The 72,089-nt window shown below is 34.0% G+C and overlaps 1 protein-coding gene across 1 annotated transcript; it reads right to left on the reverse strand.

Moving 5' to 3' along the window:
• Window positions 1-13,061: 13,061 nt before the first annotated feature.
• Window positions 13,062-53,331, reverse strand: LOC149791485 (MAM and LDL-receptor class A domain-containing protein 1-like). Its single transcript, XM_089969204.1, has 7 exons — window positions 53,015-53,331; window positions 47,858-47,929; window positions 34,137-34,460; window positions 31,691-31,891; window positions 21,081-21,149; window positions 16,668-16,752; window positions 13,062-14,402 (listed from the first exon to the last, which is right to left on the reverse strand). Exons 1-7 carry the CDS (start codon window positions 53,286-53,288, stop codon window positions 14,207-14,209), a joined length of 1,221 nt encoding a protein of 406 aa, XP_089825330.1. The 5' UTR covers window positions 53,289-53,331; the 3' UTR covers window positions 13,062-14,206.
• Between the last annotated feature and the right edge of the window lie 18,758 nt (window positions 53,332-72,089).

Genomic DNA, 72,089 nt, shown 5'->3' on the forward strand with positions numbered 1-72,089 from the left:
GACGCACATTTATTTGAGCAACAATTTATGGCATTCTTACTATACAGATTTATAATAATTGTTTATATAGACCCTTGTCACACTTGTATGATGTACATACCTTCGCGTCTTGTGAGAGTCTGTTTGAGATTACTAAATCGGTATCTTTTGCATGATCTTCATAAACAAATATACGATAGATAACTACTCAGATATGCATAGTACCTGGTGATTTGGAACATTATATAAACCAGCAACCATCACAATCAAATGGCAGAGCAACAATAATATAAAATGTCACCAAAGCTTGTTTTGGTTATGATAATATTACGTTTCCATAGCTTTGTAATCCATTTCAAAACTTAGATATTTAATACTTACGTAGTCAAATAAAGTGACAAATTGTACTTGAAAAGATATGAAGTTAGAAAGGTTTACAGCCTGTAAGGCAAATAATTTATGTGTTGTTTGACTGTTAGAGAGCAGTTTGATACTTCATGCACAAGACGAGGGAAGAAGTTCCAAAAACAAATATGCCAGAGTTGTAACCCCTTTTACATAATAAATATTTTGCATTAATGTCTTGCATTGAAAGTTCACTAATATTCAGTTTTGCCCGATTTGCCACCTGAGAAAAGACGAAAGTAAAATCAAATATAATTCACGGCGTATCAACTGGAAACAATGATCAGAATCATAACTACTCTGTCAACACTGCAGTGACATGCCATTTTACGGTCATTTCAATGAAGTCGGTAAAACAAATACAATATACCTTTACCGTCATGTTTCCGCCTTGTCCAGTAGCTGTTCCGAGAGTCATTCGATTGTCTCCAACCGCATAAACCATATTCGAAATCACAGTTGACTGAAACTGAATAAGTGCCTGTTTAATAACATCAATAGAACCTCAGGTATGCCAGTTACTGAAGAAGTTAGATATGTACATGTAAAGGGACCCGATTGTACAACATAGACTGCATTGCCTGGCTGCACATTTCAAATTAACACAGAGTCAAATATGAATTGCGGATGTTTTCAAAGATGGGTATTACTAAACAGATTGCTTCATTCTGCTGTTACGTGCTTTAATAAACATGACAAAGTAGTATGAATTAGTCTCGCATAGTTCCTTAACATAGCAGGACACGTGCATAAATTTGTATTGAAAAGAAATAAGGATCAAAACATCAACACAGATATTGTTTATTGCTTTATTCCTCTTGGCAAGTCTGCGATTCTTCTAGTTCCGGACAGGACATGGTCATCAAAACGTTGTTCTTTTATTCGAAACTTACATTTTCCAGAAAAGAACATATATTGTGTACTTTTTAAAGTTTTGTCTTAGTTATTACTCAGAAAGCTAGGAAAGTATAAGTAATTATTGTTTTAGAGAATAAACTAGATTTCTATTACATATGTATAAACATGGAGACAATGGAGAATATAATTGCTTGTGTAGCATTACCAAGAACATGCATTCCTGCCTGACATAAATACCTATAAAACTGACCTAACCGAACTGCTTGAACTATGGTCCTTTCTTGTGAATGGTTTCAAATACAGTGGTAACTAATTTAATGGTAACGAGGTTGCATGTAGTGAATTTGACAAAAGCTTAGTATAGCTACCAATAGGAATAAAGCGCAATAATAACACACCTGTTCAGATAAACGCCTTAGGCAAAATTGATTTTCTCTTTATTATATAATTACCTTGCTCCAAAACCAAAGTTTTCAAGATTAAACTCACACGCAGGAGCAACATTCTCCACCCACTTTCCTAAAATCATCTCACTTTCAAGGACTGGTCATATAAATGTACAAGACTTAAGAAGGCGATAGGATTGGCTGATATTATCGGTCGCAGTAAATTACATTTTTTATCATTTTGTACGCAATATAAATATAAAAAACAATACAATAACGATTCAGCAATTCGTCACAAGGGGTATACCGTTGTTATCAAGGAAGTAAAAGGAAATAACTTCTGAGAGACGCATACGGATTCTGGTCAAATTTCTTTATCGATCATTAAGTTCTATGTCTATAATGTAAGGCAAGCTCTATTTATTTCCCTAGCTCACAAAAGTACTCATTTTTTTCGCAGCAGGTGCAGGTTTTGAAGGTACAGAAATAAATAATTCCTCGAGTGGCTTCAGGGAAAATCTTATATTCTCACAATGGGAAATATCAGGATATATTTTTCACATGTGAAAATTTAGGAATAAAACAAGATGAAAGGTATTTCTCTAATAAATATCTGTGTTGCACACTTACCTACAAAATACAACAACTTTTAAAGCCATAAATGAAATACTTGTTTAACTACTATAATTTTCAATGTATGTAGGATAGCCTCCAATAATAATACAAATTATAACGATACTAATTCTTCTACATCTTCTTCTTTAATTATTATTAGTAGTTGTAGCAGTAATATTAGAAGTAGTGACAGTAGTATCTGTTGTTGATGATGTTATATTAATACTAGAAGAATAATACCCACTCACAAAGAATGAGTCAGATTGTAATGTTACAATTTATGTTTTATTGAAATATAAATAATATATGCTAAATCGCGTCTTGAATCTCTATATTAGTTTAGAAATGGCTTCATTAGCATCCTATGCTGCTTTATTCCTGTAATATTTCTTAAGTATTCAAGCAAGTAAGTCTGAGAGAGAGATAGTGAGTGAGAAGATGCAGGGCGTGGTCAGTGAGTTATATACTTAAATGTATCAAATTCACCTGGTGGATTTACTTACTTTTATCCCTGTAATCACATGATGAAATTTTCAAGAGAAGGGTGACAAATATATATCCCTTGAATGTTATCATTTTCTCATATTCACAGGATCTTCCATAAGAAACTGTTGGACACATGTAGCACAGTATATTGATTTTGACGTCATGAAAAAACTTCCCCATTATATGAGACATTCTATATTAATGGTATATCCGGATCGAAACATACTGTTCACTTGGCATAGTTAAATGTTTACATTGTTTGCTAAATGGAGAAATTCAGAACGTAAAAGTGAAATATGTTTATTATATTTTATCTTTGCGTAGCATGAGTTAGGGCGCAAAGGGATACAATGGTTCATCTCAAATATGGAATAGTCCTGTTGTTTGACTTGAAATGTTCGCATCATAGAAGTTAAAGGCAACGTATGTATTATTGGATATTGTTGGCGACATCGAAATGCGTTCGTGCAGTCTATCAAGTTGATTGTAATTAGTCTGAGACCACAAATCACAATTACATTTTTTCATATCTCTGTTTGACAAAAATACTTGCTGCTTTTTGACATCATTAAAGTATTTAATGAGCTATGGCCGATGTCTTCTAAAATAACTTAATAACAAACAAATAAGTGCAGTGTTGTCTTGATATATGATGCCGATTCAGTTTGCTTTATTCAAGGTAAATTGTTTTTGTATTTGGGTGTGTTTGCCTGTGTGATAATGTTGATTGTAATTGTTCTGAAGAGGCAATCGAAATGAACCAGCAGTTACTGATTCATGCACCAATAGCCATATGTCTAAAACAGTATGCATGAACTGATTTGGGGTACGAGCTGTAATTATTCGTCTTATATTGGGTTTTGTTCCTCGAACGTTGAAACTGCTTTCTCTGCAATACCATTAATCACTTTTTAACTTGGCATTTAATCATATTTACTTTCTATAGAACCAATCTGGACAGGTATAAAATAAAATGGAGCTAGAAAAAGCGGTGATTCTGACATTTTCATTTTCAAGGACAATATTTACAGAATTATAAAAGATCTGATTGTGTCGTCTGGGAACACAGTATAGGGCACATAATGTAATCTAAGTTTCTTAAAATCGTCTTTAAGTGATCCTTCCCGGGTCATGTGATCATGCTCGTCATACGCATTTGGACATTTATCATATCTCATCCTGTCACCACCGTGTCATTGTTCTTCCTCTGTCAGTCAATAAACACACAGACATTTAATTTTCTAACCCAAGGATCCTGTTGGTTTAGGTTCTAGCTTGTATCATGCATGACATGACTCTCGTGGACAGGAAACTGCAGTCTTAGGAAAATGCAGTGATGTTAATTTCTGATGTATACAAAAAGGTCTGCAGTAACACCATTGCTGTGTCTTCAGTGCACTCAGTTCATATATAGAGTCCATCAAGGCATTTATATTGTCAACGAATCAGTTAACAACGTCTACATTTGACAAAGTCGACATTTTCAAAAGTGCATTCTAAATTAGTCCTTAATTACTTCGACTGAATTATGTCACGTAGCAACAAACATATAGGGTCTTCTATCTTTTTGATAGCATCCATTAATGTAAATTGAAAATATGCCTGATCATCGCACGCAAATCAACTGCTTAGAAAGTCACATACTTGGCATATAATAATGTAAATTATATTTAGGTGTTTAATATTGAAATGTATATGTTAATTTGGCCAGCATGCATATATCATGTAACTAATCTTTAGTGGAAATGAACATACCAATACCAATCCAGAATCATGTGTATTAATCTCATTACATGTCATCATACTCTACTTATGTACAGCATATACATGCTTCTCACAAATATGATCAGAAAGGGGCTTGTTTGAGTTAACCAATGTATTTTCTTTCAATATAAAATCATGTCCTTAGCCTTAGTATAATTAGAGCATTTGGAATAACTATGTCGTTAGTATGTGTCTTTGTGTTCACTTTGTAGCAATCTTGCGATAAGTGCACATAGCAAGAGATCAGAATGTATGATCAATCATATCGGAAGTGTGATTCCTAAACCTTGTGCCACCATCAGTTTTGGAGATACTTGTATGAGGCTGCGATGAATTTTGTAAAACTAAATTCCGTAACTACGCTTACAAGTATTGTGAATTAAATCACAAATGATCGTTAAAGGTCTAGCAAAAGTCAACCAAAATAGAGTGTTCCGAATGAATTTTAGTACTAAATGTGCTGATGCGACAATTGTTTTGGATGAGCTGGTGTGCCAATAGTATTGATATATCATGATCATATAATCTGGAAATTCCTTGGTTCAGTTTACAATATTCCCGATATAATAGACAATAAGTTCTTCTTAATCGAAATTAGTCATTAATATTGAATTTTCCTACATAATTAAGTGTATTAAACACGTTTTCTTTCTAGAACCTTCTAAGGTACAATGGCTATGTAAATATGTTCGCAAATATGATGTTAAAGTTCAACCCATAAACATAGGTAATCTTATGAAGAACTTTCTTAAATGGCTTAACAAACGTCATCTGCATATATATTATGCAGAGTTAGCATAATTTATATATCCAGACAATGTATTTATTATGGGCATGAAATGCGACTATTTATTATTTTGACAGTCTTTGCATTCTCTTTACTAAACGATATGAACAAAAACAGTTGAAAGTTAAAAGTTCACAGATCTCACGTTTGGTTTTTAATGACATTAAATTTCATGCATTGATGACCACAAATAAAAAATACTTAAAGGTTTGTGTTGTTCCATGATAAAAATGTTCTTAACTGCAAATTGTATGCGTATCATTTATGGCATGGCTGTCTTTCAAATGTGCAAGTAACTTTAATGTGGTATCGTATAATAGCTGTGTGTTTTGCTATTCATATTACATGGAAATTGAGATAAAAATTACAACTCATATAATTCCAAAACTTGAATTACTCAGTTAGTATGAACATGTACAAAAGGCAGCAACTTACAGTTAATATACCAAATCATACAAGTCAGCTGCAGTTCGAATACCTGTTCTTGTTTACCTGATAATGTATGAATTTAAAGGAAGTATACCCTTTGAGAAATGAAAGAACTGAAATAGCATATAGTATTCTTCTGTCGAAGTACTGTACTCCATATGTGAGGGATTCGTCTACGAAATATTTGCCACTGACACTCATTTACATCCAGAGCCGATAATAATGAACCAGCTATTATTATTATTATTATTATTATTATTATTATTATTATTATTAATGATCGTAGTAGTTATTTTTGTTGCAGTAGTAGTAGTATTTTCCAATCATTAATTCCTCCATCCATCCATTGTTTTGACAACCAATACACGCATGAATGGACACATTCATGACATAAGAGAAGAACAAAAGAAGGAAGAATTGACCGAGTAAGGTAGGGGTTATGGCCTGCCAGTTATCATGTATATAGTATATTGGAATTCAGTAAACAATACACTTGGCAGGAGTAGTATCATGCGTCTTGTGTGAAACAACACAGCCATTTCAGCACATTTAGATGATTCATTACCCGTGACTTCCATTTTAAAATCATTCATTGTTCATCCAAGGTCATCGATATGTTTGTGCGCTGCATGCAATTTTGATACTTCGTTGTTTCGTGCTTCTTAATGTCTTTCAACGATTTATTTTCCTCTCAAGTACTACATTGTACAGTTGCAAATGTTGTATATGACTCAGTTTAAAAGAGTCTAAATCAAGACGTAGTGATAAAATCAAGTACGTCTGCCAGTCATATTCTTCTTGTATCAGGAGTAGTGAAATGGATGACGATTATTTGTCAGTTTCTTCCTGAAGTAGGGTTAATAAGATGGAAGATGATTACTAGTCACTTTCATCCTGCAGTAGGAATTGTAAGAGGTTGTTGATTACATGTCATATTATTCCAGCAATAGGAATTGTAAGATGGGTGACGATTACTTTTCACTGCACATTCGTCCTGCAGTATGAACTTTTAGATGGGTGATGATTACCTGTCACTTTCTTCCTGCAGTAGGAATTGTCAAATGGACGACGATTACCAGTCACTTTTGTCATGCATTAGGAGTTATCAGATGGGTGACGATTACTTGTCACATTCTTCCAGCAGTAGGAATTGTAAGATCGATGATGATTACCTGTCACGTTCTTCCCGCATTAGTAGTAATACAATGGATGAGGATTACTGGTCACTTCGTAGTGTTGACAATCTAACATATTTATCAATGGTGAAAAAACTAGTTGTTAAAACGTCTCCATTACCTATATAAACTGACAGGTGATCAACATCCATCTCATCATCACCAGTCATAACCATATATTGACACGAGACAGAAGTCGTAGTGATATCATCAAGTTAAAACTATATGATGTTATGTTATGTATGTATGTATGTATGTATGTATGTATGTATGTATGTATGTATGTATGTATGTATGTATGTATGCATGCACGTACGTACGTATGTTATGTTTATGTTTATGTTTAGGGAAGTGCATATTATACATATTTCTGTTCACTTGCCTTCATAATATGAAACACGTCAGCAATGCCCTAGTTGTATTATGCAAGCTAGCGAAGAGGAATTGATAGGTAAAAAAAAAGAATGAGATAGAGAGATTGATAGATAGATAGATAGATAGATATAGATAGATAGATAGATAGATAGATAGATAGATAGATAGATAGGTAGGTAGTTAGATAGATGATAGATAGGTAGATAGATAGATAGATAGATAGATAGATAGATAGATAGATAGATAGATAGATAGATAGATAGATAGATAGATAGAGAGATAGATAGATAGATATATAGATAGATAGATAGATAGATAGATAGATAGATAGATAGATAGATAGATAGATAGATAGATCCGAAATCATTCGAATTATGCAAGGTCAAACATTGTTATGTAAACTGCACCCCTGAACCCAGCAGGCAGATAAAAACAGTTTTTTTTCCAACCAATAGAGAGGGTGCATTAATTAGTCGCTTCATATAGAACGTAAGAGAGAGATACACTTTTAATTTACAACCCAGAACAATTACCAAACTCCAGGGTCAAGACTGTTATTAATATTATTATTATTATTATCAATATTATTATTATTATTATTATTATTATTATTATTATTAAATCAAGACATGTTTACGGTACTAAGGTTGGTGTCTTTGGACTAAGTGTTAATAATATACGAATTAAAAAAAATATTTGATACCGATAGGTACTAGATCAAATATACGAGTTTAAAACATAACATTTGCCCAATGGTTTATGGCAGATAGTTAGACTGGGAGAGAAGTATGAAAGGAAGCAATAAGTCAAATAAATATATAATACGTTGCAGTATTCTCATATTTTAACATTATCACAATGTCGTTTTAGCCATTCATCCTTCCAACAAAGTACGCACTTGTACATTTATGCATATATCTATATATACGCACACCTTGCACACTTACGGGTTGGTGGTGATTACATGCTGATCTTATGTGTTACTTGTTCCACTTTACCTACTAGCGTTGCCAATGTTTCAGGTTGATAAATAGAGTAGTTGATTTTCTATTTAGTTTTGTGATTATTATTAACATTCCATGATAGTCATACAGTTGTATAATCCCCATCCTCAACTTTATTATTTTACAGGATCACACTTGATAGTGGATGGTCTGAACATTCCTCCTAAGCAAAGATAACATTTTGATTGGGCCAATACTTTTTATTTACTGCTTTTATATTCCCTACATTACACGTACTTTAATCAGGCTGACATTATATTACGTTTGTCTTTAAATTTATTGTGTTTTATAAAAAATCATCTTTGATATTTTATTTTCTATGGAAAATCTGCGTACAAGAAAGACATCAACGCAACTTATATCAAACGTCCATAATAAACTGCATATATATATATATATATATATATATATATATATATATATATATATATATATATATATATATATATATATATATATATATATATATATATATATATATATATATATCGTGTGTTTTTCACTTAGTGTATGTAGTACGAAAAAATATGCATGTATATCGGTGCATGCGCGTATGCCGTATATGTGTGCAATATCAATACACCCATTGAAACCTTTGAAAGCGTTAAGTTAGTTTAGATGTCAATTGAGTACAAAATTACTTCACAAATGAGCTAGTAAATAGATGATGTAATTCAGTGGCATAAGCGACACAGGAATGTGATCACTAACATATGTTAATTTGCCTACATTTATATCATCCCTGATGTTTTAAAGTCTAGAGGAATAGTCCAAGAGTGGTTATAACATGTGCAATTACACCCGCTTTAAATATTAATTAACATATCATGCATATCATTATGTGGAGATTTTACAGCCAAAAAATGATAACTAAATAATTCGCCATCATATGACGGGAGCTTAATCTCTAAACTAAAACTGTATGGCAGCAAATCAATCAAAAGGAACGAAAGACGGGAACATATAAATATAAAATGTCTGTAATTACAACATATGCAAAATTTCCTTAGCTAAAGTCTTACCCCCTTTGTGGCTAAATAGCAGCAACCACTTAAAGCTTATGATATATAGAGCAATGTCAAAATTACGTTTCCTGGATACATCTATTGGGTTTTGTTCGAATACGAGAAAGACAAAATACATACAGAGAGAGACAGAGATGGAGAGATAATGAGACAGAGACACAGAGGAATGGTTGGTTTTGTTGATGTATCATGATTTCACAGATAATATATTAACTGATTGCATTCATCAGGGTGCATGGTCACACAGAAAGAACTTACGAAGGACTGCAGATAGATATCGACTGTGACACGTTTTTGAAGAATCAGTGCGACTCCATTAAGGTATTTATAAGTCGATTATGTGTCATTCCCATTGTCAAAGGTATTTCAATATTAACTGACGCATTATTTTCCTGATTCCTTATGCTATCTCTAAATTTCCGTGTATGTTTGAACTTGAAAGATTACAATATATATATATATATATATATATATATATATATATATATATATATATATATATATATATATATATATATATATATATATATATATATATATATATGTGTGTGTGTGTGTGTGTGTGTGTGTGTGTGTGTGTGTGTGTGTGTATATGAATATACAACAAGGGATGATTGATATCATGAACAATATCAATCCGTGTTAGATAAAACTTTTGCTCTGCACGAAGTTGCCCTTTTCAAGTAAACAATAGGAAAAATATATACTTTTCAAATAATCAAAAACAATCGAAACAAAAGTTTTGTTTATAAATACCAAGTACTGAAATAATGTATCAATTCAACAGCCTATCTAGCTATTTATCAACCTACTTACGCAAGGTGTGTTATTCTCAGGAACATACTTTGTCTACTCGTATGTATCCATTACTGTAAGTTGAATTTAATATTTCGATCTAATAATACATATTAATACATAAATAAAATAAAAAATATTGTTAATTGCAAACATTTGATTTTGATTTATGGTAACACCCCATAACGTCTATGATGATTAATGAAACTATTTTCCGCGGATTATATTATTTATCCCAAATTGAACTCCTTCCTATAGCAATGCTAATATCGCCCTGCCTAGGAAAAAAAACTCTATAATATATTTTATTTTCCTACTGTATTAATGAATATATTCCATCGTGTGGCACGGAAAACATTATATTTTAGTGAATGGCTCATTTGGTAATATTAAATTGCATTTATTGAAGGTTTGACAAATATGTGGTACTATATGGACAAACACAAATGTTTGACAGTTTCTACCCTCTATATAGTTTTGAGATATTTTAATTCCCCTTTCTGTTTTACATAAATAATTAGAGACTAGGAATGTGATGCTTGTTAAATGTAACCTGTATTATGACAAACGAAATGCAGTAATGAAGATGAATATAATAAATATATAAGATGTGCTTATATAAGCGTCAAACCAATACGGTCATAAAGCTAGAAAACTCTGCATTTCTTCCTTGTGTGACTTACAACACTATGACGTAATAAACTGTTGATTGATCCTAACACATATTGTGTGAAAATTGTTAATGCACCCAGAAAAAGATATTCGGAACTACATACATATATTGAAGCAGTCTAGTCAGAATTTAATCATATGTATACGTGTGTGTGTATGTGTGTGTGTGTGTGTGTGCTTAGGAGCGAGATAGAAAGACACAACGCAGGTAGGATAATCATGGGTGAATTTTAACGATGAACACTTGCCATAGTTTTGTTTTCTTGGGTCAATTAAACCAATAAATATCACAAGTATAACACTTGATCAATTTTGCCCCCCCCCCCCCCCAAAAAAGGAGGCATAAAGTCCAATCTCGGATTATTCTTACATATGTACAATGTAGCTCATGTCGTGTGTTTGTTTCTAATTTGCAAATAATATCTTACCAGCGTTCTCTCTCTCTCTGTTTCTCTGTCTCTCTCTCTCTCTCGCTCTCTCAAGCTCTATTAAACAAACATAAGTATACATATTCATTCAGTGCTGATCAGCTGTCTTGATGCTCGCTGTCTTCACTGTATTTTCCGCATAGACAGAGGTTTATCCTATTCAAATGTGGACCTCTTACCGGGCGGGTTATTACAATGAAAATTGGGGGGAGCAAAGTAAAATATAACAGGGCACTTCCCTCACGATCATTATGTACAGTTTTCACAAAGGACAATATCTATAGGCTATGACTTCATATGCATAATGTACAATACAAACATTATTCTATTTTGCCGTAAATTTTTGTATGAAAAAATCTTCAACTTGAGATAAAGGATTTTCTGTTAAATGTATTTTTTTTTTGTTTTTAAACATTTTGTTATCATATTGGATAAAATATAATTAATTTAATAATTAGTCACATGAGTTCTAAAATGATCTTCCTATACTACAACATCTTCTAATTAAAATGTAATTTAGAATTATTTGTTTAATTTACTCATCACTATATTTGAAGGATACATGAACCGACATTAATTATATTTAACAAAGAACATATAATCCGAAACATCATTTGATTTGCCAGAAGAGCACACTGATGTTTTATTTCAAATGAAGTTAAGATTTTCTAACTTAAAATTACTGCACATAACTCAGATAACTGAAGAAGAAAATTCGCATTCAAAAGGAGGACTCGAATGATTCTTATACGCACCCATCAATCACCTTAAATATTAATGTATTACTCTTCAGAAATAAGTAATTCTTTTTATTTAGATCCTAATGCAATAGACGGAAATTAGAAAGATACATAGACATTTCGTTCACTGCTGTAACAAACATGATATTCATACAATGAGAGGATTAGTTTCTGTAATGTAAATGCGTTTCAAGAGTATCAGGAAATTAATCATGTATTGTAAAGCCAACTGAATCCCCAATTATGTTTCATCCCTATCCATTGTTCGACAAGGTTACATAACTCAATTTTCTATCAATAACACCCACAGCTTTCTCTCTGTCTCTCTCTCTCACTCTCTCTTTCTAACTATCTATCTATCTATCTATCTATCTATCTATCTATCTATCTATATATATATATATATATATATATATATATATATATATATATATATATATATATATATATATATATATATATATATATATATATATAGTGTGTGTGTGTGTGTGTACAGAAAGGTATATACAGAGATAGTGAGAGAGAGAGAGAGATTTGTTGATCCAAAAAGTATAAGCTTGCTATTGAGCATACATCGATGGGAAACATTTGAAGCACATAAGAACTGTACAGACAACACGTGTTTGAGAAGGAAGATTTATCCACAATATCTAAAATCATTGTTTTGAAAGTGACAAAGACAAAGACTCATTCCAATAATATAAAACTGAATTGGAAAAGACTTACAGTGTAACTGACTGTGAAAGTCAACATATCTGTGTATCTTAATATCCACAAGTTGCTCATTGTCACTGTTCTACCTTACGCGGACGGTACCTCGCGGCCGTGCTAAATAATATATATATATATATATATATATATATATATATATATATATATATATATATATATATATATATATATATATATATATATATATATATATATATATATATATATATATATATTGACGGGTATCTGCTCTCAAATAGTGTACCAGCAAAATCAAAATAGAATTATAAAAGTAAGCATGCAAACACGTATTGATTTTGTACATATTTAAAAAATTCAAAACCAAACGACAAAGTCACATGTAAATAGCATAATCACAATTCGAAATAGCATAAAGGAAAAAATTTAATCAAACGCTATTTTTAAAAAAAATGGTTATAATACACCGTTCAAAGCATAAATATTGAGATATACGTATATACAATGTAAACGAGTACAAGTAAAATGTATTTTATGTGCACTTGAACTAACGAGTATATATGTCGTCTTGCACTGTAGAGAATGTTTTCTAATTATATGGCTCCCAAGGTGTTAAACAGAATCGGCCGCCGTATCACAGCGAATTAGATTGTAAACATGGCTTGTACCCCTACCAACACAAAGGATTCCACTATCTTAATACATTTATAAGAGAATATTTACGTTCCAAATATACAATAAATAACTTCACAAACTACATATATCATAGGGAAGTGGCAGCAAAACTCTATTTAAATTCTAATAGATATTGTGTGATTGTTGAAGTAATGCATGTTTCTGTATAGAGTTTGTCAGCGAGGACAGATGTAATTTCAAGTGAATGTGCGCTGCTTGAAATTAAAAGTCTTATGCCTACTAAAATGATCACATTGGATAATGTTTTTCTCCAAGCAAGAACTATGATTTCCAACAGAGCTGAAATGAAAGTCTGAGAATTAAGAAGGAAGGGAAAGCGTGTTCTGTATGCATATACAGATAGCAATGGTTTGTACTGGTCTAGAACGTCTAAACTTCTTGTGTGGCTTGGTGCTGATGACCACCAGTTTGTGGATGTAACCTATAATGAAAATTATACTTTAGTCAAGTGCACAACTAATTACCTCATAAGAAACAATACTACTATAACCGAAAATACTCTGTAGTAAGAACGACTATTAGATTAAGAAATTTACTAGTCCTGCTAAAATCGTCACTAGTCCGTCTATATAGGATCCAGAATACTCTTACATTCAGGGTGACAATACGTTTCATCCAAAGGTATTATGGCAATTGAGATTGTTCTGGCATAAGTTTCATCCTGAAACTCATTTGTGTGGTTGTATGTGCTGTCAGATAACGGTTCCCTCGTTTTATTCATAGTGTCCTATTGGTAGTTGTTTTCTGTGTTGACATCTTCACGTTTTTTACCATCTCTCTCAATGCATGTGATTAATTGTTACAGTCTTTGTAATGTAGTGAACCATCCAATGAATAGACACATACTTCGTATGAATCCGACATGTGTACATTGTGGCTTTGTCGCAGTCATTTCTATTCAATTGTGGCATAATCGGCTTCTCCGTTGTAATATGCCGATTCGTACAATGGATTTCGTGTTTCCCTTTGTTCCGTGGAAGATGTGATATTTTTGTCTTCCTGTTCTCTCTTCAACATTACACTTTTGGTTCTATTTGTGAGTGTACGTTTTCTCTTAGTCTTTGTTGTAGTGCCACAAGCCAGTCTTCTCCTACGAATAATTAATACAGATGAATCTAAAGTTCATAGGTTAATAAAGAATTATTTGATAGTTTGTAAAATCATGTAGCAGGAAATATATTTTGAAGATAAACAATATATCTTTTGAATTATTGTAAAATATGATTATATGACTTCTTGCCATTTCAGTGAATGTTACATTTGGTCTTCGAAACTACTCATATCTAGCAATAAATCAATGCGAGCCACATATTTAGTCAAACTAATATTTTAAATTGTTTACTAGAGTTCATTCAGCATATATAATGAATCATATATAATGAATTATAGTGTACGTGAGTGCGATTATGTTGGGATCATTGATATTTTAATCGATTTCGTCCAGTAAATATGAAAGTCGCTGTCAACCAATGATGACTGATTTAGTCATTGTTACTATATTTTTATATAATATAACATTATTGAAAATAATTAACTAAATAATAGCTCAGTTAATTTCAGGCTATACTAGCAAACATTTGTAAGCAAAATGCGAAAATCAGAATTATCCATCAGAATAGATTGATAACGAAATATGAATTCAGAAAATAAATGTAGATATTTAACAGTTTAATCTTCACATTGACAAATTCTCATATTGACAAAAGTTTAATGAATTCATATACTACGCAAATAACGTTTACATAAGGATACATTTATTAAATTTTTTTTGATAGCACTTTTCATGAACCTCTGCACACACAGACAGGTGCATATTATTCAGCGATACAAAAATAACGGCTTAAATTCACCGAGTTCTCATACGGATATAGAGGTTATGAGGAAATAAACGACGGTTGCTCAGAGAAAATCGGCAATCTGGAGAAAATTCCGCGTAGGCCATTTGTTTTTCTTTGTTAATATTTTGGATCGTTTTTGCGGTAACCCTGCATCGTCCTTATTGTTAGTGGAAATATCGACATATGATCTGGTCACCACAACTTGAGGGTCTATTGGGTCCGTTATGGTCATCATTTTATTTTTGTCAATGTCCAAGGTACAGATCATGACGCAGGCCTCATCTTTTTAACCGTGAAATTGTTTCTGACTGGCAGTGCCCAACGGTTTCTTATTCTTTTAAAGATGTTGCAGCAATTTCTCGCCGCATCGTGATTACCATAATGGCTCCAATACCGTGTTTTTGATTGCCGGCCGTGATGTCTAAAGTCTAGTCTACCCGGTGGGCTACTTGATCTGCGGCATAACATATATTAATTTCGACCAGATACTCGATCGTGGTATCGAGCAGTTGCTTTGGAGAAATATCAAAATCATTGGCAAATTTGATTTTGGCCACGTACTGTTCGTCTACCTACTTTTGCACCTGGGGCCCCGAGTGGCATGACGGTCTAAAGCGCTCGTTGTTACGAATCATTGTCACATCACCTCTATCTACGTGGTTTCGAGTCTCATTTGTGGCCAATATTGGTATGTGAGAAAGCTTACCAGTAGCTTCCCGTAGGTTTGTGGTTCCTTCCGGAGTTCCCTGGGTTCTTCGTCTATCACTGATATTTTCCGCCATGCATAGCCTAATGGCGTTAAACCTTACATCAACTACAACAACTTTTGCACCTACGGGTATTTATCGTCGGCTTGCTCATTTGAGTCGGCGACTTGGCAGATTGCCTACAGCTTTGTGGTAGCAATTTCAGGTCGAATATTTCTGCCCGCCTATTGACATACTGACTTGCAACCAATCGAACGGTTTGCTATGTAACAAGTATTACATTGTATATGACATCGCCGGCATGGTCTGTGGAGTCCATCGCAAACAACATCGTCAGCTTCGCTATGCCAGCATAGCCGTTGCCATATCAAGCTTTATCTAGTATGGTTATGTTGGGCACGTATTCCTCTCTAACAAAATACAAAAAACTTTTGCCAATAATTAAGAATTCATCAAGAATAATCAAGTTTCAGCCAGATCTAATTTGAATTATACCGACGTTAAGCTCTTTAATACTGGCCGCCATATATAGCCTATCGTGTGCTGAAAAATGGTGTTAGGTACCACAACAACAACAACAACCATCTTTTATGTAACACAATAATCAATAGTAACTGCATTCGTCAATAATCTGCGAGTCACATCTAATCTCGGGGATCGTATAGTTGGGATTGTTGTCTAATTATTATAGCTTCTTGCAATTAAAATTTAATTGATTCAATCAACTAATTGGAAAGTTGACTGGATTTAAAAGCATCGTTTAATTTATTGTGTATGTTTTGTGGGACATTGTATGGGGTGGAGGTATACCTGTATACATATACAGCTACCAGTGACACTGCTCCGGAGATGACAATACACCCAATGACGATACCGACGATGCCTCGAACTGACACTGAAATGGAATCAACTTTAAAAAAATAAAACCAATTGCGTTTTTACATCTGTGAGACAGATCTTTTAAAAAGGTTGTTTGCTTCAACTCTCAGTGATTTCTCGATCAAGGTTATGCACTAGGTCAGCATTGGATACAAAGTTTCTATGATTAGTGTATTTGAAAAACAGTCATACTGAACTAAATTTCTGGAAAATGTCAAATCCTGTAAATAAAGTTACATTACAATAGCATGTAATGGAATACAACTTTCTTAAAAATCTAACAAACAAATAATTACATTAAATCAAATATAAATTAAATAAAATGTACATAATAGACGTATGAGGATTGGATACTCTTTAGCATTTAATTATAATGCAAGTATCTTTAAACTTAATATCTTTTTCTTTTCATAGCTTTTAGGCTTCGAAGAGTCGAGGTGTTCCTGCTCAAGACCCATAGCCCGTCAGTCCTTTTGTTGGTTTATATGCCTATCTCGTCGCAAGCCAACGTCGTAAATTCGCCATTCCCTTTCCTAACCCGTGGCGGCCTAAGATAAGAATGACTGCTGTCTAACGGATATTCATTAACCTGCTTACACAAACGTTTTTGGATAGTTGATTTAGCATGACCTTTGATCGTGTTTGAATTAGCCAGTTACAGAAAATGTGATGGAAAATAATTATGTGAAGATTTATTATAATACGGCTTATCAGCGTTTAAGAGCCTTGATACAAATGTTAATCAATGAGCATATTTTTCAGATTTACTATCTGTATTTTAAATAGTTTGAAACTATTGATTACATCATACATATTCTGTTATCCTTCCATTTCAGTGCAAATTGTAAATAAGGTTAGCCACACCTCTGATATGTATAAGTTAACCATATCTCTGTATATGTTTTATACTGAAGATTTTATGATTTTTTTAATTTAGTGTATTAACAATGATGAGAACTATATTCATAGAAAATCGACTTTCTTTAAAATATCTTTAGCAAACTGTATTTACAATTTTTCATTTGTATTAATGGGATACATTAGGAAATGAAAAGTTATCTACGAATCACCGTGAATGTGTATTTCGACAGGCTTAGCTGCTCAGTTATAATTGTTACTATTCTAAGCTCTTAAAATAAGTAACAAGAAAGAATGGAGACAACAAGCTTTGTAAAATTAACCTAAGAATTTATTTCCCTAACATTTGTATCATGTGAACCATGAGAAAAAAGTACTTACGGTATTAGGGATTAAATCAACAATAACCCAAGAATTTTAAACGCAGGTCCTATCAATGAAAAGTACTAAGTGAATATCTGTTCACATAACGATGAAATTCAAGTTGAAATGTGGTGACGTCTGTAATAAACTACAAAGTGCAGCTGTATCAACAGTATCTTGTTTAATCACATAAACTATTATGCCGGTGTTGATTTCAGTATAAATTCCAGGGAATGTGTTTGTCAAAGAATTATATCAGATCACACACACACACACACACACATATATATATATATATATATATATATATATATATATATATATATATATATATATATATATATATATATATATATATATATATATATATATATATATATATATATATATATATATATATATATATATATATATATAGGGATAATAATCACTTGAATTCAATAATTTGAAGATAATACAAATTCAGCCCAAACTGACACAACATAATATAACTTGACCTGTCAAGGATTTTAAGCATAACTGACAAACCTTTGTCATACCGCAGTTATAGAACTTACTAAAACGCAACACGGATTCCCGCATGGGGGACAAGAGTTAATTCTTCTGGAAAAATAGAAGTTTGTTACCAATTGGAACATGATACATATCACGTGGTGTGTGTGTGTGTGTGTGTGTGTGTGTGTGTGTGTGTGTGTGTGTGGCCGTGACTCAACTTAATGATTTTTACTCTGAGACAGATACGAAAGTAAACAAAGTTGTTTACTTGATTAATAATTTGTTCAATTAGCACATACTCAAAGAAAAAAATGAAACTATTTTAGTTGTTTACATAAAGGAAATAAAGTATTTATATTTAAATTCAATCAAGTCAAGCAGAAATGAATTAAATTTTGAACAATGTCAAGTTAAGCAAGTAATGTTACATTACAATAACATGTAATGAAATAATAAAAACAAATTATCAGACAAATAACAAAATTAAATATGCATAAGATAATGCTGAGTCATCATACATGGAATGAGAGCGAGTTTATTCTTTTGATGCAAATCTGCGTTTGGCGTAGTTTGCGAAATATTCCTTTTCTAGATTATGCCATGCCAGAAGATACTTCAAGTCTAAACTTAGCTGATTATTCTCTAGTGCTATAGTAAGATCACACGCCTTTTACATTCATTTGGATTCAAAATTAATATTTTGAATGTTTTCATTTCAGAGTAGATCATTTCTTTCAAGAATATGATATAATCTCCTAAGTAATTATTAAGAAGCACCTTAGAATATAGCAATATATCTAAAATAAATGTTATTTCAGCTGTGCGTAAACATTAAGTTTTTTAATCATCAGTTATTACTTGTGTGTGTGTGTGAGTCTGTGTGTCTGTGTTGTCAGCACTTAAAAAAGTGATACTCTGTGCTCGTCTATTTGTAACCATCTTTGTCCTAGCTGGTGAGTTTGTCTAGCCACCAAAAATATAAATTCAGTAATTCAAAGTAAACTTTGGGCTCATCACACTCCCTGCTGATATTAACTCCACCATTATGTATACGTGTGCTTCGTTTCCGGGCTTATGGCCGCAGCTTCCATATATTGACTTCTTGCTGTATGGCCTTCTGCCCGCTTGAATAAACATAAATCAGTTAGCGTACTAACTATCTGTGTCTTTCTTGCAGCAACCTTTTAACAGCTTCTTGTGTTTCCAAGAGATGCGTTTTGATTGGGAGACCCTCTTAAAATGTGGATTTATAAGAGCTGGGCCAGATCGATTGCAATATTCTAGCTTTATGACATGTGATTTTTGCCCCACTATAAATCAGCGTTACAGGTACACATACGCGTATCGAAATCCATTTATTGATATAAAATAACAGTATTGTACATGTTATTACTTGTTGATATATAACCGTTGGGAAATATCGGAGAAGAGACAGAGCAGGAAGAGGTTCCAGAAAAAGAAGCTTATCAAATGTACATATTTTGGGCATTATATTTTTCTATCCTTTTTTGTCAAAGTTGCATAGTTGCTTACACACGGATGGTTTATGCATCAACATAGTCCTTATCAAACTTTACGCTTTCTTTCTACTCAATAAATACACAGCTATATTTTCCTTTTTAAGTGGTGTTTCCGATATTTGTAAAGTATTGCAAGCTTTAGTCATACATTGCAGAAATAAATACGTAAAAACAGAACGTAACATTTTCATGTTGTTTTATTAACATTTGTCCGTATTATGCAACAGTGGATACAAATATGGCTTAGTTTACAAGGTCAGAAATGTCATCCTAAATACCGCCCGAGTATTTGATTACATAGTCTTTCTGCGAGATTACACTTTAAACGCGCAACGAGCGCAGGGACTAGTATGTGTCAATGTGTCTTGACGTAGTTAATAGACTTAATAACGTAAGAGTACAGTCCATTATACGTCATATTCTTGAAGAGATAAATATAGACCTCAGTACGTTAAAAGCATATAAAGGAATTGCATGTTATCTGATAATTTAAAGACCCTGCAAATAATGATTCTTGTTTGAAAGCGACATGACTCCAACCCACTCCGTTTAAAGACATGCAACAAATAAAATAATTCGGAAATGAAAAGAACAAAAACACAAGTATTCACAATACATATCTTTCGCTGTCTATGGGTTTTATTCCCTCTTATTATTTACTATAACCTATTACACATTTATTGTATTCCTCCCTATTTGTGTGCGTTCACAAAGAGATCAAGAACGGATAGATACACTGAACAGGAATTATTTCCCAAAACGAAGAGTTTGATATTTCACCGATTTGTACTCTTCTGGTAAGTATTTTAAGAAATGGATATAAATTTTTCATTCATTTACACGATATAACTGTTGCACGCCATGCCACAGTGCTCTATACGGAACAAAGATGTTTCAATTTCTAACTCTAAAGCACAAAAGTAATGTGCAAAATACGAATTCCCAAAATTATATCAATAATAATGTGCACAATAAAGACATAACTGAGTTTCGTTTAAATTATAATTGTAACTAATATTAATGCGAGTTATTTGGGGATTTTATAAATACTTTTGGATTCTGCTTTTAAATTAATGACTGAGTCAATTAATTTGCGTATACAGTTTACCTTGGCTGCTACTGTCTTCTTCCATCATCTGAATTCCACTATTTTCCCATTCGTGCTCATTTGTCCGAACTTAAAAGAAATATAATCAATATATCACCTAATTTATTGACTGATTTTGATTTAATTGCTATATAATCTAAACTGATGTTTTAAAGGTTCATTTAAACTTTAAAAGTATGTATTGATAGCTTTTCCAAGTACAGTTTTATATTCCATTATTCCTTTCATTTCATTCCTACCTCCATTTCCCTTCCCTTGCCATCTTTAGTGATTACTCAAAAGGTTTACATTGAACGTTGAGAAAATGAACACAAATATGTGCAAGCTATCGGTTATAATTTAAATCTGTGTAATTATAAATATTGACATATGACGAGTTTGTTTTATCAGAGGAACACATTTCTATGATTGTTTAAACATAATTTAACTTTGCAATGTCTCTTCTTCAAATAAATGTACAAATATGAGAACGATAATATTACCGTTATTAGTCTTCCATCACGGGAGATTTAAAATTATACAATATACACGGACGGTAATATGCCAAAACATAGCAAGTTGTTAAACGATCACAAACGGATCGAAAAATAAGATTTGCAACGCCTTTAGTATGCATCTGGAGAATATATTTTCTCTAATAATTTTATATCAGCAACCCTTGTTTGGATGACACGCTATATTCAGACGATATTTTTAATGTATGTTGGGCTTATTACCTCATAAAACTGTTCTACATCTCACCGGCTTCTATATAATTAGTTAACGTGATTACTCATAATGAATCAGCTCAGCTAGGATAGCTGTTTTGGGGTTTTACCGATCCATTTTCATATCATGATGACAGAATAGCTTTTATATTATTTTGATTAGTATGGATCACATTTTACACTATGCGAAAAAAATGATGCACCGTCATGACATTTCAATATTACAAATTTAAATTAATGTACAATTTTGTTATAATGTTTTAGAGAAGGTACTAGTATCATGAGGTAAAAACAATGACGTAATTAATAATCCAATGATGTCAGATCGTTTATTTACAAATATAGTGTAAACGAATGATGCATTATCCTGAAGAGCATCCATGAAGCTGACGCGAAAGTGCTTGAAGGAATAAAGCATGGATAGTTATTCTGATCTTCTGTTGGCTACACAATACACGTATGCGTAGAATAAAGTAGTGAATTATAATTAAGTTAGAAATCACCCGTGGTCAAAGGTGTTGTCCATTCTTCTTTACAACAAAAACTTCTTGCGCATTACATTATTTGTCAATATGAAGCGAAGGATAGGAAGGGTAAATTAAAATTTAAGATACAAAAAACATTTATTGAACCGTTTAAACCAAACGCTAATTAAAATGATAAATACTTGTATATATGTCTTAATAAATAACATAGGAGTTTACGTTATACGTGCAGAGGAGTATTATAATCGTGAATTTCATGTAAAATCATGTTAGATGCTGTATAGATGAACATTTTGTAAACATTTCTTTCATAAAATGCGCTCCTGGTAGCATATATATATCGATTTTTGTAACACTTCCTGCAAACAAGGAAATGAACAAAACTAGAAGTATAATCTGCGCTCTCTGTAGTACAAGCAGTCGTAGTAACAACAGTAGTAGCAGCAGTTGTAACTGTGGTACTGGTCGATTTTATAGTAGTAGTGGTCCTAAAGGAGTTATAGCTAGCATTACAGTTGGTGCTGAAAGTAGTAACAGGAACACTAGAGGTAGTCACTAAGCTTTTATCCAACAGCCCAAAGTGAAAATCTATTTAAGCCTTTTTGGAATTTTCATCAGTTGATTAAATATTGCAAGATCCGACAGCGTATCAGGAGTGGCCTTCAGCTACAGATGGTCAGGATATTTATGTGATTCTACTACGTGTAACAACCGGAAATCATGAGCGGCATAAGGTATATTTAGGTGATATTTTTAAACGTAATGACAAGACAGGGCAATTCTTTTCCAAAGTCATTCATCGCTGGAAACATGCAATCTCTGTCCCTGGCAGCCCACTGATTCCAGTATTTTCTTCGATATTTTGCTCGATCATTAATTTTATCAAGTTGTTACTGAGATGGCTTTGGAACATTGACAAAATTTTCTTTTGGAAGCACTCTTCCTTTTATAAAAACACTGTTCAGTGTTTGTTCAGTTTCAAACGTTGATTGTTCAACCACCGGCTGTGGAACCGATGGTTAAGAACAACTGTATCGTCGAGGGCCTTCACTTTCATGATCACCTTCATGTTCTCTTACTCTAATTCGGCATGTTAAAAAAATATTTACTCTTTGGCATTACGCAGTTTTTGTTCTGCGAAATTATTTTTTTAGATAATAGTTTGTCCATACAGTCGTGTTCACTTTTGTGTATGTCCCCGTTTTCCATTCGATCAAATCGTCATCGTTTATTGTATCCGGTTTTCACTTCGAATCAACGACGCTCGGATACAGTTCCTGGATAGTCGTGTGAACATTTTCTTTGATGCTTTTCCCTTGATTGATATCCGAGTAATTGCCCGTGGTCTGTTTGAGCAAGTGATTGTCATTTTCAACATACGACGCATCCTGCCTGTATGTATCACCGAACAATAACTGGTTAAGTTCGATAGATACTTGGGCAATTTCCGCCATGGTGAACCTTTAGTTTCCACATACATTAATTAGAAAATTGTTAAGATATCGAGTTATACTAGATCGTCGAGTGTAACATTTTGGCAATAATTTGACGCAGGATTAAAAGGTTTTGTCCTGAGTGTAGTAAACGTAAATGTTTAGTACTTCATGCTTGCGACGGACATGTAAAATTCAAGCGTTGTTGAACCAGTTGGAGAGGTGAGGTCGTAAAGAGCATCAGGAGTGATATCTGGTTTTATTCCATCCACCCTCCACATGAGAATGCCCTGGGTTTCAGAACTGCGCCCACGCACTTGAAATTTCCAGATCGCTACTGCGGCAGATATCTGCACCTGAAGTTAGAAATTGGATGTAATTACAGCCGTGGCCCACTCTTTTGTAGCATGGACTCGGCCAGGAGATTTGCAAAAACATAATAATCCTGTTAAATGCTTGAGAATTCTGATGATGCTGATACAGAAACTCCAAACCGGTTTCAATTAGTATGTGATTGTTTGAATGTGCCCAGATCTGTTTATGATACGACTTGCATCCACGTACATTTCCGTGCCTATCTCGTTGTTTGCCGTTGGTGGATAATCCGTTACCAAGTTTTTAGCTCCAGACGCCACGGTCAGGTTTTTTGTGAGTGTTCCTCCAGTGGTAGCTACATTTGAGCCACCAAAGGTGTTTAAATGTGACTACGATATCACATGGGTGCTACTCGTGATCGGCCATGTGGTGGAAGTCCATATAATTTTTGTTTTTCCATCGATGTCGTTTTGTACAAGCCAATATTTGAATTATTGATGGTCAAAAGTTCGTCATAACCATCATTAATAACACTGAAACCTTGAACAGTCTGGTCTGCGATTGGTGTATAATTTCCGCTGACATCTTTGTCAATCCAGATAGAACGATCTCTTGTATGAAAGTAATAGGTCATAGTCCTTCTCAGGTTCATCATTATATACAACCGAACTCATTTAGAACTCTGCGATGTTGTTATGGATGGAGTTGATTACATGGAAAGATCGCTAAGAACTTGTCCAGTCACGGATACATTTTCAGACATAACTCCACCAGTCATATTTGTTAGCCTGTGCCACATCAAAATCTGCTGAGGAGATGGTTAGAGAAGATAGAAGATCTTGTCATGTTGGAGGTGGTAAACAATAGAGAATGTTTCCTTCCATGAAAATATTTCATGTGATTTCTCCTTTGCCAGTCTATTGACGTGCGACCATCGTTCGGCTTTGGAGTCATTGGTGATGCCGTGACCATTCATGTTGAGATTATCCTGAATGGAGTCCCCGTAGCGTTGACTTTTTATCCAGCCCATCCTGACTAGCGCAATCTCTGTGCCCTATTCCTATAAACATTCGAAGGGAAGTACAGGACATGACGTGGTGAATTATATGGAAAATGAACATAATTGTTTTCTTCAAAACCACGTCCACAAAAGCGCACCAGCAAACTTTTTAATGCCCGATTGCCATTAGGTGATCGTGGGTCCTACCGGTTGTGGTAAAATGAATCTGCTTATGAATATGCTCATGAATTACATGCTCCAATACGACCGCGTGATCCTATACACGCTCAGTCCTCACCAGAACAAATACAGGACATTGTTAGAGTTCAGAGACATTGTCTTCGGCAATTTACTTGAAGAAAACTCTGTCTCTAAAGATTCTAACGATTCAATATTTACCTTTGTGGATCCGGATAAGTTACAACCCATACAAGAACTGGATTTGGACAAACATAAGATTATCGTGCTCTACGATATTAAAATCGACCGGCTAGAACATGAACCGCATCTACGAGTATTTATAGTTGTCGAGAAACAAGAACTGCAACATTATTTATCTCTCTCAGTCGTATTAAGATGTGCATAAATATATCCGACGTAACATGTGATTTTTTTTACTGTTGTCAGGACTTGACAACATAAACATTGACGTGATCGCGAGAGATTATTGTAGCGGCATCACTGAGAAATAATTCAATACTGCTAGGCTACTGAAGCGTAAGTTCCAGGAACCAGTTTGTCACGATTCTTTGCGACGATCAAACGGTACCGGAATGATATCGAAAAAGCTTTGATTAGTTTTACGTACCTGGCTAGTATATAATCGTCGAAGGCAACCCCGTTGTCAATAACTATGATGTCATACAAACGTAGTTTTCAGCAACATGCTGAAAAACAAGTCGTCGTCAGCACCATGACTTTCTCAAAATGTTTATCGAGCAGCCGGCGACGTTACGTCAACGTGTAATCGAGTATAAGATATGCCAAATGGGGTTTCAACAATATATCGCACATAAACTGCTCAAGCCGATCATCGCTAAAATGAACGCAGTAAAAATGACGTAAGATACAAAGCAAGGTCAGCTCCTAGAAATAATCAGATCGACTCAGCGACACCAGCAACGTTTCTTAAATCCGCTATTACAAAAAGCCTACCGAGATCGTCTAGCTATTAAAAGTGCTGATTCCTTCCAAACAAATTGGGAATGTCGGTGTGTAGATAACAAGATGGTGGATTCATCTTCTGGATCACAAACTGCAGACGTCGGATCAGTATCAGACTCTGTCCCTTGACTCGATGCAGTCGTATGCATGTAAATAATGGCTCTCAGCGATAACACGCTGTTATTCAATTGACGTTCAGTCACATCGACTGTGGAGTATAATCCTCCATTACAATTAGATCAACAGGTGGCGTACCAGATCTCGCTGATTTCCGCCGAGATATGGAGCAGCTTTTTCAACGTCCCCTTGAGCAACTATCGCTCTTTATACTGGAATGCAGCAGCAATGGGAGGTGCTCAACGACAAACGATCAAGATATCGTCAGGCGGGTACAACGTCAACGACATCGCTGCGACAATTCACGATTGATCAGAACTGACGGACACACCTCAACGAAAATCAAATGTAGCCCAACTATTCCACATTGCGAACCAGAATCACGATCGCTGACGGTTTTGGCGTGGGATTTGACATTTATAATTGGATCAGATCCTCTCTAGGTTTAAGCGCAGGCACTATCGTAAACGACACTTTAACGTACGAAGGGGATTTTCCAGTCAAGATCACTGACGTGAACAGCCTCTTCAGCAACTGCTCACTCGCTCGGAGATTGTTATCGTCGGTCGGTCTGGCCTCCAACGTGATATATTAGATTTTGTCTAACTTTCATTTCTTGTTCCACCCTGAACACGTACGCTATCTTGGAAGTTACCATGTGGCTCACCGATCAATCTGCCAATGCCATCGATAATAATAACAAGAGAATCACATATTATCTGCACGTGCATCGAAAAGCCTTATGACATCTGATAATGGCTTCAGAAAGAAACAATATTCACAAATAAAATATCACCTGTTAAAATAACACGTAAAATTGTGGGTGGATTTTTATTTACGCTGTTTTTCTCTGTGCGAGCGTCTCTTCCGGGCATTGTAGCGAAAGCAGCTTCGACTGCCCTCAAGGCGACATAATTTAGAGCTGCTGGAGCTGCCTCTGCATCTACAACGACAGTGGGACACAATATATTCAATTAAATCATGCCACAGTTATCACATATGACAACATCAAAATTGGCGTCGGCGACAATATCTCAAGCATCATAGGAAATACAATTTCCCAATCATTCCAAGCAGGCACAATGCCCACATAAGAAAACTGCGGAGGTGCTCAGTGAATGATAAGAATACTTTTTACAGGATCTTGAGAGAAAGGTGAGTGGGGCTACACCAACGCGATGTCTTGGCTCCATCATGTCCAGTCAAGGATTAAAAAGATTGTGGTAATAAACATTTGTCCAAAAATTATAATCATTTTAAAAACCATTCTATTTTTTTTATAACATGAATATAAAAGAGCGACTCCACGTATTATATATTTACACTCGATAACCTTAGGCTGAACGATGACACTCCCATCGACGACTGGACGACCGAGTACGAGTACGTCGAATAGAACGACACGATATCACCAATCTAATCGCAAGTACGTATCGAAAAATAATGAGGCGAGACAAAGATGTGTACCTGCTTCGCCATAAAGCCTTTCTGGAAGTCTGAGCGAAAATATAACCTGCGACAGGCGAATGACGTTATTCAGTACGATATCAGGTCACGCTGGAGAAAAAAGGCTGGTCGCTATTTAAGTCGGCACAGCACCAGCTGACGTTTCAGACCGTATAATAAATCAATGACTATTTATCACGAGCTAGCACTATCATGAATCTGATCATGGTCAGCGAGGACTACTTTCCATCGTCTGCCACCAACATATAGTGGTTTAGAGACACAAACACTGGAGCTGCTGTGAGTTCTGAATTCACTCCCATTGATGATATGCTTTCAGTTGCTGCTGTCGCTAATGCTACTGAACTTAACGGAGACCGTTTCAGAACCCATTTTGCTTTTTGCTCGTAACGCTGCATGCAATCAAGTATTTGCTTCCATGCGTTTTTGCACATATTCCAGTCGTGAAATCTGCATCACACGTCCCTTGAGCAAAATAGTCGGAGCATTTCGGGATTTCCATACGGTATTCAGAGGAGTAATGCATGCGCTTGGTTAAAAAAAGAGATTTCTTGCAGATTACATGCACAAAGTTAAGTGATAGAAAGAAAATTCATCATGACGTGGTTTTCATTGTGGATGCCTAAAAATACACATTTTGATGTTTATATGCTTGAGTTAGAATCCACGTTTGCCAGATTTACAACAAAAACCCAAATATTTTGAGCAAAACAGGATTCACATGCAATGGTTTGTGAATCCTCAGAAGACCACAGCGTGGCACGTCGCTATCAATCCAAGCCGAAAACTTCCAAGATATGTATTAGTGGCATTTCAGTTATCACAACGACTCAAAACATGAATTTTAGACAATATCCAGAAGAATAACTTGAATGTAATTTTGATGTGGCTGCAAGAAACTACTCCCGGGCGTATAAGATGTTCATGGAAGCCATGCATTAATACAAAAACTATGTATCTAATAATTCAGAGCATCTCAAAGATTATCCAGTATATATCTAAATCAGTTTGAATATTGGCGATGCAGGTGGTCGATACGTGTGTTACTTTCAAACCGATTCATGACGATTGACGTCCTTAGTGGAAAATGTACACCATTGTATTGCCAAAGTCTAATTGACATAAGGCAAAATATTCATAGTACCACAAGAGACAAGATGGGTCTGGAACAGCAACTGGTGCATCAATTTCCAGCTCTATAATTCCATTCGTGAAGACGATGACGCCAAACATATTTATGTCAACTGCCATCCCTAGAGTCACACATAAAGCGATGATGGAAAATGGTGTTGCCCGTGGCAAGTTATCGAAATAAACCCGTTAAAGGAAAACCATAAATATAATAACATCTTCGTACGTGCCAGTAGATTTAATGCTATCACCTCAGGAAAATAAATACATTGCTGTGGCGGCCACATACAAAAGGCCAATAGCAATCAAACTTATGTCGTCTGCGTTAACATAATCTGACACAATCATTCTGACTCATCGTCAAGCCACATCAGTAGCTAAACATGCTGCTGCACAACAAGGAATTCATCACACCCCTGGTAGGATGAATCGCTTTAACGTTACTCCTTGGATTGCTCATCATCGCAAAAGAACACTAGGCAAGGGTGTTTCAAGGAACGAAGTTTCTCCCAAAAAATCAAATTAGAACCGGAAACAACGTCTCAAGCAATAATAGGCCCTATCTAACCTTGACAGCGAACAATCATCAGCACCAAGCGTTACAAATTTCAGATCTGTATTGTCTAAAGATCAGCTTCCTGATGAAATAATATCAACGAGAGCTGCGTGATTAACCTGAAAAGTTGTTATGATGGATATGGAACTCACTGGAATATTGCAGTGAACTACCTACACTACGGCGACATCGATTATTTCGATTTGTTTGGCTGACCTCCTCCAGGTGAGGTTATTCCTTACATCAAGCAACCCTCTAACGGTTCAGTCTTCACTTCGTAACAACTTCAAAACGTCAATGACAGTACTTGTGGCTGGTACTGCATCGATTACATTAAACGCAGACAAGCTGGAAAATTGCCCGTCGAGCCGATTCTATCACTTAGTGCTGGAAACACAGTTTTAAAAAACAACGTTGGTTTAAACAAAATTGTCAAAGTAGTGTAAACTATAACATAAAGCAACCAAGATGAACTCGTGCTACCTTTAGTGTAAAAATGAAGTGTAATATCAATCCCACAGTGGTGGTGGCCAACATCAATCGCCTCTTGATTAAATCGAGGTGTGCCGTACGTGGTTCCAGACAACCACACATCGTCACTGGTAAAGCGCGTAAAACCGCCTCAGAATGGTTTCAAAAAATAATATTATCTTGTACAACACACACAATTAAATCAAACCAGCCTCCGTAGAGCGTTTTAACAGTACTCCCACTCGCATTTACCAGCGATAACACCAACCGATACTTATATTTTTTGACGGAAATCGTTGACCAATACAATCAAACATGGCAATGAACCACGGAAGCATTCCTGAGAAACCCACAGGGTTTTCAGGCCAGACAATAAGTCACAGACTCATATTTTTAGATCTAAAGTTAAAGTAGGTGACACAATCAGCAGACAAAAAAAAACACCTTCAAAAAGGGATACAAACCTAACTGGACTGAAGAAGTTTTCCTAGTCATTGCCATTTTTTAAAAAAAATGTCACCTACAAGCTCAAAGATTTATCTGGAGAGCCCGTCCGAGGATCTGTTTAGAAATAGAAATTTACTGAAGGAAAAAATTATCTCGTCAAATGGTTCAAATATCATGAACAATTCAACCCGTGGATTCCAAACGAGATCCCAAAACTTCTGAAATAATCTTATCATACACCTCACACACTCTCTTTGCTAATACTGGCGTAAACTTCGCAGCGTTCTCATGAAGTCCAGTCACTTAAACACATGCTCAAATTGTATAACTTTCACACGATGCGGAAGTAGATACCGAGTTACCATATTCAGCAATTGATAAAATCGATCTCGCTCTTGCGCTTGCAAATTAAAAGGATTCAACATGTTTTCTACGTGGCACTGCTGATTATACTCCAGCACCGGTCGCTTATAACTATAACAAAATTCTTCCGCTCCTCGGTCTCACACTCCTCCTTGCTCTCCTCACAATAAATCATATCAGGAACATAACTCAGATCTTATTCACATACGCTTTAGCCTAATTTGCACTCTTCGACAAAGCAACACACTCCTCTTTACTTAATTGCACTATCTGAATACTACTGCAAACATCATCACTAGAACGCAATATGTTACTCCTCCAAGGCCAACACGAAAGATCCATCTTTTCCATAGTACAAGAAAATCTTTAACATGCCACGCAGGAAAATCGAGCAAGTTTTAAGTGGACCTTAAGTTAGCCAAACCCTCCATCTCTATGAGACAAAGCCGCCATTTGTTCTCTTTTATATGCGTGTGTATTTGAATAAACGTATAACCCCAAAGGATATAACTTTGCTTGAAACAGCCTGTAACCATTTTTAACAAAGTAAATCTTGATCTAATAAATGCATGAAAACAAGAGACAGAGAGAAAGAAGAAACATAAAAAATCAACAAAAAGAAGAAAAATCCACTGCTGATTATGATGAAGGTAAAAACGGATTTCAATGAGAAACAGGAAGGAAGAAACAATGGACAAATTATAGTACAGCGATGATTAAGAGGTGGAGTTATATCAAACTGGCAGCAAAAATAAAGTTTGCTATTTAAAGGGAGTAAACACCTTTAACTATTTAGGGTAGACACAACGTAAATTGATCTGAAAGCGTTAACTTCGAGGAAAGAAACATGTTTTAGATCTTTATTTGTGTGTAGGATAAACAGTCGTCTTTGGATTGCATGTTCTACAACACTATTATCTGTACACAATTATCTCTTTTTAAGTTAATCCTTACCTTGATATGTGCTATTTAACGTCCTATCAATGACTGTTACGGCAGAAGGAATGGTAATTGTCACATTAGTATAAGTGTTGCCAATGACGTCTGGTGGGATGATATCGGTAGTATCAACAGCAGTACTAGTGGTGGTATTTGCGGTGGTATTGGTAACATACATAAAACCTGACAGATTTGTTTTGAACCCTGTCGTCGTCTCTAAAGAAATAAAAACATAAATCGGTCAACATTTGACAACATTCAAACATTCATACTCTGTTGTATTCTCGATTATTCATGCAAATTATATACCTCCATAGTCTAATTAATATATTAGAACTGAATATGAATGAACGAATATTGACTTGTTGATGGGGTAGTATAAATACAATAGTCGCTTTACTGTTAATTAATGTATATATGTTATTTTATCTCCGGGTGCGACACATTTAATCTGACATATCGCCAACCTAAAGAAGAATGTTTGTTGTTGGCAACGTATAACCCTCGATGTGCTGAAAGACTGATTATCTGCACTGATGGCATGTACAAACCTTAAACATTTTGCATACAGTTATCAGTATTTGACAGTTTACAAGGCACAAGGGGACCTAAACAGTCCGCATTCAAAAGCTAGCATGATAGAATGAAAAGAGAAGGGGTCCCGAGTATCCGAGTGGTCTAAAGCGCTCGACGTTGCGTATCACTGCCATCTCACCTCTGTCTGCGTGGGTTCGAGTCTCGGATTCGGCTAATGTGGTTATGTGAGAAGGCTTGCCAGTAGCTTCGCGTGGGTCGGTGGTCTTTTCTCGGGTTTTCCTAGGTTCTTCCTCCACCAATTATACTGGCCTCCATGTATTAGCCTATCTTGTGCTGAAAATGGATTTAAACTCTACAATAACAACAACAACAACAACAAACAAACACAGAAAAGGTGGGAGCATTCAGTTTGGTTTATTTATTTCCCGTCAATATGCAACAGTATGCCCATTACACAGTAGTTGTATGGCAGGATGACTTTCCGTTAATTGAAGATATTTCTATCATCTTATTTCAGAAATGTTGGGATTTACTGTTTAACGGTTTTACCATCAAGAACACAAGATTGTCAATTAGAGGCAAACACTACAAAATAAAGTCAGCACTTTTAATAAATTCCATATTCTCTTTCATCCATTATCATTTCTTAAATTTGGAGTAGGTCAAAGAAGAATGCATCAAACAGATGAACGAATGTGAAAAGATCTCTATGAAAATATAATCATATTCACATTAAGCTCACATACATATGTCATACAGTTAATAATCTGTATTCTAGCAATACAATTTTCGCCTACTACCACTGACTTATTCCCGGTATGTCAAAAGGGATGACAACTCCACTGTACCATACAATACGTGAGATACTATATATTCTTGTAACATAGTCAGAATTCAATATTTAGTTCAAAAGGTTATATCTACATTGGAAACTTTTGTTACAATTATTTTCATGTCGGAATACTAATGAGTGTCGTTGTTGCCTGGGGTTCTGTGTGATGTGCAGAGTACGTGACCCCGTATAATTTCATTTACTGATTGTAATAACACCAAATCGTCAGGTCTGCGGAGAACAAATTAATGCAATGGCAACGATGTCGAACACAACAATTGGCAAGACATGAACTTGATCCACCATTCAGCGAATACATATGGCATTAATGTCACGATATTCTCATACAATTTCCCATCAAATGCAAACTGAGGCAACTGACATTTGCATTAGCGGCAGCTTTACAAAGCGTTGCTGATTGTATGCCAGTTGTATAATTGATCTCAGTTCATTGAATCTATTAAGCACTTTGGTTTTTCAGTTTAATTACATATATTCTCTAAATGAAAAGATTTGGACGAACAGTATCAAAGAAGTGGAGAAAGGTTGGTCTGCTTGCATTACTATGTGTACTTTGTTAGAAATCAATTTGATTATATCACGTGACATATAAACAATAATTATTACAGCTACATTAAACCATCTAATATTAATTTGGTCAAACTGAACACTTGTCATTAATTTGACTGCATCTTGATGATTTGGTTCTTGGGTCATATTAACTGCATATATTATCATCAGTGTGTTGTAGACACCTTAACCAATATGATCTGTCCACGTGACCTTTCATCAGAATGGTTTTTATGGCCCGATCCGACTGATCTGCAGTATAGCGATTTGAAAGTACCGTGCTTTGTTTCATCAGAATCTTTACACAAAGTGTTAACCCGAAGCATCGTTTAGTTATCATCCACTGTCGTATTGTTTTCAAGGACGGAATGCAAATATAATTTAATTGAAACAAAGAACAAGTGGAAATGTATAATGTATATGAAACGGTATAAGCCGCCAAAAAGTCAAGATAAATAAATGACCTAGTGTGAACTGCGCTAGTTTCAAAATGGAAATCCAGCTAATATATCTATAAAATACCTGAACATAGTCCTTGCTTGAGGAAAATATTTCCGACCCCAAACTTTCCATTATCGTCTCGTCCATGCACGAAACTGATGGCAATTCTGGACTTCTTAAAAACACAAATACTGACGGAAGTCTGTATCCACTCCTTCTCCAGTATATTCGAAATGCTAGAAAATACCACACCATTTTCCGGCAGCACCTGCATGCAAGTTGTGCAGATTTTGTTTGTTGTGTACGTAAATGATAAACACTTCTGTCCTGGGTATATAAGTGATTTTGAGGTCAAAAAGGAATGATTTCTCGGGAACGTACTGCTTATGCTTGTAGAGTATAACCCTGAAAAAAAAGAATAAAATCAGTGAATGATAATATATACAATTGTTTGAATGCAGCTATTATGTTGAGTGATAAATACATATTTCGTGATTATTACACTTTCTCTTTGCTGAATAGGGAGCTCGATATTTCTAACAAGCTCATTCCAGCTTTGTTTTCCCCATCGTCCACTCGCATTGCCTTTTAGTTGCCAAAAAGAAGTTTTCAAAAGTGTTAAAGAGTCTTGAGATTTCAATTGAATGTTTAGAGCGATAAGAATCAGTGGAAGTATATACATATATATACATGTTATTTCGTATGGATCATGACTTTAAATCAAGCTTCTTTCTCTCTTTCTCGATAATTTGTTTATTAATAAAAGATATACTACGCGTATGACAGATAATTCAAAATATACAATTGTTTTTGCTCGTTATTTTCTATTTGTTTCAACGATGAATTAAATTACTTCGACTAGCGTAATCATCGGTCGGTTACAATCGAAATTAGTTTTAGCCATCGTTTTCATAACGAGGTCGATATTTCAACAAATTTTCATCATATGTTTAAAAATTTCATCTCAAATAATTCCACCAGTTATATCACAAGTCCTAAAGAATCAAATGACCTGAATGAATTCCAGATCCTCAACCGTACCAGTCTCCCAGCAGTCACAGTAGTCTCAGAATACTATTTAAGTATAATGCTCACGTTGAAATTCCAATGAATAACTCAGATATATATCTTCTGTCAACTTATATTTGATCACACCTTTAAACATATTTGCAGACTTAAATTAACACATGAAAATATGAAATACAAATCCATAATATGAATCCGAAATGGGAGTGACTTAATTGTTCATTTCTATCCTTACAATGCAAGTTTCTCCTACTCACTGTATTTTGCAATAGCCCCCGTCGTAAAAGAACCCACCTGACCGACCCATCCAGTGAGAAACAATTTAATTCGTCTAAGAACCCACCCGACTGACCCATTTAAATTCGAAATAACACCAAACTAGTAAGCAGGTTTATTATTAATATTATTATTATTAATGATCGTATACATTTATTTAAAGATCTCATGCACTCAACACTTAATGTCTGAAAATGGAATATTTACCCTTGCACACAAATTAGCCTTATAATATCTTATCCATTCAAATTCACAATCATGAACAAAATATTACACGTAACTTTTTGCAGTCATGTACCAAAAGGTACACAAAACGGTATATATACAAAACTAAGCCAATGTGAATGTGGCGAAATGTGTTAAATCTGCATACTGAAATCAAACGAGGCAGATCAAGATTAATTAAATGGTGCTCGATTCAACATTTGTCTAAAATCAATTTCCATTATAAAAATACTAATTCGGGGATTCATTCAGACAAAGAAAATTAGAATTACTAAAACGGAATTTAAGTTTCGAACCAGGACTTCATCAATTCTGCTTTTCCCGAGTCAAATAAGTACACACGGATCTGTTTGAATGAAACCAACTCCAACTGTTGCACGGTTTAGGATGTAAATATGTAAACTTTGTCCTAACCTATTGTGAAATAATTCTCAAGTCATGATGCAAATTAAGGCGCTTGTGTGCGCTATGTTTGCACTAGACAATCATGTAAAAGGAAGCATTAGCGTAATATAGATAGATATATACTTTACCTATATTCTTCACGAAAGACACGCTTATGTACCTATGAGAATATGAGATAACAATTTGTGATCACTTGTTTCTCCAAAACATTCTGAACAAAATATATGAATTTTAAGACGGCATCTGCTTCTCCTGGGCGGCTAGTCATCAGATGAAGTCAAAAACATTCATAAACGTGCGAAGAATAAAAATATGTACATAATCACACTGACTCCATATATCATCAATTGGCTTCAACCTTTCAGTAATTCACTGTTTGTTCCTTTGTCCACTACCTATAAGAAGTATTGCTCAAACGTTATTATAAAGATTCTAATATAAAAAGCGACCTTAAAGATCGTGGAATATACCCATATATCGCATGTATATATATAGGAAAACCACATAGCGCAATTCCACTCTGTCTAACAAAGAAACGTTTGATTCATTATTAAAAACTCAACTCATCAGTAGTAAATCCAAAAAAGCGAAATGTGTGACCCATTTCATATTTCTTTGTTAATAGTTCAGCCCTTCTGTAGATTTCGTTAGGAAGGGACATTTTATGAATATATGATTTATTTACGTAATAGCAATGTTAAGTTAGTATTCCCGTCAGTAGTATGACACGGCGGCGAGGAGGGTGTGCATGGATCTCAGCTGTAACACTGTGCACACTTCAGATGCTACGAATAGAAAATTCCACTTCTGCATAACACATTAAAACTTAAGATCTGTATACATTATAATCGAATGTATCTTCTTTAACATAAATATGTTTAAATTTACAAATATATACAGCTTTGAATCATACAAGCTTTGTCAGTATTTGATTATATCTGATACTTTGTACAGTCCCTATTACAAAATATCAATTTAAATCTAAAGGCCTTCCTTCAAAACATGCTGACATCATCATGTTTGTTGTTTTATGCCTGCAGATCAATGACTCTTTGACGGGACCAAGTTTGTAATCTCATGCTTCCAATGATACAGTGATTTCGGATGGATCATGACTTTAAATCAAACTTCTTTCTCTCTTTCTCGAATATGTGTATATTAAAAAAAGATAAATTGCGCGTATGACAGATAATTCAAAATATACAATTCTTTTTGCTCGTTAATTTCTATTTGTTTCAACGATGAAATAAATTACTTCAACTAGCGTAATCTTCGGTCGGTTACAATCGAAATTAGTTTTAGCCATCGTTTTCATAACGAGGTCGATATTTCAACAAATTTTAATCATATGTTTAAGAATTTCGTCTCAAATAATTCCACCAGATATATCAGAAGTGCTAAAAAATTAAATGACCTGAATGAATTCCAGATCATGAAATGTACCAGTCTCCCAGCAGTCATAGTAGTCTCAGAATACAATTTAAGTATAATGCTCACGTTGAAATTCCAACGAATAACTCAAACATATATCTTCTCTCAACTTATATTTGAACACACCTTTAAACATATTTGCAGACTTAAATTAACACATGAAAATATGGAATACAAATCCATAATATGAATCCGAAATGGGAGTGACTTGATTGTTCATTTCTATCCTTACAATGCAAGTTTCTCCTAATCACTGTATTTTGCAATAGCCCCCGTCGTCAAAGAACACACATGACCGACCCATTCAGTGATAAACAATTTCATTCTTCTAAGAACCCACCCGACTGACCCATTACATTCGAAATAACACTAAACTAGTAAGCAGGTTTATTATTGATATTATTATTATTATTAATGATCCTATACATTTATCTAAAGACTTCATGCATTCAACACTTAATGCCTGAAAATGGAATATTTACATTTACACAAAATGCAGCCTTATAATATCTTATTCATTCAAATTTACAATTATGAACAAAATATTACAAAAGGTACAAAACTAAGCCTATGTGAATGTGGAGAAAATGTGTTAAATCTGCATAGTGAAATTAAACAAGGCAGAAAAAAATTAATTACATGGTGCTCGTTTCAACATTTGTCGAAAATTAATTTCCATTATAGAAATACTAATTCGGGGATTCATTCAGACAAAGGAAATTAGAATTACAATAACGGACCTTAAGTCTCGAACCAGGACTTCATCAATTCTGCTTATCCCGAGTCAAATAAGTACTGATCTGTTTGCATGAAACCAACTCCAACTGTTGCACGGTTTAGGATGTAAATATGTAAACTTTGTCCAAACCTATTGTGAAATAATTCTCAAGTCATGATGAAAATTAAGCCGCTTGTGTGCGCTATGTTTGCATTAGACAATCATGTAAAATGAAACATTCGCGTAATAAAGATATATATATATATATATATATATATATATATATATATATATATATATATATATATATATATATATATATATATATATATATATATATATATATATACTTTACCTATATTCTACACGAAATACACGCTTATGTACCTATGAGAATGAGAAAACAATTTGTGATCACTTGTTTCTCCATAACATTTTGAGCAAAATATACGACCTTTAAGACGGCAACTGCTTCTCCTGGGCAGCTAGTCATCAGATGAGGTTATGGAACATCTTGTAATACAGTATTTTGACACTCAGCATTACTGTTCCACGTTATGCACAAAACAGAACTGAACGTTTATTTTGGATGTTTGACCTCGGATAGATAGTGCAAACCATATCAATTAGACTTTAATATACAGTGCGTCATAAATAGGTTTTAAAACACTCGATTAGATATGGATATTGATATTTTTTAGAGCGTGTATACATCCAAAATAGACGAATCGTTTACACGCATGGTATGTTACGACATAGTTTGCAAAACCTACGATCATTTCAACATTTTAGTGTCTTCCTCTTTAATTCATTCAACCAACTATTGGATATCGAACGTATTAAGATGTATTTCTGTAAACGAAGAGCAGGTTTAATGTTACATATTTCTCAGTTTTCAATAACGAACTGTCCTGACTAGTATCTAGGAAGTTGTGTATAATCATCTATATTACGTAGGCAGCTCTGTCATGTGGAACAAAGAAATGTTGTATTAACATCGATATAAAAGGTGGTAAAGTGACCAATTGCTAGCCTTGCCTGATCGAAACCACTATGAAATCCAACGAGTTGAACTTTACTGACCCATGTGCTTTAGACGGTATCACACTGTTTCCTTAAAATAATGTAGCATCGTCAAGGATATACACTTGTCGATAACCTTTTCCTTCTTAACAATTTTAATCCAGTACATACCACATCAAGAAAACATTTGCACGGTAAGGGTAGCGTCCACAGACATACTTATTCATTATTAAAATTACATTTACTTTATTATTTACATAATTTTTGCTGAATTTCTTCTATTTCTTGTTTGTAAATACCCCCATATTTTTTAAGCATACGATATTTTTTCACTACATCAACAACTATTTTAAAACATATCCTTTGTATGTAATCTTCAAACATTTGTGGATGCCAAAGTTGTATAGCGATAGCCTTTGATTTATCCTTACTCCCCGTCAAACCTGAAAGTGCAAGGTAATCCCATATATTTATAATAGTCGTTTAAATGGTTTGACCGATGTAATTCCAATATAATTTTTCAGAACAATACCATTTGAAAAGACAATCAGTTGTGTTTTCCTTTTATACTTTCCATGCATGCTGCGATATAAAATTGATATATGCCTTGTATTGCAGTTGTAGTAACATTGCATTGTTAGCACAGTTAGAAAGATCGTATGCACACAACAAGGCAAAGAGTTATTGTATATTCTGTATAACGAAAATGACCATATTTTACTTAGTTCCTAACGTTGGAACAAATTCACCGACAAAAAGAAAAAAAAATCATACTGGTCTACAGACAAAATGCTTCCGAAATAAATGTAGTCAAACATTAATAAGTATGGGGCACTGAGAACGAAAATGATGCTTACAATTATTGATTGGCTCTCATTTTAAAGATATGATACTGGTTGTGAATATAGGACCATTGACTTGAGAATGGTGGATGATAAATTGTTTATAAAGGGAAGGGATCTTAATTTAAACTAGAAATGACTAAAATTCATATTTGACTGGGTCTATGAATAAATATATTACAGGGTTTGGACAATTCTTGCTTATTAGGCAAAATAATGAATGATGCAATCTGAAGCTGGGATTGCGTCATAAAAGACATGAATTGCGTCAGGCTATTCCTAGAACAACTTGACAATATCAGCTCTAGAAATCATACAGTGTCTTGGTCTCTTATTTGTCACTGCTTGATTTTGCAAAGGGACACATTTCTGTTTAGCAAAAGTGAGCAGAGATGCTTCGTGCTTGTGTGAACAATACAGATAACCTCTGCTATGTTTGTAGTGAAATGACGTTTGCATCACAAGAGCTCAGTATAACCACTATGGTTAAGAGAGCCTACCACCTTAATTTCGGCTGTAAATTGGAGATCAGGACAAGAGGTGGGCCTTATACACATGCTGCAACACGTGTGCAATAACTCTTCGCCAGTGATTGAACAAGAACAGGAAATCCATACGTTTGCAGTGCCACTGATTTAGATGAAGCCAACAGATCATATCAACAGTTGCTACTTCTGCATGGTGACTCCATTTGGAAAAAGTGTGTCAAAGAAGAAAACGTGGACTGTGCATTATCCAAACATTCCTTCACTATACGCACAGTACCCCACCGAGAAGGACTGTCGGTTCCTGGCACCATATTCATTCTCACTTGAGTCAGACGATGAAGACAAAGCGAATGAAACTGCTAGTCCTGAGCCACCAATGTCACAATACCCATATTCCCTGCCATCCTCCTCGTCTGAACCACACCTCATAACAAGGTGAATTGAATGAATGTAAGGGCGTTGGAACTATCCAAGTGTATGGCAGAGCACGTCAGCTCTTGAATTTAACAGTGGAATGTCCCGGCACGTGATGTTAGAGTTTCTCTGTTCCCTGAACGTCAAATGGATCTTGTCTCATTCATCTTCATGGAAAGTGATATTTTAGCCTGCAACAAAATTGATGGTGAGATGGCAATCCTTAGCATCGTTCATTATCCAAGTGAGTGGAAACTGTTCATTGATTCATCGAAGACTAATCTTTGTAGCGATTTGAAGCTTTTTGTTCTCTTGCTTGGTGTGCAGACTGGTTGCACAAAGTACTGCTGTTTTATCTGAGAATGGGTTAGTCGTATTATAGGTTCCCTCTACTTTAAGAGAGATTGGCCATTCCGAGATTTAATGAAGACTGGGAGGAAGGGTCTTCAACATCCGCTACTTTTTTAATAAACTAACATTTTGTTACCACACATGCACATCAAGAAGGTATGACCACCATCAGTGGCATCTTTGTAGTGTTTTGAAGGTTTTTGCTCTCTTGTTTGGTGTGCACACTGGTTGCACAAAGTACTGCTGTTTTCGCTAAGAATGCGATAGTTGCATTAGGGGTTCCCGCTACTTCAAGAGAGATTGGCCACTCCGACATTTAATTGAGTCTGGCAGGAAAGGTTTTCAACATCCGCCACGTTTTTAATAAATGAAGATTTTGTTACCACCCATGCACATCAAGAAAGGGTCTGATGAACAACTTTGTCAAGGTCATGGACAAAACTAACGTTCTAGTACCTCAGTGGAAAATCTCCAAGGTTATGTGAAGCTACGTTAGAGGAATGTGTATTGTTTGGTCCTCAGATTTGTACAATTTTTCGAGCTAATGCATTTCACCGGCATGGAAAGCCAACATATTTACTCGGAAACAGCAAGGCATACAATAACATGGAGTTGGTGGAAAACCTCCTGAGGGCACACAAAAGCCTTGGTTGCAACATGTCACAAAAGATTCATCTGCTGCACTCTTATCTAGGTTTTGTTTCCACAGAACTATGGAGCAGTGAGCGACAAGCACAGCTAGCGATTTTACTAGGACGATGCAACAATGAAGAAATGCTGTCAGAGCAAATGTATCCCATGAAAGATTGCAGACTATTGCGGGACAGTGACAAGAGATGCTCAATTTAAGGAACACATGATACAAGACAAGAAGCGCTGAGCAGACTCTGAAAATGAACTAAACTAAGTACTATACACATAATAATTTTTGGCCTTTTGTTTCATAATAATGTTATCTATATAACCCTTTTGCTGTTCTTAAAGTGCTGCATGAACATGACAGGTAAAATATTATGAAATATTATGTTGTAAAAGCAACCATAAACTCACGAAAAGACACAGGGTTAAGATTTATTATTAAACTCTACTATCTACACAAAATACATAGACATAAAATGTAAAACTTAATTATCTTGGAAATAGTAGCCAGTCATTTATTTAAGTTGGAATATCTGAATTCAGTACATCAAAATCCATAATAAATAGCACATCTTATCACTGAAGCGGGCGACTTCTAAAAAATTGTAGACCAGTGTAATTGGTGTGAGAACCTGTCCTTTCGTTGTTCCCACTCTGTAATAAAAATATTTGCTTGGTCTATAAGGTAATCGTACACACCATTTCATGCATTCCTTAAACGTTGTAATATATTTTCTTCAATATATGTCTGTGCGAAAGAAAATCATAGTTTATTATATGTGCTCGGTCTTACACTTTTGAAGAATCGACAAATACATTAATAAATTAAATCATTATCCAAAGGATCAGAACACAGGTGTATTATGTATATAATTGACTGTGATTCATGGCAGGGTTAGTGACGACCTTGACGACTATGATGACGATAATAAATATAATCATCATAAATATTTGGATTTGAAGAAAGAAGTGAAGCATCTGTACTCAAACGGTATTGTGCATTTTTAAATTTAATCGATTTAATACGTTACACTGAAGTTCGTAGTCTTATCTCACAGGTTAAAATCTACAAACCCAATTGTATATTTACACAGCATCAATTCATTTTAAATTTTTATCAAATGTAAAACTTTGGTTTTATTTGGTGCCATGCGGCTCAACAATACAATTATCTATTAACAAATGAGCATATATAAAGTAAATGAGTGATATGCCTGTATAATTAAGAAATGCTCAAAGTATTTTATAGACGTAAATAGAAAAGACTTTAACACAGTGAATGTAGTGAACCAAAAGTAACGAGCAATAACTGTTAGAATATGACAGACGATGAGGAGAAAACGGAAAAAGAGATTGATTTTTTTTAATTGAATAAGCCAGCTAAGAATCAAAATAATAATTGGTAACGTTGGCTGTTGAAAAGATAAAACTACAACATTCAACAAGATTCAGATTAGTTGTTATCATTAATCTGTTTTGTTTCATTCCTCGATCAGCTCTTTAAAATATATTTTAAGGAAATTAAAAATCACCGGTCAAAAGTCAAAATCTATATCGAAGTATTTATTTCAATATGCTGATTTAACTGGGTATTTATATGTACTAACAGTTGTACAAATGATTGCGATTTCCCATTCCCATCACATTACATGTTATGGTACCTGATGTTTCTCATTAGTAACTTAACATCTAAATTTGAAAACACCAAAGGAAACAGGGACAGGTATTAATATTGATCCGTTTTGGATCTTTCGCATTTCAGAATGTGATTATAAAAAGTGTAATGTTTTCATTTTGCTTAATCGCCTTAGCTTTAATTAAGAAACCTCCACATTCAGCAAATATTTCTTCATTTATCTACAGCTTAGTAAGTTATACAGTAAACATACGTTTTGGTTTCTTCTTTTCAAAGTTTGATATCGCATTTGGAACTAGGCTGAAGACTTAGAATTTATTGATTGCACAATGACAACGTAGATGTGAATACCTATGACTTATTATAAGATGTACAATATGCCAAGGAAAGTCACGAGGAAAGTTTCACACTACCATAAAGCGACATAATACCACAGATACATCATTTAGGCCGTCAAGACGGTGATCAACACCACTGTTCAGTAATATAGAACATGGACTGAGCTGTACTGACCTAGTACTAGCCATTATTTATCCAGTATTACCATTGAAAAGCTTTGCATATATAAATCACGGTTCCGATTCCATCAGTCTCGATAATTTGTGTCACTATTTATCCTGACACATGCCTGTGTACCAGGTACAACAAATTTGATCATGACACGTGACATTGTTTATTTTATGTTTGCACTTCTACAACAGGTATATAGAATCATGTGTCGCTGTTACATAACGTAGATCATGCCCCCTTAATCAAAGTGCATAGGTTCCACAGACGCAAGGGTCCAACTGAATGAACTGGCATTGGCTAGTGAAATTTGTGGCATAACCCTTGGCATTTCATGTTTTAATTTATAGTTTGATATTGTTAAAGTTTACATTTATTTTTAAATTCACAGCATTGTTATATTTCAAACATATTTTGAGCTACTTGTTATATTGTATCAACATTATGATTTCTATAATACATACATCAACCGAACCGATCACAGACCTAATCTATTACGGCATAAAAAATAATCAGTGTTGGTGAGTAAGATTAAAATATCTGTTCACTAAAGTAGAAACACCGCAATCAGTAAAACTAATTATAACATCTAGAAGATTGTATGACAAAATTATTGTAATCCCAACTCTCGATATTAAAAGAAATTTTGCAAAGCACAGTGCGTACCTTTTAAAGATCAAGAATATAAATAGTAACTGAAATATCATAACTGACGCCGGCCAAACCATCTTATTGCATGAACTAGAATCAGTGAACACATATCGTAGCGAGTGATTTATCGTTTAAATCGTGTAAGAGGCGGATATAAGCGTTGTTTGAATGGCTCAATCACAGATGACGAAATATTAAAGTTGTTAACATTCTAAACAATGACAAACAAGTTCAGTGATTTGTTATTGAATACACATACGTAAAGCTAAATTCGCATAATGTTAACTGCTTATTACAAATGTTTGTATTATAATCATGTATACCTACTTCCATCCAGAAGGTTGGACTAAAGTTGTTTGTGCTATCAAATAAAAACAAACATAATTGTCTTAACATAGTAAAAACCTGTTACTTTATTGAATAATTTGGATTAAGCTATAACTGTAATTTTAAATGCAGGATTACCTAACTTCCTTGATGATACTAAACTACTGTCTGAGACATACAATAGACATTATGTATCTTTAATAACGTTTAAGGCATTCCTAAAATATATGCTGTAATTTTGCTCCTTTTAAATGTGCCTTTGATAATGTGTGTGAAGCTGAAGTATGGCATAAGTAGCATTTCATAAGCATCAGGCCAAATGGCCTTAATTACATATTGAGTATTAATAATAATGTCCAATCATTTATTTGTATGAATAATGAATTTGGTTATTTGTTTCCCCTCTGGGAAGGGTGAATAACATAGGGAACAAATATTTTCATTAATGTTCACCTTGTTCAAAAATGGCCTAGGATAAGTTTGATTAGAACTTGGATGTAAGGGTTGTTTTGTACCGTCTGAACACATCGATTTTTCCAAATTTATTAAATGTTATGATATTTTTTCATACTTATGGAACCTATGCATGTCACAGTTAATCATGCTGACATACACTATATCATTACTATATTTAGTAGTTATTGCGTTAAGTGGAAACGTACAGTAATATCGGCGTCCGCCTCGGATGCGGAAAGTCGTGGATTCAATCCCTGGTCGAGTCATACCAAAGACTTACAAACAGTTGCCTCGCTTGGCGTTCAGCATTAAGAGGTTAGTGTTAGGACTGGGCTGCCTGGTGTCAGAATAATGTGACTGGTGTCATCATGCTACATGTCTGCGACGTGATTCCCCAGTGCTAGACATCACTAGAAACTGCTACATTGCGGACATCGTAGCGGTATGACTGACAAATTTTTAAAGCAACGTTGCAAATCCAAAACACATCGAATTACACATCACAATAATATCGCGAATCTAACTACTCGTAGTTGACTCAACACATTATCATACTTAAAATGTTAGATAAGAATATGCCCACAGATGAACAGAAATACTTTGACCTTATATTTCAAAAGAAAGCAAAGTACTCCAAAGGCCTGCCACATCTAGTAACAATGTTTAAGAAATGAATGTACAATTGTGTACAGAGTCCAATTTGTTCACCTTATTTATAAATAATACCTATATTTGTCCATGTCGTTGTTTCTTCAATTTTTTAAAATCTCTTTCGTTAGTTTAGACATCGACAACATTCCTTAGTTTTGCTTCTCTGAATCCGACGGGAAATGTTTAGTTAAATATATATCGTTTACTTTTCCTATGTTAAATATTCGTTTATTGCCAGGTGTTCTAGTTATATTAGACCAGGACTTAAAAAGTAAAATAGAGTTTTAAATATAGCTGATGTTTGCAGCGATCCCTACCCAACGGCTCCACTTGACCAATAGTGACGATACACACCCACACTCATACCCATAGCAATTAAAGCGTTCGTAGTGTGTGTTCTTCTTTTCTTCCAAAGACATATATTATAGCAAGATACTACTCATAGCATTGCCATCAAACGAAAATAAGAAACAATAAAGAAATGCCTTAAAGTGAAGGAAATCAAAATTAGCAAAACTGAAATGACAACCACAGCTGGAATCATTTTTAAACTCTTGTATCCTTGACTATCATTAGTCACTTCGGGTCAAATAACATATCCAATCATTTCTAGTTAGACCTTCTTCCATACTAAACACAACTACGCAGATATATATGCAGTACACACACACACACACACACACACACACACACACACACATATATATATATATATATATATATATATATATATATATATATATATATATATATATATATATATATATATATATATATATATATATATATATATATATATATATATATATATATATATATATGTGTGTGTGTGTGTGTGTGTGTGTGTGTGTGCGTGTGTGTGTGTGTGTCTGCGTATGAGAAAGAGAGAGGATGTGTGTGTATGCGTATCTGTGTAGTAATAGCAGTGGTAGTAGCTTTCTTTTCATAGCAGTGGTGATAGAGGGAGAACGTATAAGTCAGAGGGTTGTGTGTTTTTGTGTGTGTGTGTCTGTGTGTGTGTGTGTGGTTGCGAGATCTGGATTTTTAGCGTAATATTTCAGTCATATCGCTACGATGTCTGCATCACGCCGTAGACATGTAGCATGATGTCCCACCCAGTCACATTTTCCTGACACCAGTCCAATCAACTCTAACTAACCTCTTAAAACTGATCGCCAAGCGAGTCAGCTGTTAGTACTATTTTTGTAAGTCTTTGGTATTGCTCGGCCCGGGATCTAACTAAGTCAGAGGTACATGGACAGTACAAATACAATCAGAAACAACAGCAATAGTACATTACCATGACGAAAATACCGTTCCTTCATATTCAAACGTTAGAGTGAGTATATGTTCGTTGATACACGGCACAAACTCACACTTCCTTGTTTCTGTCATTACTAGATGATGTCAATCATACCATACCCGAAAACATAGGATTTCCCTAAACTAAATGTAATTTGTTTACATATAAGTGAGGAACAATTTTGTATATTGTTTTTCTTCGGAGTTAGGTATGTAGGTGGGTTTTAAGTCACATAGATCAAGCACAACTAGAATCATTTCAAAAACGTTGCTCTTCGGTACATACCGCGTTCGCTCAATAAAAAAACATTATCGTATACTTGAACAAAACGTACGCGAACATGCACAGCATAATTAAAGATATGAGTATTTTACATTGCATAGGAAATCGATTGTAAACTGAGGACAAGATATAATAAATAAGACAAATCTACCTTTAAGGGTTGATTTCCATATGGAGTTTCCATCCCAGTTGCAGAAATCATGCTGCTGCTCACTGCGACAGTCTTGAAGAAAGAAAGAAAAAAACTGGCAAGTGCACAAAAAGCTCATAACATTCTCAGATACGGCCACATACACATACTTCAATTTTAATAAATGGTATTCTAATACTAATGCAATTATGTTTTGACTGGCTAGCTTTATCAGTCCCTCAAAGTTGAGTCCCCATTAATGGAAGTGATGAATTGGTAACTATGGTAGGTGCACAAGAGAATACTAAACTGGTAAACATATTAGGATCTCATTTCAACCAGCGATCAAGTCTCCCACCTTTATCAAGCCTTTTTTATGTTCATCCCAATAAAAACATGCCAGGAAGGCAAATGGGAATATATGTGTGCACGTTTTTGGTAATGTGGATCTGTACATATGAATAATCCAATTTAACGAAGTTTAACGTGCACTGTTTACATTCTGAGTCATCGCCCTCTGCATGTAAAATGAAGGCCACTATAATCTGTAACACTACTGCACGAATTACACATATCAGACCAAAGCGAATACTTTGATTCAAAAGTTCATATCGATGGTGTATACGATAACAAATGTCTCGCCAATTATCATTACATGGAAAGATACAAAGGCAAGTTAAGGTATTTATTGTTTTCTAATTTTAGTTTGCGTGCTGGTGTTTGGACTCATGATGATGCTTGAAACTTGCATATAGCAAATAACATTTAAGACTGTAAACTAAGTAAAGCTTTAAACACCATTCGACATGTTTTTGCATGTATGTGTTTAGAAACTTTGTGACGTAAGAAAATACGTATCTTTCTTCTATGAGTAATGACCTTATCTGGACTTAACAAATATTTGTACAATAAAACAATACCAAATTATAACAAGTCATTGTTGTGAATTTGCATTGGAAAATCAATTTTTTTTTATATTCATTTAATAGGTCATATAGTGATATTTGTAATGTAAATCATAAAGTGTACAATAGGTTTTAGAAAAAGTGGGCTTGGTGCAATGAAAATGATTTGCAAAAGTCAAAATTAAATAGTCTAGGTTTCATTTGCAGAATTCATAATTATTTCCAAATTTGTATGTACATTCCAATCAGTTATGTATTCGAATCTTTGATTTATTTGTCAATGATTAGCAAAGCACCCTGTTGAATGGACCGGTAGGTATACAATTTTGCTACAGAATATAGTGGTCTACAGTTTAATACGCCGAGACGAATAGCTTATAATTTCAAAACACATGGTTCTGCACAGATCTATAGATAACACAAGGGTCACAAGTAAATTCATGTCAACCTTATTTAACAATTGTATCTGTTTCTCGAAAGAGATTCAAGTTTCAGTTGCATACGCGAATTAAAACTAGAGTGCACACCAGATTGCTAGTTAAACAAGAAGCCATTAGAAACCGGATAAAGAAAAGTTATCGATCTCAATACTTACTAAAATATTTGCTTTCTGAACAATATATGCTGATCGCCAAACATACATACAATATATCTGGGCTGATGCATTTTGAGACCTATAACAACACTATACTCCATTGATCAACAACTTTCACCACCTGCATTGTGACTTCGAGCGAGCCTCTTTCTTCAGTACATTTCCTTCACTTAATTATTATTTTCTGCAAGATATCGTATAGGCTTTATATATATACGCGAATTAAAACTAGAGTGCACACCAGATTGCTAGTTAAACAAGAAGCCATTAGAAACCGGATAAGGAAAAGTTATCGATCTCAATACTTACTAAAATATCTGCTTTCTGAACAATATATGCTGATCGCCAAACATACATACAATATATCTGGGATGATGCATTTTGAGACCTATAACAACACTATACTCCATTGATCAACAACTTTCACCACCTGCATTGTGACTTCGAACGAGCCTCTTTCGTCAGTACATTTCCTTCACTTAATTATTATTTTCTGCAAGATATAGTATATATATATATATATATATATATATATATATATATATATATATATATATATATATATATATATATATATATATATATATATATATACGTAGAACATACGCGAATAAATATATATGCTCAAATATGCGTTAGGAGACAATTTTGCAACAATAAGACATTGCAAAGCTTTCTCTGGATTTTAATGGTTGTTTAAGCTGCTGACTTCATGTTAGGAACATATCTGCTGCAGCGAATATTTCCTTCCATAGCTGATTACTAATTGTCTGTGATCTTCAAAGAGAGTAAAAACATTCAAGCACTATTCACAGTCACATGCATTCATGTGCATCCCAAATAAATATAAATCAAGTAGGTTGCATACGTTTTAAGAATTAATAAAGTAACATATGAGGACGGCCTAGTCTGAACTTTGGATCTCTCAGGTGAAGTTGGGGTATTCAACTGTATATCTTCATAACGTTAATAATAATAGCAAAAACACGAAGAGGAAGACAAATAATGCATGGAGAATGTTACTAATAAATTTAAAACTTTGTCTTTAAAAAAGAATGTTTGTAAATGGTGCGATTAGGCTGTTCGTCTTCTGTTTAGTCTCATTCTTGATGATTAATTACACAAAGAGTCAAAATTCATCAGTTAATGATCTTGATTACTGCACCACCTCCCCGCATAAGGCCTTGCATTACTGTATGTATTTAATAGGTCAATCATAGGCTTGACGTTAATGTGATGTCTGTGCGAGAATTTGGAGACAAAAGGCATGTTTGTTGAAATAAACAAGAAACAGCTTATGCGTAGAACAAAGATGTACTTGACTAAAAAGGCGTAATCATGAACAAGCTAGAAATTAGTCTAATATTACATGTACCCATTTATACGAATATCCATCAAAATTAGAGAAACAGCCGATATTTTCAGATATAATCTATTAATTAATATTCGAATGGAATGTTGGATTTTCGAAGAAAAATAATTGTAGCCTGAGAAAAAAATTTTCGTTAGTAGATATTAAAATATTATGACCAAGAAAATTTGATCCACGATTTTGTCATTTTGGTACACATGACCACCTGTCACATAGAAATATCAGGTGTTTAACCACAGTGAGCTTTTTTCTTCATTGTATTTATTTATATGAGTTCGATCTTGAATAACAATTGTAAATTATATTTTAATTTATATTATCTGTGTGAATTTACACAAAACATACCATAAAAGGTAAAGAGTCGACATTGTCACTCATGATGCCTTGGATAAATGTTTCCTCACTGTGTTATAAACATTGCTAGCCAATACATTTGAACATAATATAAAAGGAACGTAGATTGAACGTTTTTAGTTCATGGTTCGAAAGCGTTAATACCTGTCAAAGTGCTCAGAGATCACTTCACGTTTCGGTCCGAATAACCATATTCATCTTTTATTCGAAGAAACTACTTGAAATGTATCTTTCTATCAAAACTGTGTTATCTGCAGCAACTAAATTTTACAAGTTTGTATGTGTGTGTACTCTGGACAATTTTCATCATAATGCACTTTTCCTCCCATTGCACTTTGAAGTAATGCGATGGTAAAACTGAAATGTCTCCCTGGAAGAGTGTATATTATAATTATTATATAACTGGTACCCAACTAGCTTTTCATTATATCCAAAACTATATAAAAATGAGAATATTTGAGGATCCGGAATCGTCTTGCGAAACACAAATTCAAATTGAATTTGAAGCGTACTTAATAATGTGTTTTGTATATGAGCATTTTGGAACCGCTTTTTGATATTTGACATACAGTTTTGTTTATTTTATTCAGCTAGAATACGAAAATACGTCAAACACATATCGAAAACAAATAACACGATTTAGGTAATCAATGAAATATATATAAATAAAAAAACACGTTAACTTCTCATTTATTGCATATTGATCAATGCATTCTATGTATTGAATCATACGTTGTATTTGTCATACGTTTGAGAGTATGCATCGTTATTATTCAGTAAAATAAATTAGTAAAAATATGTTGAGCAAACAATATTCAACACCATGTTAAGGTCCCCATTATGCAAAGTAAAAGTAGAACACGAGTTGATATTCTCACTATTTTTAGAGTTGTTTTTTTCGGGACGATTCATGCTGTAGTATACAAAAAGGTTAAACATTCTATTCTGTACATACTGTATGGATTCAAAATCAATATAACCCAGAACATATGTGCTAAAAGTTAAAATATATCGCCTTAAAACTTGTTTTGAAACGGTTGTTTTCACACATTTTGTCTCTATTTTAACTGCATTAAATTTAATTAGAAGTTGTTGTGTGCGACACCAGTGCGTATAAACTGTTTCTGCAAGCATATGAGAAATTTAAAAAGCAACTACTGCTTTTAGTTGCAAATAAAAACAACAATAAAACAATTTCCTTTAGAAAAAGTACGATTTAACATATTTTTGTATCTTCAATTAATGCGCATTTAGTCTATGGATCTAAAAAAGTTTAGGTTAAAATTTTAGTTAATTACAGTTCACCTTGCCCTCAAAGTAAACGTTGCAGCTGAATATATCTCTTCTAACGTTTAGAAAGATGTATCTCCCGAATTGATGACAGACCCAATATTGAAAAGCAAAATAGAGAAATGTCTCATGGAGGACATCAGAAGATAATACTTCTCCTTTTATTTTACGTTCTTTCAACCACGACTAATTATTCGTCAACGAAGTTATCGTATGGGATAGGTTACGGCTTTCAGTACATAATAACTCCGCAATTTGTTTTCATCACACTTCCTTAATTGAAATGTAATATAAGAATCCTTACTTACATCTAACAAAGTATTTGTTGAAATTCTTTTGAGGACGACGCATTCACATGAATGCACTATTTTATAGTTATATTTTAATATGTGTATAGCCTTATTCCAACAGAAATCGATTTGTGCAAATATTTCCCGATTCTTAGATTGCCCTCTGACTGTACCAGAGTGTTGATCAGAGGTTGGAAATTTCTTTTGGAGCGCCTGTCATTTTAACAATTCTCATCTTGAACAGGAACAGTAATGCAATTTTTAATCTCTCCAAACGTAGATAAGAGGCGCATATATACACACGCAATCACACATAAATACAGATAATGTAGCATGCTATATTATTACTGATATGATTGTAAGTACCATTACCGAGGCAGGAGCCCGATGTGATTGATATATTATCCAGTTTGATTCCAGAATAGTTCCTTGATTGTCCACGTAAAAGAATCTTTACCATCCCTCTATGTATGACCTCTATTTGAACAATCGCTTGCGTCCAACTGCTACTCTTATCATTGGATTTCGTAAAATTATTCAATTCCCTTATCGCCCCATTCTCCTCCATGCTCACTTGAATTGTTCCGGCGTCCGCATTTCTCATGTCGTACAAAAACGTTAGGCACTGAAAGTCATCTAAGTCCATATTAATGCTCTCTAAAGTTGATGTGCTGTTCTCGTCGAGATAAAGAAAATAATCCAGCCATTTTCTAACAACCAATACATGCATGAATGCACACATTCATGACATAAGAGAATAACAAAAGAAGGAAGAATTGACCGAGTAAGGTAGGGGTTATGGCCTGGCAGTTATCATGCATATAGTATATCGGAGTTCAGTAAACAATACACTTGGCAGGAGTAGTATCATGCGTCCTGTGTGAAACAACACAGCCATTTCAGCATATTTAAATTATTCATTACCGGTGACTTCCATTTTAAAATCATTCATTGTTCATCCAAGATCATCGATATGTTTGCAATTTTGATACTTCGTTGTTTCGTGCTTTTCAATGTCTTTCAACGATTTATTTCCCTCTCAAATGCTACATTGTACAGTAGGAAATGTTGTATATGACGCAGTGTATGAGTCTAAATCAAGACGTAGAGATAAAATCAAGGACTTATGCCGGTCATATTCTTCCTGTATCAGTATGAGTTGTAAAATGGATGACGATTATTTGTCAGTTTCTTCCTGAAGTAGGATTACTAAGATGGAAGATGATTACTAGTCACTTTCATCTGCAGTAGGAATTGTAAGAGGATGATGATTCCATGTCACATTATTCCAGCGGTAGGAATTGTAAGATGGGTGACGATTACCTGTCACTGCACTTTCTTCCCGCAGTATGAATTGTAAGATGGGTGATGATTACCTGTCACTTTCTTCCTGCAGTAGGAATTGTAAAATGGACGACGATTATCAGTCACTTTTGTCTGCAGCAGGATTAGAAAAATGGACGACGATTGACAGTCACTTTCTTCATGCATTAGGAGTTATAAGATGGGTGACGATTACTTGTCACATTCTTCCAGTTGTAGGAATTGTAAGATCGATGATTACCTGTCACGTTCTTCCCGAATTGGTAGTAGTAAAATGGATCACAATTAGTGGTCACTTCGTAGTGTTGACAATCAAACATATTCATCAACCCTCGTTGTTAAGACGTCGCCATTACCTAAATAAACTGACAGGTGATCAACATCCGTCTCATCACCAGTCATAACCATATCTTGTCACGAGACAGACGTCGTAGTGATATCGTCAGGTTAAGACTATATTACGTTATGTTATGTTATGTTATGTTATGTTATATATGTAGGTAGGTAAGTAGGTAGGTAGGTAGGTATGTGTGCATGTATGTATGTATGTATGTATGTATGTATGCATGCATGCACTGACGTATGTTATGTTTATGTTTATGTTAGGGAAGTGCATTTGTATTTTTGTTTACTTGCCTACATAATATAGCACACGTGAGCAATGCCCTCATTATATTTTACAAGCAGTACAAGCTAACGAAGAGGAACTGATGGGTAAAAAGAAAAGAATGAGATAGATAGATAAATAGATAGATAGATTGATAGATAGATATATGCTTAGATAAATAGATCGATATATAGATATATAGATAGATAGATATATAGATAGATAGAGAGATAGAGAGATAACGAGATAGCGAGATAGATATATGTTTAGATAAATAGATGGATATATATATATACATAGATATATGGATAGATAGATAGATAAAGAGATAGATAGATAGATAGATAGATAGATGGATAGATGTATTTCTAGATGCAAAAATCATTCGAATTATGCAAGGTCAAATATTTTTTATGTAAACTGCACATTTATGTAAGACCCCTGAACCCAGCAGGAAGATCAAAACAGGTTTTATCAACCAATAGAGAGGTTGCATTAATTAGTCGCTTCATATAGAACGTAAGAGAGAGAGATACACTTTTAATTTACATCCCAGAACAATTGCCAAACATAAGGCTTAATACTATTATTATTATTATTATTATTATCATCATTATTATTATTAAATCAAAACATGTTTATGGTACCAAGGTTGGTACCAAGGATGGAGTCTTTGGACTAAGCGTTAATAATATAAGAATTAAAGAAATATGAGATACCGATAGGTAGTATATCAAATATACGACTTTAAAACATAATATTTGCCCTATGGTTTAAGGCAGATAGAGAGACTGGGAGAGAAGTATGAAAGGAAGCGATCTACAATGGGATTAGTCGAAGACATATATAATAAATTGTATTATTATCATATTTGAACATTATCATAATATCGTTTTGACCATTCATTGTTGCAACAAAGTACGCACTAGTACATTTATGCATATATCTATATATACGTAAAACTTACACACTTCTGAGTTGGTGGTGATTACATGTTGATATTATGTGTTACTGTATGTAGTACGAAACAATATGTATGCATATCAGTGCATGCGCTTATGCCGTATATGTGTGCAATATCAATACACTCTTTGAAACCTTTGAAAACGTTAACTTAGTTTAGATGTCAATTTAGTACAGAACTACTTCACAAATGAGCTACTAAATAGATGATATAATTCAGTGGCATAAGTGATGCAGGAATCTGTTCACATAAATATGTTAATTTGCTAACATTTATATCATCCCTGATGTTTTAAAGTCCAGTGGAATAGTCCAAGAATGGTTATGACATGTGCAATTACACCAGCTTTAAATATTAATTAACATATGCATATCAGTATATGAGGATTTTACATCCCAAAATGATCACTAAATAATTCGTCATCATATGATGGGAGATTAATGACTAAACTAAAATTGTATGGCAGCAAATCAATCAAAAGGAACGAAAGAAGGTAACATATAAATATAACATGTCTGTAATTACAACATATGCAAAATTGCCATTAGCTAACGTCGCCTCCTCCTTTGTGGCTAAATAGCAGTAAACACGTAAAGCTTATGATATATAGAGCAGTGTCAAAATAACGTTTCCTGGGTACAACTATTGGGTTTTGGTCGCATACGAAAAAGACACAATACATACAGAGAGACAGAGACAGAGCGAGAAATGAGACAGAGACACGGAGGAATGGTTGGTTTTATTGGTGTATCACGACTTCACAGATAATACATTAACTGACTGCATTCATCAGAGTGCATGGTAAGAGCGTTATGAAGGAATGTAGACAGATATCGACTGTGATCATTTTTTTTTTACCTTAATAGATACATAGATAGATAGATAGATAGATAGATAGATAGATAGATAGATAGATAGATAGATAGATAGATAAATAGATAGATAGATAGATAGATAGATAGATAGATAGATAGATAGATGTATTTCTAGATGGAAAATCATTCGAATTATGCAAGATCAAATATTGTTATGTAAACTGCACATTTATGAAAGACTCCATTAAGGTATTTATACATCGGATATGTGTCATTCCCATTGTCTTTGGTATTTAAATATTGACTGACGCATTATTTTCCTTATACTATCTCCACACTTTCATGTATGTTTCAACTTGAAAGATTACAATATATATATATAAATATGCAACAGGGCATGATATCATGAACAATATCAATCCGTGTTAGATGAGACTTATTCTTTGCACGAAGTTGCCCTTTACAAGTAAACAACAGTAAAAACTATATACTTTTCAAATAATCAGAAACAATCGGATCAAACGTTTTGTTTATAAATTCCAAGTACTGAAATAATGTATTAATTCAACAGCCTATCAAGCTATTTATCAACCTACTATTTATCGACCTACTTACGCAAGGTGTATTATTCTCGGAAACATGCTTCGTCTACTCGTATGTATCAATTACTGTAAGTTGTATTTAATATTGCGATCTAATAATACATATTAATACATAAACGAAATAAAAATATTGTTAATTATAAACATTTTTAGCGGATTATAGTATTTATCCCAAATTGAACTCCTATAGCATTGCTGATATTGCCCTGCCTAGGAATAAAAAACTTTATAATATATTCTCCTACTTTATTAACGAATATATTCCATCGTGTGGCACGGAAAACATGATAGTTTAGGGAATGGCCCATTTGCTAATATTAAATTGCATTTATTGAAGGTTTGACAAATATGTAGTATCATATGGAAAAACACAAATGTATGACAGTTTCTACCCTCTACCTAGTTTTGAGATATTTTAGTTCCCCTTTCTGTATTACATAAATAAGTATAGACTAGGAATGTGATGTTTGTTAAATGTAACCTGTATTATGACAAACGAAATGCAATAATGAAGATGAACATGATAACTGTATAAGGTGTGTTTCTATAAGCGTCAAACTAAAACGGTCATAAAACTAGAAAACTCTGCATATTTTCCTTATGTGACTTACAACACTATGACGTAATAAATTGTGTATTGATCCTCCTACATCTTATGTGAAAATTGTTAATGCACTCAGAATAAGATATTCGGAACTACATAAATATATTGAATCAGTCTATTCAGAATTTAACCATATGTATACGTGTGTGTGCCTGCGTGCTTAGGAACGAGAAAGATAGAAACAACGCAGGTAGGATACTCATGGTTGTATTTTAACGATGAACACTTGGCATAGTTTTGTTTTCTGGGGTCAATTAAAGCAATAAATATCATAGATGTAATGCGTGATCAATTTTGCCCCCCCCCCCCGAAAAGAGTCATAAAGTCCAATCTCGGAGAATTTTTACATATGTACAATGTAGCTCATGTCGTGTGTTTGTTTCTAATTTGCAAATAATATCATAAAAGCGTTCTCTCTCTCTCTCTCTCTCTCAAGCTCACTTAAACGAACACAACTGTACATATGCATTCAGTACTGAACAAACTTGAAAGAATACATTTGTTTAGCTGTGTTCTGAATGTCTTATTTCACCTTAACTTCACAATTACATGACAATAATTCTCACGCATTACGTCATCCTTGAATGACCGTGTTGTCTTATTTGTACTTTAAATTCGGTGAAGGTCTTAACATGAAAGATAAATTAAGCCAAATATATTTATTGTACAAAACTATATGCAAATGTTTAAAGTCGGTCTGAACATATTTTGTATTATTTAAAGTGATTTTGCTTCTGTATGCATATTGCTATACTACATATGGCATCGCCTACATCTAATCTCATCTCCATGACACCGGATATATAGTTTGAATAAAAAGAAAGAACTATTTGGTACAGGTTACTGATATGTCGTGCTCATTTTGAGGCAACTCGACTGCACGTATGTTGAAATATCAAAGCATTTTGAGACCCGGTCATAAATTAAATTACTGATACAAATGTTTAATTTTGTCCTCTTTATTGTATATGTTTCATTAGATAACGAATAGTTTTGCACTTCTTTAAATTCTGGAAGCGAAGAGTGCTTCGAAAATATGAATGTCTTTCTCAGGTTCATGAAATAAACCCTGGTCCCAAGGTGCAAGATAACAGTATACCCAACGGGAATATCCTAGGGAAAATTGTTACCATGAATAAAACTTGGAGTTCTTCCTACATTACTTTATGACTGGGACAGTTCTCGCATGGAATAGATGAATTAGCCTTACAACGTTTATTTTATATCAGGAATAGCGAGAAATATATCTGTCTCTCTGTCTGTCTGTCTGTCTATCTGTCTGTCTGTCTGTCTGTCTGTCTGTCTGTCTGTCTCTCTCTCTCTCTCTCTCTCTCTCTCTCTCTCTCTCTATATATATATATATATATATATATATATATATATATATATATATATATCTGTGTGTGTGTGTGTGTCTGTGCGTGTGTGGTCCAATGATTCCTCCCTGTTATTTAAAATGAACGTTTCTTGGAGCAGGAAAATAATTTTGCATAGGTTCGTAGTTTACATTGAACACTTCTGGCTAGTTCGAAACGCGATTGTGATAACAATCATAAGTACTCCTTTTCTACGGTCGAGTTCGAGATTATAAATCAATGAATTAAATGACTCAGATTTGCGCATTTTTAAATATTATTGTTGTATGAAATTGGAAAGAGGGGTGGGCATAAACTATTATAAACTACCAGTGAGACCACTTTAGATATTTTCACATGAGCATTCGAGAGTTTTATACACACTACAGACCTAATCGTATCATGCAACATATGTGATGCAATTTTCTGGTGGCTATCAAAACATTGCTCACAGAAAATCGCTATTAGCTTTGTTTTCTTTGTTGTTTTGTTTTGTTTTTCGCTTTCTTTAGAGGGGCGGTTGTGATTGGTTAAGTTTTTGTGTGCTTCATTTATGGAGCCACAAAAAGCCTATCTTGATGCTCGCTGCTTTCACTGTATTTACCGCATAGACAGAGGTTTAGCCTATTCAACTGTGGACCTCTTACCGGGCGTGTTATTGCAATGAAAAGTGGGTTGAACAAAGTAAAATATAACAAGGCACTTCCCTCACCATCATTCTGTACAGTTTTCACAACGAACACTATCCACAGGTTATAACTTCATATGCATAATGTACAATACAAACATTATTCTATTTTGCCGTAATATATTTGTAAAATCTTCAACTTCAGATAAAGGATTTTCTCTTAAATATTATTTTATAAACATTTTGTTATCATATTTGGTACAATAAAATAAATTTAATAATTAGTGACATGAGTTCTCTAATGATCTTCCTATAATAGAAAAACTTCTAATAGAAGTGTAATTTAGATGTATTTGTTTAATTTACTCATCACTATATTTGAAGGATACATGAACGGACACTACTTATATTTAACCAAGAACATATAATCTGAAACATCATTTGATTTGCCAGAAGAGAACACTGATGTTGTATTTCAAATCAAGTTAAGATTTTCTAACTTAAAATTACTGCACATAATTCAGATAACTGAAAAAGAAAATTGACATTTAAAAGTAGTCGTCGAATGATTCTTATCCGCACCCATCAATCACCTTATATATTAATATATTACTCTTCAGAAATAAGTAATTGTTTGTCTTTAGATCCTAATACAATAGACGGAAATTAGAAAGATACATTGACATTTCGTTCATTCCTGTAACAAACATGATATTGATATAATTAGACGGTTAGTTTCTGTACGATACATGCATTTCCAGAGTATCAGGAAATTAATAATCTATTGTAAAGCTTCGTGAATCACCAACTATGTGTCATCCCTAACCATTGTTCGACAAGGTTACCTACAATTTTCTTTCAATAACAACTACAGCTTGCTCTCTGTCTCTACATCTATCTATCTATCTATCTATCTATCGATCTATCTATGCATCTATCTATCTATCTATCTATCGATATATCTATCTATCAATCTATATATCTATCTGTTTATCTACCTATCTATATATCTATCTATCTATCTATCTATCTATATCTAACTAACTATCTATTTATCTATGTATCTTTCTATCTGTTTATCTATCTATCTATCTATCTATCTATCTATCTATCTATCTATCTATCTATCTAACTATCTATCTATCTATCTATCTATCTATCTATATATGTGTGTGTGTGTGTGTGTGTGTGTGTGTGTGTGTGTGTGTGTGTGTGTGTAGTGTGTGTGTGTGTGCATGTGTACAGAAAGATATATACAGAGAGAGTGAAATAGAGAGATTTGTTGATCCAGAAAGTATAAGCTTGCTATTGAGCACACATCGATGAGAAACAGTTGAAGAACATAAGAAATGTACAAACAACACGAGTTTGAGTAGGAAGACCTATCTACAATATTTACAATCATTGTTTTGGAAGTGACAACGACAAAGACCCAGTCCAGCAGTATAGTACTCGATTGGAAAAAACTTACCGTGTAACTGCCTGTCAAGGCCAACAAAGCTGCGCATCTTAATATCCAGGCGTTGGTCATTGTCACTGTTCTACCTTACGCGGACGGTACATGGCGTCCGGTCTAAGGAATATATATGTATATATTGACGGGTATCTGCAAAAAAAGTAAAATATAATTCTAAAATCAAGCATGCAAACACGTATTAATTGTGCACATATTTGAAAACGAAAGTCTCATCTAATTAGCATAATCACTATTCGAAATAGCATAAAGCAGAGCATTTAATCAAACCTTATTTTAGCAAAACGGTTACAATACACCGTTCAAAGCATAAATATTGAGCTATACGTACTTACAATGGAAAAGAGCCCAAGTAAAATGTATTTTATATTTTATGTGCACTTCAACCAACGAGTCTATATGTCGTCTTGCATTGTAGACACGGTTATCTTATTATAAATTGTTATAATCCTATTGTTCGCAAGGTGTTTAACAAAACCGGCCGCCGTATGACAGCGAAATAGATTGTAAACAAGGCAAATCTGCTGTACCCCCTATCAGCACAAAGGATTCCACTATCTAAATACATTTATAAGAGAATATTTACTTTCCAAATATACAATAAATAACTTCACCAAAAAAGTTAAAACAGATATCAAAATAGAATTATAAAAAGTAAGCATGCAAACACGTATTGATTTTGTACATATTTCAATAATTCGAAACCAAACGACAAAGTCACATCTAAATAGCATAATCACTATTCGAAATAACATAAAGGAGAAAATTTAATCAAAAGCTTTTTAAAAATAAACGATTATAATACACCGTTTAAAGCATAAATATTGAGATATACGTATATACAATGGAAACGAGTACAAGTAAAATGTATTTTATGTGCACTTGAACTAACGAGTATATATGTCGTCTTGCACTGTAGACACTGTTTTCTTATTATATGGCTCACAAGGTGTTTAACAGAATCTGCCTCCGTATCACAGCGAATTAGATTGTAAACAAGGCAAATCGGCTTGTAGCCCTAGCAACACAAAGGATTCCACCATGTGAATACATTTATAAAAGAATATTTACGTTCCAAATATACAATAAATAACTTCACAAACCACATATATCATAGGAAAGTGTCAGCAAAACTATTTAAATTCTAATTTATATTCTCTGATTGGTGAAGTAATACATGTTTCTGTACAAAAAAATGAGTTTGGTAGTGAGGACAGATGTAATTTTAAGTGAATGTACGCAGCTTGAAATTTAAAGTCTAATGCCTATTAAAAGGATCACACTAGATCATGTTTTTCTCCAAACAAGAACTATGAAGTCCAAAAGAGCTGTAATGAGAGTCTGATAATTAATAAGGAAGCGAATGGTGTGTTCCCTATGCTTATACAGATATCAATTTTTTGCACTGGTCTTGAACCTCGAAATTTCTTGTGTGGCTTAGTGTTGAGGACCACAAGATTCTGGATGTAAAAAACGACCACAATTCAAGTGAACAACTTATTATCTCATAGGAAACAATACGAGTATAACCGAAACCTCTCTGTAGCAAGAAAGACTTCGATTTAGACATTTCCTAGTCCTGTTAAATATTCACTAGTACGTCACACAAAACAATGTTAGCTACATTTTGATTAAAATCTATACAGGAAGAAGGTAACTTAAAAATCCCGATCATTTCAACTATGAATTAATGACTTATTCGCCCATCACATGTTCTTGAAATAAAACAATTTACTCATGTGGAGATATACATAGGTAATGGTTGCGCTTTTGAAACTGGGGTTAAATAGAGATAATGGTATTTACAGGTTGATCAAAACGTTTCGTGGATAATCCTAACACTGTAATACTCGTATGTAATTGCCGAATCCACACGCAAAACACATTTTGCTGTTTATACATGTCGAGTCAAAATAGCGTTAAATACAATCATTTGCTTTTGATTTATGGTAACACCCCATAACTTCTATGAAAATAAATGAAACTATTTTCGGCGGATTATATTACTTATCCCAAATTGTACTCCTAGAACAATGCTGATATCGCCCTGCCTAGGCAGAACAAAAAATTAGATATTTTATTTTCCTACTTTATTACTTAATATATTTCATTTTGTGGCACGAAAAACGTGATATTTTAAGGATTGGCCCATTTGGTAATGTTTGATGAAATATAAGAGTTTCATGTGTGAAATTGAAGCTATAGCTAGGAAACAAATATTAATATTAGTTCGTCTTTGATTTTCTGTATTTTATGCGCATGGCTTACATCTGAAAACCTTTATATAAAATAAACGCCTGTGACAGTCAAGTACACATAGTTTTATTTATATTTCTTCCTTAAACCTTCTTTTCTGAGAAATATTATTATAGTTTAATTATGCCATAAAAATAGTTCAAATAATAGTATTTTAAAAACCTATGGTTTCAGAAAAGTGGCACTAATGTTAATAATTTCACCAATAAAGATTGTGCCTGGATGGGCTTAGATAATTTCTAAAAGTTAGTCTCCTTTAGAGCGCACATGCTACGTGTTCACAATATACTAACAACTTTAACAGCTTGAAAAATGAACATTAATTTTAATTTTTGCTGCAGCTTGCAGCAACCTTTAATAAATGTTTTGGCGCACACTGTTGTATAAAGTAAAAAATAATGAAATGGATTTTCAGCAATATTAATTGATAAAAATGGCAGCCTAACTTCTACAGGGAAACTGAAAACATTTGTAGCATATACGGAAATACTGTCATACATTTGTATTTGTCCATATAGTACTACGTATTTGTCAATTAAAGAGTTTACATAGAATCATGGATACGTGTACTTTACTTCAAACAATTACAACGTTCCTAAAAGCATATCTCTTAGATGCATCTGTTACCTACTTAAACACTATCCAACCTGTTATGAGACTCATATTACAACCATGGTGAATTACGATTGATCATAAGTAAGTACCGTCACAGCAACAACAGTTTCTCAAAGAAATATTAATCGATGAGAAACCTTTAATGCTGTGATTCGTTTATTTTTTTGTTTTATGAAAAAACACATTATTTATACATGCATATAGTATATAAAAAAGTAATGTTATCAAATTGCACGGTCTAATTAAATCTCATATAAGTATAGAAAGCTTACATTCATATTATAATTGAGCATCATTAATGAGTACGATACAAGGAAATGATTAAATAATCTTCTGATCACAATGTTTCTTGGCATATGAAGCAGACACAAGTAGTTTTATTTACTGAGTCACGTATTATCTAAGTTTTACTTTATAATACGCTATATGTTACACTTTATGTGTAATATGTTTACTTTTATCATGTTCAAGCAAAACCAGATCATATTTGTATCTCCATGACTAAGGAATATGTGTGCTTCTTTCGCACGCATATACAAATACATATCAGTTTCTCCCCTCTATCTACTTTTCAGATCTTCCTTTATTTCCCCTTTCTGTTTCACATAGATAATTAGAGACTAGGAATGTGACGATTGTTAAATGTAACTTGTATTATGTGAAAATTTTTAATGCACCCATAATAAGATATTCAGAACTATATAAATGTATTAATGCAGTCTTGTCAGAAGTTATATATATATATATATATATATATATATATATATATATATATATATATATATATATATATATATATATATATATATATATATATATATATAATAGGAGTAACACATGATAAATTTTGCAACAACCCCCAAAATACTGCATAAAGTCTAATCTCGGAGGATTGTTACAACATGTACCATGTAGCTCATGGCATGTGTTATTTTTAATTTACAAATACTATTTTACCGGCTTCCTCTGTCTGTCAGTCTGTCTGCCCATCTCTCTCTCAACCTCAAGTAAACGTGTACATATCCATTCAGTACTGATCAGACTGGTTATACTATATTTGTTTAGTTTAGTTCTGAATGTCTTATTTCACCTTAAATTCACAATTATGACATGATACTATTTCTCACGCATTACATCAGCCTTGAGGAAAAGCTCCGGTGGCTTAGTGGTTCAATCCCCGGTCGAGTGACACCAAAGACGTACCAAAATGCTAATAACAGCTGCATCGCTTGGCCCTCATCATTAAGAGAGTATTGTAGGACTGGTCGGCCTGGTGTCAGGATAATGTGACTGCGTGGGACATCATGCTACACGTATGCGGCATGATGCCCCAGTGCTAGACATCACTATAAACTGCCACACTGCATCAGTCGTAGCGATACGACTGAAAATTTGTTAAGCTATGTTAAAAATCCAAATCGCACACACATTCACACACACACAAAGACACACACACACTCAGGCTTGAGCATCCACGCGTATTTTATGTTGTGCTCACAACATTAACGTTGGCAGTCTTTTTGGTGCTTTAATTCTGGTGAAATTCTTGACACAAAATATAAATTAAGCAAAATATCTTTATTGTACAAAACTCTGTGCAAATGTATAAAATCAGTCTGAACATATTTGGTAATTAATGTGCTCTTCCTGGTGTATGCAGATTACTATACTACATATGTCAACGTCTACATCTAATCTCTTCTACGTGACACCGGATATATGGTTTGAATAAAACGAAATAAATAATGGTTGAGCTTACTGATACGTCGCGCTCATTTTGATGTAACTCGACTGCACGTATTTTGATATTTCAAAGTATTGGAGACCCGTTATATGTAATTAGCTGATACAAATGCTTATTTATGTCCACTTTATTGTATATGTTTCATTAGATAACGAATAGTTTTCCACCTCTTTATTTTCCGGACGCGAAGAGTGCTTAGAAATTATGAATGTATTTCCCAGGTTAATGAAATAAGCCCGGTGCCCAAGATGCAAAACGAACAGTATACCCAACAGGAATATCCTTGTAAAACTTTGTACAATGAATAACACTTGGAGTCCTTCCTAACCTACTTTAAGAATGGGACAGTCCTCATATAGAGTAGCCGAATTAGCCTTGTCGTTGTCACTAGCAAAACAATGATCGTAAATATTGTAGATAAGTCTGCCTTCTGAAACACGTGTTGTTTGTATGTGTCTTATGTGCTTCAGCTGTGTACCATCGATGTGTGCTCAACAGCAAGTTTATACTTTCTGGATCACCAAATCTCTCTCTCTCTCACCCTCTGTATGTAAGAATATATATGTATATATATATATATATATATATATATATATATATATATATATATATATATATATATATATATATATATATCTGTGTGTGTGTATGTGTGTGTGTGTGTGTGTGTGTGTGTGTGTGTATACAGAGAGAGGGAGAGAGAAAGAGCCAAGAGAGTGATGTCGGTGTTACTAAAAGAAAATTGAGTGTATGTAACCTTGTTGAACAGTGGTTAGGGATCCAACATAGTTGGTGATTCACATGGCTTTACCATACATTATTAATTTCCTGATGGTCTTGAAACGCATGTACGGTATGAAACTAATCCTCTCATTGTAACACTATCCTGTTTATTAGAACAATGAACGAAATATCCATGTATCGTTCTAATTGACGTCTATTGCATTAGGATACTAATACAAACGATTGCGTATTTATGAAGAGTAATACATTAATGTATAAGGAAATGGACGGGTGCGTATAAGAATCATTCGACAACACCTTTTGAATGCGAATTATCTTCTTCAGATGCCTGAGTTAGGTGCAGTAATGTTAAATTTGAAAATCATAATTTGATTTGAAATGAACCATCAGTGTGCTCCTCTGGCAAATCAAATGATGTTTCAAATTGTATATTCTTAGTCAGATATAATTAGGGTACGTTCATCAATCCTTCAAATATGATGATGAGTAAATTAAAAAAATCTAAATGATGTTTCCACCGTTTTAAATGACATTTGTATTATAAATGTTTGTATTAGAGGAAAATCATTATAGGACACAAATGACTAATTTTTAAATTAATTATTTTTGATCAAGTATAATAACAAAATGTTTAAAAGCACCAAATATATATTTAAGAGAAAATCCTTTATCTCAAGTTGAAGATTTTACTTATAAACATATTACGACAAAAGAAATCCAGCTTATAATGTATATTTTGAATATGAAGTTATACACTCTTCATATTGTCCATCGGGAAAACTGTACAGAATGATCGTGAGGGAAGTGTCCTGTAAAACACCCCTTCATTGTAATAAACCCCCATCATTATAATACATCCATCATGGTAATACCCCCATCATTCTAATAAGGTAAGATGTCCATATTTGAATAGACTAACCATCCGGGTATGCGGACAATAAAGTGTATACAGCGACCATCAATATAGACTTTGCGAGACACCATAAATAAACATACAAAATTACCATCCCCCAAACCGCCTATCCAAAAAGAACATCAAAAAAGCAACGTCAATAGCTATTTACTAAGAGCACCGTTTTGATAACCAGCAGAATATTGCAACACATACATTGCGTGATACAATTAGGTCTGTAGTGTGTATAAATACTCGTGTATATTTATTTGAACACTTTTAAACGACAACATTGAAAATAATCTAAAGGAGTCTCACTGGCAGTTTTTATTCCACATGCCCATCGCTCTTTCCAATTTTATACACACACATATTTAAAAATGTGTAAATCGTATTCATTAAATTCATCGATTTATAATCTGGAACTCGATTAAAGTAAAATAGTCCATGACAGTGCTATCACAATCGTGTTTCGAACTGACCGGAACTGTACCATGTAAACAACGAACCTACTCAAAATTATTCTCCTGTTCCAATAAATAACCGGGGAGGAATCGTTCGACCACTCACACGCAGACACAGTTATATATATATATATATATATATATATATATATATATATATATATATATATATATATATATATATATATATATATATATATATATATATATATATATATATATATATATATATATATATATATATATATATATATATATATATTAATATATATATATATATATATATATATATATATATATACGTGGTGAACATAATACATGTTTCTTGCCATTCTTGATAGAAAATAAACCTTATAATGCTTCATTCCAATAGTATAAAACTGGATTGGAAAAGACTTACACTGTAACTGACTGTGTAAGCCTACATAGCGCCCTATCTCAACATCCACAATTTGGTCATTGTCACTGTTCTACCTTACGCGGACGGAACATGGCGTCCGTCTAAGGAATAAATAAATAAATAAATAAATATATATATATATATATATATATATATATATATATATATATAATATATATAATAGATATAATATATAATATAACACATCCGTATTTAAATGTATTTTGCTGAACTAATTCTTTTTTTATATCCTTATTAGTTTCTGTCATTATTTTATCCTAATGGAATAGTATTTCATGTAATTATCCCATTCATAAAGCTTACCTATGTCCTCTGGGTAGTTATTTCTTAGATCCTTTATTTTCACGAGAAATTGGAGAAACTTTATATAGCACAGCATATTTGTGAAACACGAAAACTCAAGTAGTGTACCAACAGAAAAAGTTTTAAAAAATAACAAAATAGAATTACAAAAAGTAAGCGTGCAAACTCGTATTGATTTTGGACATATTTCAATAATTCAAATCCAAACGACAAAGTCACATCTAAATAGCATAATCACTATTCGAAATAGCATAAAGGAGAAAATGTAATCAAATGCTATTTTAAAAAACACAATTATAATACACCGTTTAAAGCATAAATATTGAGATATACGTATATACAATGTACACGAGTACAAGTAAAATGTATTTTATGTGCACTCGAACTAATGAGTATATATGTCGTCTTGCACTCTAGACTGTTTTCTAATTATATGGCTCGCACGGTGTTTAACAGAATCGGCCTCCCTATCACAGCGAAATATATTGTAAACAAGGCGAATCGGTTTGTACCCCTACCAACACAAACGATTCCACTATCTGAATACATTTATAAGAGAATAGTTGCGTTCCAATATACAATAAATAACTTCACAAACCACATATATCACAGGGAAGTGTCAGCAAAACTACTTAAATTCTAATAGATATGCTGTGATTGTTGAATGTGGGCATGTTTCTGTACAGAAACAGAGTTTGTCAGCGAGGACAGATGTAATTTTAAGTGAAGGTGCGCTGCTTGAAATTAAAGTCTTATGCCCACTAAAACGATCACATTGGATAATGTTTGTCTAGAAAAAATTACTATGATTTCCAACAGTGCTGAAATGAAAGTCTTAGAATTAAGAAGGAAGGGAATAGCGTGTTCTGTATGCGTATAGAGATAGCAATGTTTTGTACTGGTCTAGAACATCTAAACTTCTTGTGTGGCTTAGTGTTGATGACCACCAGTTTATGGATGTAACCTATGATGTAAATTCAACTTTAGCCAAGTGAACAACCAATTGCCTCATAAGAAACAATACTAGTATAACCGAAAATACACTGTAGTAAGAACGACTATTAGATTAAGAAATTTACTAGTCCTGCTAAAATCGTCACTAGTCCGTCTATATAGGATCCAGAATACTCTTACATTCAGGGTGACAATACGTGTCATCCAAATGGATTATGGCAATTGAGATTGTTCTGGCATAAGTTTCATCCTGAAACTCAATTGTATGGTTGTGTGTGCTGTCAGGTAACGGTTCCCTCGTTTTATTCATAGTGTCATATTGGTAGTTGTTTTCTGTGTTGACATCTTCACGGTTGTTGCCGTCTATCTATATGCATGCGATACATTGTAACAGTCTTTGTCCTGTAGTGAACCAGCCAATGAATAGACATATACTTCGTCTGAACCCGACATGTGTACGTTGTGGCTTTGTCGTAGTCATTTCTATTCAATTGTGGCATAATCGGCTTCACCATTGTAATATGCCGATTCGTACAATGGATTTTGTGTTTCGAGTTGTTCCGTGGAAGATGTGATATTTTTGTCTTCCTGTTCTCTCTTCAACATTCCACATTTCGTTCTATTTGTGAGTGTACGTTTTCTCGTAGTCTTTGTTGTAGTGCCACAAGCCAGTCTTCTCCTACGAATAATTAATAAAGATGAATCTAAAGTTCATAGGTTGATAAAGAACTATTTGATAGTTTGTGAAATCATTTAGCAGGAAATTCATTTTGAAGATAAACAATATATCTTTTGTATTATTTTAAAATATGATCAAAAGACTTCTTCTTCTTCGTCATTTCAGTGAATGCTACATATGGTCTTTGAAACTACTCAAATCTAGGAATAAATCAATGTGTGCCACATATTTATGTAAACTAATATTTTAAATTGTTTACGAGAGTTCATGCAGCATGTATAATGAATTATAGTGTACGTGAGTGCGATTATGTTTGGATCATTGATATTTTAATCAATTTCGTCCAGTAAATATGAAAGTCACTGGCAACCAATGATGACAGATTTAGTCATTGTTACTATATTTTGAATTAATATAACATTATTGAAAATACTTAACTAAATAATAGGTCAGTTAATTTCAGGCTATACTAGCAAACATTTGTAACCAAAGTGCGAACATCAGAATTATCCATCAGAATAGATTGATAACGAAATATGAATTCAGAAAATAAATGTAAATATTTAGCAGTTTAATCTTCACATTGACCGATTCTCATATTGACAATAGTTTAAATGAATTCATATACTACGCAAATAACGTGTACATAAGGATACATTTATTAAAGTATTTAGTAGCACTTTTCATGAACCTCTGCACACACAGACAGGTGCATATTATTCAGCGATTCCAAATAACGGCCTAAATTCAGCGAGTTCTTCTACGGATACAGAGGTTATGAGGAAATAAACGACGGCTGCTCAGTGAGAATCGGCAATCTGCAGACAATTCCTCGTAGGCCACTTTCTTCTGTGTTAATATTTTGGATCGTTTTTGCGGTAACCTTGCACCGTCCTTATTGTTTGTGGAAATATCGACATATGATCTGGTCACCACAACTTGAGGGTCTATTGGGTCCGTTATGGTCGTAATTTTATTTCTGTCAATGTCCAAGGTACAGATCATGACGCAGGCCTCATCTTTTTAACCGTGTCATTTTTTCTGACTGGCAGTGCCCAACGGTTTCTTATTCTTTTAAAGATGTGGCAGCTTTCTCGCCGCATTGTGTTTACCATAATTGCTCTAGTACCGTGTTTTTGACTGCCGGCCGTGATGTCTAAAGTCTAGTATACCCGGTGGGCTTCTTGATCTGCGGCATAACATATATTAATTTCGACCAGCTACTCAATCGTGGTATCGAGCAGATGCTTTGGAGAAATATCAAAGTCATTGGCAAATTTCATTTTGGCCACGTACTGTTCGTCTACCTACTTTTGCCCCTGGGGACCTGAGTGGCATGATGGCCTAAAGCGCTCGTCGTTACGAATCATTGTCACATCATCTCTGTCTGCGTAGTTTCGAGTCTAATTTGTGGCCAATGTTGGTATGTGAGAAAGCTTGCCAGTAGTTTCTCGTAGGCTTGTGGTTCCTTAAGGAGTTCCCTGGGTTCTTCCTCCATCACTGATACTTGCCGCCATGTGCTGAAAAATGGCGTTAAACCTTGCATCAACTACAACAACTTTTGCACCTACGGGTATTTATAGTCGGCTCACTCGTTTGAGTCCGCGACATGGCAGACTGCCTACAGCTTTGTGGTAGCAATTTCAGGTCGAATATTTCGGCCCGCCTATAGACATGCTGACTTGCAACCAGTCAAACGGTTTGCTGTGTAACAAATATTACATTTTAATGGGACATCGCCGGCATGGTCTGTGGAGTCCATCGCAAACATCATCGTCGCCATCGCGATGCCAGCATAGCCGTTGTCATATCAGGCTTTATCTAGGATGGTTATGTTGAGTACGTATTCCTCTCAAACAAAATACAAAAAACTTTTGCCAATAATTAAGAATTCATGGATGGTAGATGGGAGATATTTAGTGTAATCAAACATAATCAAGTATCAGTCAGATCTAATTTGAATTTTAGCGGCGTTAAGCTCTTTAATACTGGCCGCCATATGT

Source organism: Sinohyriopsis cumingii, chromosome 9, assembly GCF_028554795.1.
Source record: "Sinohyriopsis cumingii isolate HCF-2022 chromosome 9, ASM2855479v2, whole genome shotgun sequence".
In the NCBI taxonomy this organism is placed as follows: Eukaryota; Metazoa; Mollusca; class Bivalvia; order Unionida; family Unionidae; genus Sinohyriopsis; species Sinohyriopsis cumingii.

Excerpts from the sequence above, each read along its gene's own strand:
- LOC149791485 (XM_089969204.1), bottom strand. The coding sequence starts at position 53,288 with ATGGACTTAGATGACTTTCAGTGCCTAACGTTTTTGTACGACATGAGA. Across the intron at positions 47,930-53,014 it reads CACATCGGGCTCCTGCCTCG|ACTGTCGCAGTGAGCAGCAG; the intron begins GTAATGGTACTT and ends TCTTTCTTCAAG. Across the intron at positions 14,403-16,667 it reads GTAGCTGTATATGTATACAG|GAGAAGACTGGCTTGTGGCA; the intron begins GTATACCTCCAC and ends AATTATTCGTAG.